The 69,444-nt window shown below is 40.2% G+C and overlaps 5 protein-coding genes and 2 long non-coding RNA genes across 9 annotated transcripts; 2 read left to right on the forward strand and 5 right to left on the reverse strand.

Annotated features, from left to right (window-relative positions):
- Positions 1–2,819: 2,819 nt before the first annotated feature.
- Positions 2,820–10,839, reverse strand: LOC130253631 (alpha-1-antitrypsin-like). The gene is made up of 5 exons (XM_056492353.1): positions 10,467–10,839; positions 6,416–7,057; positions 5,505–5,775; positions 4,832–4,979; positions 2,820–3,152 (listed from the first exon to the last, which is right to left on the reverse strand). The coding sequence occupies exons 1-5, from the start codon at positions 10,543–10,545 to the stop codon at positions 2,943–2,945; spliced, it is 1,350 nt and encodes a 449-aa protein (XP_056348328.1). The 5' UTR covers positions 10,546–10,839; the 3' UTR covers positions 2,820–2,942.
- Positions 10,699–14,576, forward strand: LOC130253640 (uncharacterized). Its single transcript, XR_008840591.1, has 3 exons — positions 10,699–10,757; positions 12,690–12,790; positions 14,165–14,576. It is a non-coding gene; the product is annotated as an uncharacterized LOC130253640 (long non-coding RNA).
- A 165-nt stretch (positions 14,577–14,741) lies between these two features.
- On the reverse strand, positions 14,742–21,047 carry LOC130253633 (alpha-1-antitrypsin-like). Its single transcript, XM_056492356.1, has 5 exons — positions 20,841–21,047; positions 18,531–19,200; positions 16,775–17,045; positions 15,982–16,129; positions 14,742–15,016 (listed from the first exon to the last, which is right to left on the reverse strand). The coding sequence occupies exons 2-5, from the start codon at positions 19,186–19,188 to the stop codon at positions 14,825–14,827; spliced, it is 1,269 nt and encodes a 422-aa protein (XP_056348331.1). The 5' UTR covers positions 19,189–19,200; positions 20,841–21,047; the 3' UTR covers positions 14,742–14,824.
- LOC130253639 (uncharacterized) lies at positions 15,025–23,796 on the forward strand. 2 transcript variants are annotated; one of them, XR_008840590.1, is made up of 6 exons: positions 15,025–15,345; positions 17,457–18,132; positions 19,828–19,947; positions 20,060–20,122; positions 21,326–21,402; positions 22,789–23,796. It is a non-coding gene; the product is annotated as an uncharacterized LOC130253639 (long non-coding RNA). The 2 variants fall into 2 exon arrangements; XR_008840589.1 differs by lacking the exon at positions 15,025–15,345 and having other exon boundaries at positions 17,052–18,132.
- Positions 23,466–34,118, reverse strand: LOC130253632 (alpha-1-antitrypsin-like). Of its 2 annotated transcripts, XM_056492354.1 has the most exons (6): positions 34,034–34,067; positions 33,403–33,460; positions 32,619–33,308; positions 31,885–32,155; positions 31,016–31,163; positions 23,466–30,283 (listed from the first exon to the last, which is right to left on the reverse strand). In XM_056492354.1, the coding sequence occupies exons 3-6, from the start codon at positions 33,289–33,291 to the stop codon at positions 30,077–30,079; spliced, it is 1,299 nt and encodes a 432-aa protein (XP_056348329.1). In that variant the 5' UTR covers positions 33,292–33,308; positions 33,403–33,460; positions 34,034–34,067; the 3' UTR covers positions 23,466–30,076. The 2 variants fall into 2 exon arrangements, with proteins under 2 accessions (XP_056348329.1, XP_056348330.1); XM_056492355.1 differs by lacking the exon at positions 33,403–33,460 and having other exon boundaries at positions 34,034–34,118.
- A 3,161-nt stretch (positions 34,119–37,279) lies between these two features.
- On the reverse strand, positions 37,280–44,475 carry LOC130253637 (serine protease inhibitor 2.1-like). The gene is made up of 5 exons (XM_056492359.1): positions 44,202–44,475; positions 40,865–41,530; positions 39,799–40,069; positions 39,027–39,174; positions 37,280–38,215 (listed from the first exon to the last, which is right to left on the reverse strand). The coding sequence occupies exons 2-5, from the start codon at positions 41,508–41,510 to the stop codon at positions 38,021–38,023; spliced, it is 1,260 nt and encodes a 419-aa protein (XP_056348334.1). The 5' UTR covers positions 41,511–41,530; positions 44,202–44,475; the 3' UTR covers positions 37,280–38,020.
- Positions 44,476–54,061: 9,586 nt separating this feature from the next.
- On the reverse strand, positions 54,062–65,976 carry LOC130253638 (alpha-1-antiproteinase-like). Its single transcript, XM_056492361.1, has 4 exons — positions 65,328–65,976; positions 59,385–59,655; positions 56,719–56,866; positions 54,062–55,649 (listed from the first exon to the last, which is right to left on the reverse strand). The coding sequence occupies exons 1-4, from the start codon at positions 65,959–65,961 to the stop codon at positions 55,461–55,463; spliced, it is 1,242 nt and encodes a 413-aa protein (XP_056348336.1). The 5' UTR covers positions 65,962–65,976; the 3' UTR covers positions 54,062–55,460.
- Between the last annotated feature and the right edge of the window lie 3,468 nt (positions 65,977–69,444).

A 69,444-nucleotide genomic window follows, 5' to 3' on the forward strand; every position in this document is an offset into this window, starting at 1 on the left:
GGTGACTATTTATGGTTCTTATTTCTATAGGTGCATTTCAGACAAATCAAGAGAGTTCACAGTAACTTTGAAGTGCAATTTGTTACTTTTCAAATATGACAACTTGCTGCCTACAACATTCCCTATTGCTTCTCAAAAACCTTAATTTTGCTGAATATCAGGTCAGACTGTTTGGGAATACAAAACAAAAGCACTGCTCAGATAATCTCCATCCCCACTTCGGGCTGACTGTGGGGAGTTTTAGGTCAGGACTCCTGTGACTTCAGCTACAGTACTGCTGTCTCTAAACACTACAGAAGTGCTTTTTTTCTCAGGTAGGGCCTTGACACCAAAAGCATCAGAGACAGATGATTAATGAAGGCACAGAGAGATCTCTCTGGTAAAATCTATACAAAATGGAGGTCAAACATTGCAAAGTTATTGCAGTCCAGTGTTATCCCTCATTGTGCATCCTGTATGCCCAATATTCCAGTATGGTTGGGGTAGGTGCTACTTTTTTAGTTAACAAGGGAAGTCATGAAGGATCAAATGCATATCTTTGAGATTTTAATCTGTAGGTGCTGTGCTGGTGGAGGGTGGTGAGGCTGCTTATCCCTGATAACACTGGGCCACAACACATGGGCAGCCAACTCCATGTGCTGGCTCCACATTTTCTCTCCATTGGGTCGGTGTGTCTGAAGTATGGGGGGCATTGTTTGAAGTGTGGCCAAGGGCTCCTTGTGCTCTTCAGAGAGATTTTACTCTCCCTCTTCTCTTCTTTCCATGTTGCTCCTGAAAATGTGAAGTTTCTCAGCCTGCTGGTGTTATCTTGGCTCAGGGTGATGTTTTCCTCTTGGTAGAATTTCAGTTTCACCAAGAGCTGATTCAGGGTATCTACAGCTGGATCAAAGTGTTGCCTTTGGTTTTAAGGCAGACTTTCTGAACATTTATAAAGCTTTCACTTTTTCTGTTAAATCATCATGTTCTTGCTATACTCTCCCTAGCTCCACCATGGAGCTAAAATATCTGAGCAACTCAGCTCAACACTCCTGTTCTTTTCCAGCTCTTTGAGCTTCTTTCCAAAATCTAAGTTTCCAATAAGGTCTTTGAACTTAACTGCTAATTTGAGAAATCACCAGTCTGCCTTTTTAAAACTTTTTTTTTTTTTTTTTTTTTTTTTTTTTATTTTTTTATTTTTTTTTTTTTTTTATTTTTCTTATTTGCAGTTGCAGGGAAGTTACCAAAGCATAACTGGGAACTATCCTCTCAGCTGAAATAATTTTCCCACCCTCAAAAAACTGCAGTTAACCCATAAGACACCAAGTGAACTTGCACTGTTTTCCATAAGAAAACCTTACTATTGTGATAAGAGGATAATTAAGAAGTTTTACAAAGGCTTCTATTTCAGTGAACTAATATTTACTAGTAAACAATAAAATTAGGATTTTTCCTGGACTGTATTAGACAGGTATAGCTGCCTCAGATTTTCCATTGAGCATTGCTAGTTTTCTTTCCTTAAAATCCAGAGATGGGGGATATAAGGGAATGATTATAGAGAAAATATTTTACATAAAGCAAGTCTAGGTCTGTGTGAATAAGTTGGCTGGAGGTTGGGGTTTTTTTTTTCCTGTAGGACTGTGGGAAGGTCTGTGCTTGCTCACATGAAAGGCTTTATTATCTCTCACTGCAAAAATGCACACTGTGGTTTTCTCTCCACCACATGACCTGCCAGAGCTCTCCCAAACCAAACCACGTTGCAGAAGCATTTAGCAGCTCTGACCCAGCCTAGCCAGAAGCTAAAGCCCTCCAGCAGTGTCAGGGATCCCCAGGCCCCTCAGTGGTCTCTGATTCCAGCTCCTCCTAAGGAGAGGGCAGAGCTGAGGCTGGGAACCCAGGGAAGAAGCAGTGTCCTGAGCTGTCCTGAGCTGTCCTGAGCAGTCCTGAGCTGTCCTGAGCTGTCCTGAGCTGTCCTGAGCTGTCCTGAGCTGTCCTGAGCGGTCCTGAGCTGTCCTGAGTGGTCCTGAGCTGTCCAGAGCTGTCCTGAGCTGTCCTGAGCAGTCCTGAGCTGTCCTGAGTGGTCCTGAGCTGTCCTGAGCTGTCCTGAGCTGTCCAGAGCTGTCCTGAGCAGTCCTGAGCTGTCCTGAGCAGTCCTGAGCTGTCCTGAGTGGTCCTGAGCTGTCCTGAGCTGTCCAGAGCTGTCCTGAGCGGTCCTGAGCTGTCCTGAGTGGTCCTGAGCTGTCCTGAGCTGTCCTGAGCTGTCCTGAGTGGTCCTGAGCTGTCCTGAGCGGTCCTGAGCTGTCCTGAGCTGTCCTGAGCGGTCCTGAGCGGTCCTGAGCGGTCCTGAGCTGTCCTGAGTGGTCCTGAGCGGTCCTGAGCTGTCCTGAGCAGTCCTGAGCTGTCCTGAGGCTCAGCTCAGGCTGTGTTGCAGAAATGCCCTCCAGCTGTTGGTGCTGAGAGGACGCTGAAGGAGCTGCTGGCAGTTCATTGGCACCATCAAAGTGTTCTACCCATCCATTAAATGGGGCTACCCATTGTGAGCCCCAGCTGAGGACTGGGTTCTGTACCTGGTGCTGGCAGAGGGGGCTGCAGGGGAGGGGGCTGCTCTCTCTGTGAGGAGAGGTCAGGGCTGTCCTGTGCTGGACATGACCAGCTCCCACAGGAAGGTTCTCAGCTAACAGCAGGAAGTTGTGTCTGTATACACAAAACCCTGACACCAAGATAATTACAGAGAAAATGTGTATCTGTTGAAGATCTCATGGCTACCTACTTGGTCTGAGTAATTCTGTAAAAATAACCTACAATGTTTGTACCCAAATTCCCATTTTGAAGTAAAGAAGAACTTGACAGAAGATTTATTTATTTGTTAATTATTCATTAGATCAGTTCTAGTCCTACTTTGACAAGAATTTCCTGGGATGTGCACAAGCTCTCCTCTCTGCACTGGACAGTATAAATGCTCTGGCCTAGTCTTCCTTGGCAACTGGGTTCACAATTTTCCCCAGGAAGAGCAGGGCATCAGTGTTTTTGTCAATAATCATCAACAGGAAGGGCTTGTTGAAGGTGATGTGAGGAGGAGGAGGAAAGGGCAGGCTCATTGGCATAATTTCCATTAGAGTCACTGCAGCAGCCTCTGTGCCATTCTCTCTCACATCCACTGTGGCCTTGTGAATTGCCTGCAAGGAAAACACATTATAATCCAGGCACAGAAGAGAGAGAAGCAGCTGGGGAGAAATTTGCTTGCTTTAACCCTGTGGGAAGGTAGTTCTTAAATTATGAATGTAGAACTGGAGCAAAAAAATTACTAGTGTCCAGCCTTTCCAAGACAAGCAAAGTTTGCTCTGAGTTCAGGAAAAGTTTTCTTCAAAAGCCAGAGTCAAACATGCCTGTTTGCAGAGACTGAGCAACATAGAGGATGTTTTTTCTTCTGTTGTTTCTCAGAGTAAGATTTTGTCTTTAATACTGAACAAGAAAGAAGAAATTTTTTCATTTTGCATCAATTTCTGTGTAAGCAAAATAATTCTCTCTGCCAAAACAATAGTGACAAGTTTTATAGAGTGTCTTTCTGTAGCACAGCCCATGGAGGGCTTTTTTCAGGGATTTTTCAGGACTTTCTGTGGTGGGTATAGTAAATTTGTGTTTAGAAATTCACACGAGCTATTTCATTGCTTTGGACAGCCTTCTGTTTTCTTCCTTCATTGTCAAACACAGCTAAACTTTCTTCTCAAGAGTCTCTGCTTACCCTTCACCAATTTACTTGGCTTTCCAGACATCAGACCCATACCTACAAGCCAGGTGTTTGCCCATGACATAGGGAGGAATGTGAGGAATCACAAACAATATACCATGGAAGGACCTCTAGAGGCCATTGAATGGCACCAACCTCCTGCACTGTGTCACCTCTGACACCAGAGGAGATTATTCAGGATCTTTTCCAGTCAGGATCTGAGTATTTCCAAGGGTGGAAACTACATAAGCAACCCATACTTGTTTTTGATCACCCTCATGGTGAATTTTTTTACATAAGACACATTTAGAATATTCCACTTCCTCTCTTTTGTGTGTTGCCCCTTGCTGTATCACAGCTCGTCTGCAAGAAGAGTCTGTGTCCATCTCGACTGCACCTTTGTAATAAATATCTGTAGCCAGTGCCAAGAACCCCCCTTCACCCTCCTTCTCCTGACTGGCAACTCCAGCTCTGCCAGCCTCTCCTAATTCATCCACTGCTCCAGGCACACAGCTCACCCTGCACTGGACTCTGCTCCAGGTGTCCACGTGTCCCTTGTGCCAGGGAGCCCCAAACTGGCTGTGTTGAACTCCAGAGGAGTCTCACAGGTGAAGAATAGAGGGAAGGCTCACCTCCCTCATGACACAAGGCATGTGTCCTTGGGACTCCAGAGAAATCATTTTGTTTATCTGTGTGCTCATTCCTTGTTTGTGAAATGGGGCTATCCCTGTCCCACAAGTCTGTTGTCCATATAAATTCTGAATTGCTCAGACAATGTGTATACATAGTATAAGGATGAATATTCCCAGACTTGTGTCATAACTATGATTCTTGTCATGCATTACTTCTTTAACACCAGCTTTTTTTGAAATTATTCCTGCTATGCTTTCCAGTTGTTGTCTTCTTCAGAGACTTTCAGCTAAGTTTGTAGGATCACTGTGCAGTAACCAATTTAATATGAGCCTGTAGGAACAGCAGACATTTAATGCCTAACCTTTTCCTTCCTTTATTGCAATCATTAAGCCATGGCCACACTCCAGGGGTAGGATCAGCCTGTTTGTAGGATTAAACCTGCATACACACAAGGCAGAAAAATCTCATGATTACCATCCCAGCTTGCATACTTACTTTGGAAACCTTCAGAAGAAGGTTTTTTGCCACTCCAGAGAGATCAGCCTGGTCACTGAACACCTCTTTCACACCCATTTTCTCAAATATGCTCTTAACATCCAAGGAGCTGGAGACAGAGAATCTGGGAAGGTCCAAGTAGATCTCTCTTTTGAAAAAGAAATAAAAATGTGAGTTTGTTATTGTGATATCTCTTGAAACAAAATCTGTTGCAGGTATATATCCATCCCAAATACTCATGGAGCTAAGGCTTGGCTTTGTAAGATAAATCTCATGTTAGAGAAGCAGAAACTGAAGTACCTGTGTCAGCAGCCACAGTCTGATCCATGGTGCAGGGCTAGAGTGATGGTTTGTGAAAATGACTACTGGAAAGTATAATCCAGACTGGAGAAAAAGAAATTGTATTTTCTTTTAAACTTGATTCCTCCTACTGAAGGCAGGTTTCTGGGAGCAATCTACCCTGTGCAGGATCCTGACAGCTGGGAGCTGTGACTGGGGGAGCTGAGAGGGTTCTCTTTGGTGTGAAATCACATGACAGCTTGTCTGAGCTGAGTAGTGCTCGCTCCTCAGAGCTGTACTTAGCAACTCATCAAGGTATCCTAAGCTTTACCTTTCATGGATGAGTAGTTTTAGCCTGCTCAATATTTAAACAAAGCCACAATTAAAGAATTACCTATTTTGAAATGATCTCAACCAGTCAGACACAGTTTCTTTTAGCAGAGCATCTTCCACTTGTTTCATTGTCCCTTCATCAGGCAGAACAAAAAATGAAGTAACATTTCCTTTGTATGGGATTTCTACTACCCAGCAAGACAACTTCTCATCCCTGTGGACATTAAAGGGCTTGTTTTGATGCATCATTTTGACCTTAACAGAATTCTTGGCATCCAAAAAGAAATCATCATCTCTTGTGGCGAGATTACTGAAAGGTCTTTCCCAGGAGCCTTTGGGGAAAAAAGAAGTATAGGATTGAAAAATAAGGGACTAATAATGGCATGTCACATTTAATTGATGCTTAAAATAATATACCTGGACCATAGAGACAGCAACAAGCTTGTCTCAATTTAAGGATTCTTGTTGCCTGGCCACAGAAAGATGCTTCACCTCTTTTCAATTATTTTAATAAAATCACATAAGAAAAGTATAGGCTGAGGCTTGCAGTGGAAAAGAGATGAGTCTTTGCCTGTTCAGATAATGGTAAATCTTTCACAGACTCCAACTATGCAAGCTTCAGGCTTATTCCTTTCCTGCACTTGTCATCTGTGTTTGACCATGTCCTGCCCAGCCAAACACCTGTGCCTTTCAACAAATGATCATAAGTTCTGAGTATCTTCAGCTCTGAACGTGGTTTAAAATTTGTATGGCATTGATCAGTACTTCTGCTGAGTCTTATATTTTTTCATTATGTTTAAATTTCTCATGTAGAAAATTATTCTCCATTCCTGTCTTTCAAATATTTTCCTGTGTAATTTAAAAAGAGAAATTTAAATTAGATGATAGGATGAGTTCCCAATGTGAAAAAAATGTGTTTCTCAGAACTTCCAGAGCTTATTTGTATAGCTGCTACCCATGTCTGTCACTCACCTCTAAAGTAAATGTAGTTAAGGAGCACCATCACAGTATCTGGATCAAGATTCTTGACGAAATCAACAAATTTGCCATGTGTTTTGGTTTCCACATACTTATTGATTTCCTTCATCGCCTCTTCAGGATCCTGGAAGTTGCTAGAAACGGCCTCAGCATAATAAAAATTTGTGACACGATCCGAAAAGTCTTGAAGCAATTCCACTTGTTTATCTACGAACAGGGCATTGCCTATGCTGAGCTGGGCTGCTCGGTGAGGGTCATTCAGCAGCTGGAGGATGTGCTGGAATCCCTGATGGATCTCCTGCTCCTCCATCCGTGTCAGGTTGAAGGCAAGGCCTTCGTGCAGCTCTCTGAGTGTGTTTGACCTGGCCCCCAGGCTGAGCATTGCAAAGGCAGTGGAGATACTCAGAGGAGAGAAGAAAATGTTCTTGTCGCCCTGCTCATCTCTGATCTGCTTGTAAAGCTTGAATGCAAAGTCAGCATTGCTGGGAGCTAGCTTGACATAAGGCAAGTTTTCAGCATCAGCCTGGGACTGGGCTGCTGGGGAGTGCTGTATTTGTTGCTGCTGTTGACCCTGGACTTGAAGTCCAAGAAGCAACACACACAAATACAATGCAGACTTCATTGTCCTGAAAAGTTCTGTTAGGAAAGAAGAGAGCAACTTTTAGATCTAGAGAAGATTTTCTTTACTGCATAAAAAGACTCCATATTCTAGATACTGACAGATGCCAGTCATTAGCAGTACTACTCTTTTTAGAAATACTCTTTCACTTGGCTTCTGGACAGTCTATTTCTAGTCAGTTCTCTTAGTTTGTGACCAAGGAGAAAGGAAATAAGACAATAATGTGGTATTGCCAAGGAAGAATCAGCTTTTCTGAGGCATTATGTGTGAAATGGTTCTTGCTTCTGGGCAGCACGGCCTCAGTGCAATCCTGAGTGCCTTGGGTATATGGCTGAATTCATGTTTTGGCACCCATCTATCTGCTGAGTACTTGGCAGAGGAACCAGCTTTTGCTGATACTTTTCTGTGGTACCCATGGTCTTGATATGACTTTGGTTTTCAAACACGCAGAGATATTCTGTTATAGTAGTGTTTAAAAGCCACCTAAATGCTCAGCCCTTAAACTGTTTTTATATTTCTGCCTTTTATATAACAGCTCTGACTAAAGGCCTTTAAAATTGAGGCTAAATTGAGAAAGCTTATTGACACTCTATATTGCACATAAGTTATCCATAAAGTCGCAAAGTTCAAGACTCAAGAGCTTAGGAAAAGCTACAGTGGAATCTGCCTTGCTGTGTATATTTAATTGGACAACATTTCCTTTACCTTCATCTGACATAAGTAAATTCTACATAACCCCACAGTCTCTCTTCTGTCTTTTTGGGGAAGGAATCCTGTGACATTTGTGGAGAAGAATGCTCTCCATATATGTAGTAATTGTATCAAGACAGACATGACTGGCATCAACACCAGTCTTTTACTGAAAACTTTTCATGCCTTTTTTCAATGAACTTCTCTCAGGCAGCTCTGACTCCTTCCCTCACAGGCAGCTCCACACAGCACTGACTCCTCTCCTCTCTGCAAGTTTCCCTTTTCTTCCTGCATGACTGGCTAACCCCAAACCTGTCCCTCACCAGCCACCTGACCCTCTCTGTTCCTCACACAGCATCTCCTTACCTTGTCTGTCCCTTGCAGGACCACATATCCCTTACCTGCTCACAGCACAGCCAGCAGCCTCCATCCCAAACTGCAGCACACTCCATCCCAAACTGCAGCACACTCCATCCCAAACTGCAGCACACTCCATCCCAAACTGCAGCACACTCCATCCCAAACTGCAGCACTCTCCATCCCAAACTGCAGCACTCTCCATCCCAAACTGCAGCACACTCCATCCCAAACTGCAGCAGCCTCCATCCCAAACTGCAGCACTCTCCATCCCAAACTGCAGCAGCCTCCATCCCAAACTGCAGCACTCTCCATCCCAAGCTGCAGCACTCTCCATCCCAAACTGCAGCACTCTCCATCCCAAACTGCAGCAGCCTCCATCCCAAACTGCAGCACTCTCCATCCCAAACTGCAGCACTCTCCATCCCAAACTGCAGCACACTCCATCCCAAGCTGCAGCACACTCCATCCCAAACTGCAGCAGCCTCCATCCCAAACTGCAGCAGCCTCCATCCCAAACTGCAGCACACTCCATCCCAAACTGCAGCAGCCTCCATCCCAAACTGCAGCACACTCCATCCCAAACTGCAGCACTCTCCATCCCAAACTGCAGCACACTCCATCCCAAACTGCAGCACTCTCCATCCCAAACTGCAGCAGCCTCCATCCCAAACTGCAGCACTCTCCATCCCAAACTGCAGCAGAGCTCCAACTCACTTTCAACTAGCTGACTCACTCTTTTATAATGATTTACCAAAATATGAGTATTGGCCTAATACTGATACTCAACTGTGATGGACAAAAGACTCTCTAACAATTTAAAGTTAGAAAGTGTATGTTGATTCAGCCCTGGGCAGCAGTGTGAGGTAATCCTCTAATAGCACTGCTAAATTACAGGAGATCACAAATTCTGTTTATTGACAAAAGCTTCAAACAAATACATATTCATAATGACAGCCCCTCCCATCCCCTGCTTCCTATGGTAATTAGCTTGAATAGCTATTAAGCATGCATGGCTGGCTTCTCAAATTAAGTCTGGGGTCATTTTTGTGGGGAAGGGTCTTAAAAGGAGGAAGTGAGTTGAGTCTTCCTCACCCTGAACTCTCAACCTTTTCTATCAATGACAATACAAATGGTTTCTGGGCATAGTCCAATTCTTCAAAGAATGGGTTTCTGGTTGCATTGTCCATATTTCTTTGGATCTATTTACTAGTTTCGTCTTTTCCCATTGCAAGCACAGCTGAGCAAACATAAGATGACAGGCAATCAATTATTTAAGTTTCAGATAACTACCTCAAACTCGGTTTTCCTTCTAATTTTTAATTTTCCTTCTAACTTTTAGTTATTTTCAGCAAGGCCTATCTATCAATTTGCTTTTTAATTAATTCTAGTAAATAACTAACTTTTAACTAAAATCCTATTTTTTTTCGGAGATTAGTGTTTCAATAACCCCCATCCTCATTGGGCAGGCATGGCTGTTTCCACTCCTTCCCCCTGTACTGATTACAGTTGTAATTCATTAGAAAAGATTGCCTTCTGCACTATCCTTGCAAGCTATTCTCCTACACTTACAAACTATTCTATTACATATGTAGTGTCTCACCTAAATTATCTCAAAAGACAGAAACTCAAACTCATGAAGCAAGCAGTGGCCCTCAGGGACATATACTGTTCATAGCAGCTGTATAGCTATTCTGGAGAATGAGATTCTGCCCAGAATCTGCCTCAGGCTGTGTGTTTAATGCCAGGTTCAGCTCTTGCACCAGACTTATTCTGGGGAGTTGTTATTTCCAGGTTCCCCCTTTTCTAAACATCTATTATGAAAAGCAGGAGATATAAGCTGTTGAAGAGCTGAGTATGGGAGCCATGCTCAGCATGTCTACAATGCTGGGTATAAACACTGATTCAAGAAGAAAAAGGCACTCTACCACTTGATATTTCATTTTGTTCTGGTAAAACTAATTTCATAATTCCCCAAATCTGCCTTTAAGAGAGACTGCTCTCTCTTCCTGGCCACTTGACTGCAAGTATCCTGGTCTTTAGACACACTAGGCAGAAATGAAGCTACTCTGATTAGACCTGCATCAGCCTGTAATAGTTGAGACATTGAGATTCAACTAAATTTATTCCTCTGGGAGCAAAGACAAGTTTGTTCTTCATCTTGGTATTGGTTGTTGGGCATTCATTTTGGACCTCATGTCACTGTCATCCTGTCACTATAGCTAGGAGCTGGATCACTGAATTAATTCTACTTCAAACATTCAGAACATGCTTCCAGAAGGTAAAATAATTTCCTAAAATTAATCTCACCTGTAAATAGCAGGGATCACACACAGCATTCATTCAAAGACTTCTAAGAAAGCATAATATGGTACTTACTGTGCTGGACTTTCCCTTCATGAGAAAGAACTCTTTCAACAGGGCTTCTTCTCAAGAGTGCTTCTTCCCTCTTATTCATTTGCTTCCTGGTATTAAGATAATGTCCTCTGGTAAAGATTAACAGGGCAAACAAAAGTTATTTGCAAAGCAAAGATTGAGTAAACTATTTTTTCCTGGATATCAAATATTTAAAGTCTTTTTCCCATCACATAGCCAGAATGATGCCAGCACCTAGATCTCTAAAGCAAGAGAAAGACCAGGCACTTTGATACTCTTGGCTCAAGCTAAACTGTAAGTAAAAGAGCTTTGCCAATAACTCTGGTAAATGACTTCCTGAAAACCGAACATGAGAAGAACTAGAAAGCTAAGAAAAGGCCAAAATCATGGATGTCCCATCCCACTGAACTTTCTGGACAGGATACCCTAATGCAGCAATGCCTTCTAATTGAGCACCCAAGGCAGCAGCAAGTTTGTTCAGGTGCAGCTCCACCCTGCCCTAAATGGCATTATTTGGTGGGCTCAGAACACTGGTTAGAGGCACCTTTGATGAGTATTTTAGAAACTACTAAGGTGAAAAACAAAGCATAGCAGGCCTTGAAAAATAACCAAAATAAGAAAACAATGGAAGAAGGAAATAGGCAAACTTTTCCACAGCTAAATGCTAACTGGGGAGAAGGGAGAAGATCTTAACCCCTTGTGGTGTCTATGCATGGGATAAGCATGAATTACATACATATCATTTGTACCTTACACTGGGATCCCTCTCAGAGGAACTGAAACAGGCACAGTTTAGCTATTTAGAAGGTTATTTAAGGATGAGGTGCATGGCACTTATCCTAATTAGCAATGACTAATTATTTCCATTGCAGGTACATGATTTTGCCCCAGGTAAACTTATGATTTATCTACACATAGGAATCAACCATCACTGTTGTTGCTATGTAACTACTCTCTCTTACAAGACAGAGGCAGGGTTGGTCAGAATACATTCAGGCAGACAGGGGTTTGCTTTTTATGGTATGCACCAGTACCCAGTTTATTGAAGTATTATGTAAAATGACCAAGTCTAAGGAGTAGTAAGTATGCTGTTGCTTAACTCTAGCAAAGACAAGACATTTTCTCAAGCCTAGGCCTGCCTACATAGATAGCATTAATCTCTCAGCCTAGTCCTAATGCTTGGCTAACCATCTGAGGGATGACACTGTTTCTTGAGAAGAATTCCTGGGAACAGCAAAGCAGCTGCAGTGATTCCTCTCCTTTCTCCCAGGAGATGCAGCAGCACTCAGCATGTCAATGTAAAGTTGCTTCTGTCCCTGCTCACAACTCCCAGTCATCAGATCCTCTGATCATGGCCCAAGTGTCTTCCTGGACAAAGTTAAGACCAGCAGTTATAGCAGACCCACAAATTATCATTTTCAAAAAATCAGCTTCCCAGCAATTCCAGACAGATGAGCATGGTTAATGAATCCATCAGTCATGCCCAGTTCTTTGGAAATCTTCCTAAGGTCATAGATGCCAGAAACAGAAACTATTGGATAATATATGGTGCTTCTGTTGAAGGCAATGGAAAATGAGGCTGGGTCAGCATACATAGGTGTCACCTGCATGTCAGCCAGGTGGCAAGTCTGTGAAAACACAGGCAGAGGAAAGCAGTTTGTTATTTCACTGCACATTCCAGTTGGTGAAAATGGCTGCATCCCCAAAACACAGGGAAATGCAAGGCCAAATTATAAATTTTGTGTAGTTTTGCAAAAGGAGAGCCATCCAGGGGAATTGCACAGAAGAGGGAGTGGAATTCCTGGAGGCTTTGAGATAAGTGGTAGCTGTGTCAGGGGGCCTCTAGCTCCAGGAAGCAGTGGAGTCATATAAAAGACTGACAAACTTGTCCTGATAATGGTTTACATGGAAGGAATTAAGGTATAATTTCATTATCTCTCTCCCTACTCTGACAGTGACTCTGCTCAGCTATGCAATGTGTCCTGGTTCCTCCTGATAGGAACAGTTTCATCCCATATCATTAACTTATTTCTGTTGCTGCTTGGTCATCAGATTATAATTTTTCAGTTGCTGCTTGGTCATCTGATTATTATATGCTGGCTTTGAAAGTTATGTTTGAGGGCTTCCCAAGGCAGATTTCTGACTGTAAAAACAAAAGATCAGCAAGATGAATGTGTACATTGCATGATAAATCCTCATGCAGCTGTTTCTTGTTTCCCTGTAAAGGTCAATCATTCAGGGGATGTCTACAAAAGTTCATCTAAATCGACTTCTTGACATTCGCAACTCCATTAAAATCAGGAGACTGGTATCACTGCAGAAGTGGTGTAAGTAGAATAAAAATCAACTCCTTTCAGTAATCTTATCTTTTTCTGTAGGGGTTATCCCAAATGCACTCTCCGTGTCTTACAAATATTTCATCCTTTTCTCCTCAAATAATGAAAATGCTTTAAGCTCCCATTTCAAAAACCAGCATGACTAACAGAAAGAAAAAAAAATCTGAAGGCTAAGCAAAACTCTGTGACAAAACTGGGAATAGAAACTTGACCTTTCCTACATTGCTTTCAGCTCTTTTCACCAAAGCAATAGGTATCTTTGTATTGAATTTTCATATAAACTCATAGTCTGCTAGAAGAAAGCTGTATAAGCAGAACCAAATACTCCATTTTTTTCCTTCTGTGTTATATCTCAGAAGAAAATAAAGTCCTTTTACTATGAGGTGTGATTCCTTTTCTCATAACACACATTTTACCTCAGATAATTATTTCATCAGTGTTCAGAAAATAGTATTTTATATTCTCTACTTTGTCCATACTTAATCTCCTAGTATTGAATGAAAAAGTGTTTCCAAGAGCATACAAGCATTTAAGGCCTAATATGAATTCCATTGGAGTCAATCAGTCAATTATAATGTTCAATATGGGAAATCTGTCACTGACAGCTCATCTCAGATGTTCCTGATGTATTTTCCATTAAGATCCAAGCTGAAGATAGTAGAGCTGTAGACATACCTGACGCTACCAAAGCATCTCAAAGCTAGTTGTTAGAAGTTTTATAAAAAGCACTTCAAATAAAACAGGGCTGAAAATAAGTAATAGTAGGCAGAATTCAAGACCAAAATTTTCCTCTCAAAATGTCTCTTATCTTTGATATATTTTGTCAAAGGATGCATCAAACTCGATTAGTTAAGACTGCAGGCCAAAACCCTGAATTAATGACAATGGTACAAGAAGTTAGAAATGGCAGTGTAACTCCCAGAATTAAAACAAATGACAGCAAATGAAAATTGTTGTGCCCTCCTGAGTGCCAGTGAAGTTAAAGCAGAGGGGGAGCTTCTAGGGCTGAGTGATGAAGTGACACTTTCCCACTCCTCTGTCCCAGTACACAGAGCAGTTCTGAGGAGCATCAGCCTGCAGTCACTCATGTTCTTACACTTTCAGCTCAGTTTCGGACACATGCCACCATGTGTTTCTTCCAAAGAAGTGCTAAGCTTGTGTTTTGGGGTTAGCACAGGCCAAGGGACATTTCCAGTAAGTAGATGGGATAACTTGCAGGGTCAGAGTTAGGCAATGTGGATATGACCTGTGATGAGCCAGTTGACCTCATGGTTAGAGAACAGATCTTAAAGCACTTTATTTCCCAGCATATATGTAAACTTTGGAGATAGGATTAGTCTAAATGTTTGTTTTTTCCCCTTCCAGGTATTCATATCCTATCCCTTTTGAACATCCACTTGCAAGGGACTTCTATTTACAAGAAACACAAGAGTAAATCTTTAATGCAATGCCCATAGAAGCTTCTGGATATCTAGCCAACCAAAACATTCCCCAGCACTGCTTCCACATAGGATGTCTGTGTAGAGTTGGTTACATTAATGGCCAGCTCAAAGAAGCCAACGCAATGTGGGTGGATGCCATCAGCTGTGAATGTCCTAAAAGAGAGTATGGAATAAGACTTGGCCTCCAAAGGAAGTGACTGGGCCTGGCCTAAAGTGACTGACTCTCCCAGTGTGTGATTTGCAGCTATGCCATCCGTCTACTGGAAACCCTACCAATGTCAGAAGCCAGCCAGTAGTTTGCAGAAAATTCATTTAGATTTATCCACTCAAATTTTATTTGCTTTATAATATTTATTTTCTCAGCTGGACAAATACCTTGCTTTTCAAAGATGACACTGATCACTAAGGCTGATTTATCAAATTCTTCACAATTCACTAATAGGTCGTGTTTTTTTCTATGGAAAGATGATGCAAAAAGAATATTTCTAAGAATGACTGCACTCTTTCCTGATTTATAATTTTAATCACAATGGACAATAATTCCACCAAATACAATTCAAATCAATGACCAGCCCCTGACCAGTCATTGTTCAGTTGGGTCTACAATTTTTCCCATGAATAGGATGCTCTGAGTGTACTGATCAACAATCAACAGCAAGAATGGACGATTGAATTTAACAATGGGAGGAACAGAGTGAGGAAGAAAATCAGTGCTGCTGACTGCTGCAGCCTCTGTGCCATTCTCATGAATCTTCAGCAGGGCCTTGTGAGTAGCCTACAATAAAATACAGCAAGAATTAATGGATGTGGAAGATGTGGTGTGAAGTAATTCAAATTAATACAAAGTTAATTCGAGTACTGCCTTTCACAAGAATTGTTGGTAAGCCAGGAACCAGGAAGAAGGGTGCTACAGCCCCTTGTGGGTGTTCTAGCAATGTTGTCTCAATAAGCAAATATTTATACAGTGTTCCTCACCACAGGTGCATCAATGGAGACCTTAGCAACTGCACACCTTGTGAAATTAATTGAAAGTAAAAGAGCCAAGCAAATTCACCAGGAATGTCAGTTTCAAAATGAAAGGAAATGGGAATCCAGAACTGCTCTGTAAGTATTCCTAACAGCACATGCATTGAAGTTTAGCCAGGTAGAAAGTCAACCTTGATACCAAATGTTTTTGTTAAATTATTGTTGGGCATTTTTAATCTTTTCTTTTACTAGCCCCAAAATGTTAAAAAATTATAAGTTGTTGTTTTCAGAATAGCTGTAAAGTGCTACTTTTTATTTTCACATTATTTTCAGTAAATGGGATATTTTTCTCAAGTCTGGTACATTTTACATTAGCTCTCAACAGAGCCTTCAGTTTCAGCAGTTTCTAAATCCATTAAAATTATAGAATGCATGTTAGAAAAAGACCACTATGCTGATGCAAGACATGCACAGCACAGTTACCCGTAGGCACTTCTTTTAAATGCAGAAAATATGCTGTGTTTAGTTTCCTGGTTAAATGCCAAACCCACCCCTCCATCTACCCTCCAACTTTGCTTGTCAGACAAATGAAAATACCATTATCTCCAGATCTTGGAGAAGTCTGAGGGAGTTTAAAGGGACTGTATCAGATAAATGTTCTTTTCCAGAGTATCAGCCAGCACTAGCAATAAGTCAAATTTCACAGTTGAGCTCAGGGTAAGGCAATTGGCTGTTAAGGAATCCATAGATGGTTGTTTCTGCTGATAAACTTACTTTTGAAACCTTCATATCAGGGTTTCCTGTGATTCCAGACAGATTAGCCCGTTCAGAAAACACATCAGTTACACCCATATTCATTAAGATCCTCTTTAAGTCATAGGTGCCTGAAATTGATAGTTTTGGAATATGCAACTCCATCCTCCTGTCAATTCAAAAGAAAATTGTGGGAGTTATTGTAGTCAAAGCATGCCTTGGACAGAAGATTCCTAACTTGATGGTGGTTCTTCTGTCCTAAAATGCTGGTCTTGTCATCTAAAAAACATGGCAAGAAAAAGAAGATAGGAAGATGCTGGTCTGGAGGGTAGGAAAGTATGGAAGGAGAAAGACATGAGTTGATATGTCTTGTATGATTCTGCAATACAGTCACTTTATGAGACAGTAATCAGTAGTGCTGACAGCACTTTTGGGACAAAGTTTGTATTGTTTTTCTAACCTTGAAGGTTCTGCTTTTGGAATTCACACCCCATTCCCTCAGAGGGGTCTGACTGCTCTGTCACAGTATTACCACTCAAAACATTTTGCTTGAGACAAGTGAAATGAAGACACTTAGCCTCAACTAAAAAATATATGGGGAAAAAAGAATTAAATTTCCCACCTCAGAGATCTCTCATCACAAGACAATGCTGATTCTAATTTTTGCTGAAAGTATCAAATAATTTGGTCTGATTCTTTATACTTATTCTGTTGTTTAAACTTGCCATCAAAAATCCAAACTATAAAACCTGACCATAGCATTCAGACTGGATTCTGATCACCTCGAATCATCAAATCAAAGTTCTATATTTACCATCTTCGAAGAGATCTCTCCCATTTAGAAACAGTGTTTTTTGTCAGGGCATGTTCCAACTGTTTCATTTTCCCTTTATTGGGCAGAATAAACAATGCTGCAACATCTCCCTTGTAAGGAATCTGCACCACCTTGCATGACAGCTTCCTGTCAGAGTGTGCTTTATAAAATCCATCTCGAACCATCATCTCCACTTCAACTGAGGTCTTTGCATTAACATGGAAATAGTCCTTGTGAGTCCCCTCAATATGGAAAGGATTTTCCCAGTAGGCTTAAAAAAAAAGAGAAAGAATGGAATTGAATATGTATTTCAGTGAGGATGCATTAATGTAGTCCAGACTAATGTACAATAAATAAAACCATATCTGAAGATTTACACTTATACTTGAGGATGAAAAGTATTTCAAGTTTATTAAATATCTTGTTCTCTGTAACAACTAAATATCACAGGTTAAATCCTGTATGGACTTGTACATCATTTTTCTAAGTCAGATAAATTAAATGCAGTAACTTCATCATATTACCTTATGTCCTATTTGAAGCAAATGGAAACAGAATCCAGGGTTTTACTGTCTGTTTTCAGAATATTGCTTGAAAAACAAGTTTCAGAGCAGATGTCTGACTTTTAAAAGGTAGCATGTTATGCTCCTCACATGTTTTTTCTATGTTTTTCATCTTGTAGCGCTGAGGAAAACCTTACATGCCAGAGACACACAAACTTTTGGACCTGAACATAACTTCAGAGTGGTAAATGGAATAGGGCCTCAAGGTCTTTAGTCTTCAAAATGGTTTGCTCTTGATGTTTATTCAATTAATTATTCTATGATATTTCTTTTTGTAATAAAAGAGGTCATTGACTGAACAAATAGACAGGGATTGCAGCTTGCCATTCTGTAAGTATGTTTTCCTGGCTTTTTTTTTTTTTTTTTTTTTAATTAATGTTGAATGCAAATAGCCTAATTGGAAAAATAAATAATGGAATGTAAACTTCATAGTATTTTGGTTACTTTATAAGGTTATGCCTCCTCCCTTGCCCTCCAGGAAAGAAATGTTCTCTGGTATGGTACTGAGGCTAGAGAACCTGAGATTAGGTCAACCAAATTTATAAATTATTTGAAATAAAATATTTTTTTTATTTAGTTGAAAGTTCATAATTTCCAAACACTTTCCAAATATTGCTTTCTGGGTGGGAAATTCCATGTCCTGCATGCTGTTACAAATGATCACCCAAGAAGAAGTTAATAATTTTCAAAGCAATACATTCAAATACCTCTTGGGATATGTGTGATATGATGACAAGGTGTAAAACATTTGGGCTCCACCTCCAGAGGCTCCTATCCAGTTACTAGTCATGGACTGTAAGTAAATTAAAGTTTTTTGGAATTTTGTTGACCATCATCTTCAGAATTTAGTTTCCTAATTCACACATGCAATGTGAAAACATTTTAATTTTTAAAATAATAAGTAGATGAAGTCTGACAGGATAATTTAACAATGCATGAATCTGTTATGCTCTGGCAATTCCCTGAACCTGAATATTGCAAGTAGGTGAACTTTTGTTCTTAGAAGCCTAAATATATGTTAGAAAAATTTTGATGTGGCAGAGATTTCAGAGTTGAAAACTTTCAATTTTTTTTCATAATAGTCTCATCTAAAGACATTAATTTCAAAATTATTCAGAAATAACTTGGTGTACTAGTTTTACTTTAGGTGAAACAGCACTAATGGAGATGTAAGTAGCACCTCTGTGACTTACCTTTAAAATAAATATAGTTAACAATTACCATCAGCGTGTTTGGATCAAGGTCCTCAAGTATTTGGTTTATCTTCCCACGGGTTTTATTCTTTACATAATCATTGATCTCTTTTTTAGCTTCAGTGGAATTCTGGAAGCTAGTGGAGACAGCTTTTCCTCTGTAGAGTTTTTTGATGTCCTTCAGAAAGGTTTTCATTGGCTTGAGGTGTTTGTCCATGAAGAGCGTGCTGCCCATGCTCAGCTGCACCTGGCTCCCCGGGCGGCTCAGCAGGAGCAGGAGCTGGCTGAAGCCACCATGGATCTCCTCCTCCTGGATGCTGCTGAGGTTAAAGGCCAGTCCTTCCAGCAGCTGGGTCTGGCTGCTGCCTCGGGAGCCCAGGGCCAGGAGGGCAAGGGCAGCAGAGATGCTGACTGGGGAAAAGAAAATGTTCTTTGGGGGTTCTTGAGCGGCTGCTTGCCTGTAAAACCGAAAGGCAAAGTCTGTGTTGCTTGGCACTATCCTTTGGCAGGACTCAAGAGGATCTCCCTGGTGGGAATGCTGCTCCTGGGGGTCAGTTGTCTCGTGCTGGTCAGTGTGGTGGTCAGTCTGAGCCAGGCTGTGGACACTGAGGTGAAGCACAGCCAGCAGCAGGCACAGGGGGAGCATGGCCTTCGTCATTCTTCACAGAGACTGCGTGCACAAAGAGGAAAAGGGCTTGGATGATGGAGGGTGCCTGTGTTGATATCTCATCTTTTATTTCTGCTTGCTACTGCCTTCAAGTGGAAATCACTGTTATCTCCTGACCTCCTCCTTTTCTGTGGAAGTGGTTTTTTTTTAAAAAAAAATCCTTCAGAGTTTACTTGTAATTTCTATCCATTGCTGCCTATTTCAGTTCTACTTTACTCTAGCTACAAAAGTTCCTTGTTAGTGGGGAAAGAAACATATGAGTATTATAGAAAAATGAGACGAAGGGAGAGAAGAAATGAAATGGTGCCTTTTTTTTTAATGGCAAAGCAACACATTAGAAGCATTCTAATTAGTTACTTTGTGCTTATCATTTAAGTCCTCCTAGGATTATTATGTTATTAGGGTTTGAATGAGGTTTTTGTTAAATGACAGTGTTATACTGCTATACCAAAGGAAAATAATATGAGACTGCAGAATTCAAAAGTACCAATTTCTTTTATTCCTGACTCATTTTGCCATACAAAGTGGCTAATCATAAGAGCTGGTAAAATTTTTCTGCTTCAATACTTGAGTAAATTAGAATATGTTTGTCTGTGTTAAATAACCACTCATGTGTCACTTGTCTTCCAGATGGGTTCCTTTTTTGTATGTATCCCACATCTGGTTATGGGAAGGTGAGACTATTAGTGAGGACTTGACCTCTCCTGTCTTTCCAAGCTTCATTTCAGCAGGAAAGTATCCTCTTGTAAGGTAAATATGCCTAAGGCCAGAGTAGTGCTCAGCAGCAAGATTGGATCAGGGCATCTTGGACATTTGTACTGACTGTGACTCCTTCTTGTTTGTTTACTTTCTCTTTTAACAGTTAGACCAAGAACATGCTGGGATGATCTGTGGTGTTTAAGATGTTCAACCTGTCAGAAAACAAGTAAGAGCTATTCCCATTAAAAATATGGTGGAGTGAGTGGAAAAGCTCAAAATAGCCTTCACCTAATGCCCTACTTGAAACAGAAGAGCTTCAGGCAGAAGATCACAAGCTGTCTGCTTGCCCCCAGTCAATGGTAAAGGCACTCAAAGACAGGGGTTCAGCAGAGCAGATTAGATGTTTATTGGTATTTTCTCTACCCTAGGACAGCACTCTGACCTCTAAGGTGGGGTGAAAAGGAACCAGCTTGTCTTTCTGCAGTTTTGCTCTGGCTAATCTGGGTAAACTGGAATTTACACAGGACATTGGCTTAGCAAAATCATTTTGTGAATTCTGTCTGGGCCATCTTAGTATAAGCAAGACATTTACTCATCCACTTCAGTTTTGGTTAGTTGAGTGTAAGCTTTAGAGAAAATTAGTAATAATTAAAAAATATTGACAGTTGAAAAGTCAGAATATTTCTGTTATTGAATCCTATTTGTTCTAGGTGTTTTTGAGGTATTTGGGATAAGTATTCAGAGCAGAGTTATAACGTGTTGAGCTGCTATAATGAATCCCTAGAATTTGCTATGCAGTATTTCTTGAAATTGAGTTCAGCTGTCATTTGAGTACTTTAGAAACTAGGTTTCACCCTTGAAAGCAGATGTGCTTTAAGACCCACTTAGCTAAATACTACACAGCTGGGTCAAAATCATTAAGGTAAATATAACTGGGTACTTACTTTACATTCAGAAGGCTCTTGCTCTCAATGGGCTGTGCTGTTTCTTGCTGCTTTACTCGTACTGCTGTTTTCCTCTGTTAAACATTACATGGCTTCAGATACATATTATCTGGAAGCACAAAGCTGAATGCTGATGAAGCCAGTGTTCTTGGACCTTGTATGCATGTGTCCACATCTCTTCACTCCAAACAGAACAAAGACCACAGGGCCCAGGCTGGTCAGTAGAGTACAGTGTTACATCCCAAAGGGTGTGCAACTCCTAAGCAAATATTTATTGGAAATGGTATTTTGGTATCAAGAACAGCTACTCTGCCCTATGTGCTACCTGAGATGAATATAACTGTTTGTCTGGAGGCACAATTTTGTCCAGCACTAAGCTCTGAAGGCCAGGGTGAGGGAGCTACAAGGAGCACCACCTAAGTCATACTACTGAGCTTATTGGACTCCACTTATGTGTCAACATCTCATCTTTTATTTCTATGCAGTAGAAACCTCACTGGTTGCTACTCAGAAGCCATTGACTCCTCTTGGCCTCATAAATAAGGAGAGTCTTGTAGAAATGGTGAGTTTTAGGTCTGTGGCAATTTATTGAATGGTCTCCTCACAATCAAATGATTCTTTCTGTATTCTGTTAAGGACAACCTAGCCTATCAAGAAAAGTACTTAATGTAGATTCAGCATTTGAAAAAGCTGTATAAAATATGTGCCATGACTGGAAGTGCCCAATGACAGTACTGAACAACATATGCTGTAATGAACAGCAACCTAGTCTCAAATTTATCAAACAGTAGCAAATGATGGAAAAGAATAACCCAGAAATATTAACCAGTAATAAATCAAGGCACTCTCAAACTACAAGTCTCACCCTTCTATAAAGATGTATTTCCCAAGAATCTTCCAAAGGAAGATGAAGGTAAGTGCTGTGAAGCAGGTTTACCACATTCAGGAATGGATGAGCTGTCCAGGTGCATGGTTTGATCAGCCAACCACAATCCCCTTGATACTGTAGAACCAAGGAGCTGTGTATGTGAAACTGTGTAAGCACAGCAGCTCCCATTCCCAGCTATGCTGTTTCAGGGGTCATTCTTCACCTGCTGGGACCCATGGCCTTGGTCATGCAATAGGTTCCCTGCATTTACAGACTCAACAGTTTTTTTTCTTTCTTTTGTTTTCTTGTTTTTTTGTTTTTTTTTTTTTTTTAATTTCAGAATACAGCTTAACTCTGCATGTTTGCCTTAGATATAGCCAAAATTTGCTGTTTTGATTTTGAATTAGTATTTTTTCTTATTAGAATACTAATTGCAGCTGTCCCTTGGAGTACTTGTGAAAGTCAGGTGAGGCTTGATGGAATAGCCTGTTTTCTTCTCTTGCCAGCCACAAAAACTCTGCACTTAAATTAAATGAGTGTATAACCCAGAATGCCCAATGGCACAAGTGCAGTCTTCCAGGGAAAACAAGAGAGGTGCTCGTGGTGGTCCAAGGCAGTCAGGCTGTTGGTGGTTCTGGGGACTTCTTTAGTCATAGAGGTGAGCAGTGTTAAATATTTACACTTCTGTGAAACATTACATGGATTAAAAAAAAAGAAAACCAAACCTGTCTGAGGACACAGATAAATGCTGATGTAGCCACACAGAGAAGGTAGAAGTCAGTGCTCGCTGGGCCAGCTGGCTTTAATGTTTGTTGTACCCAGACATGTATAGTGGCCATCTGCAAACACACACTGAAGAGGAGAGGTCTGTGGCCATGAGCAGCTGCACTACCAGATAAACCTCCTAGCTTAGTGCCTCTAGTGACACGAGTGCTAAGGCATCTCCTGGAGTGTGTCTGGTCCTTTAGATTTTTGATCATGCAGCTTGGGCACCTGCTTCAACATGGTACTAAGAAAAGCAGATCAGAAGAGGTAATTAACGTGTAACTTGTTTTTTTTCCCCACAAATGAACTTGGCAGCAGTTCAGAATCTGTTCTACATTCAGAGGCTCTCTTTGAACCTTGGTTTGGTCACAGCAGAGGAGGAACCTTGGGCAGTGGACTCCACTCCTCCTCCAGAGGCCATCTAGTCCAGCCCTTTACACCAAACATCAGGTTTCTCAGGTGCATGTCTCCAAGAACAGGTATTTTGCAACCTCTTTGGACCTTGTCTTCCAGCACTTAACCAACTGCATGGTAAAAGCATGTTCCTTGTTAGAATTGTCTACATTCAAACTGTTCTGTCCTCTGATCTTCGGTGTCTTCCAGCTCCAGCATCATACATGTCTTTGTCATGATCCAGGAACTTCTGGGCTGTCATTTCACAGAGAAGCCATTGCATTTTCTCAGCTGGACCTTGCTTACCATTAATTCCATGGATCTTCTGCTCTTCCATTTGTTTCAGGGGAGGTCTTTGTGAAGCCAAATCCACGTGGATACTTTACCCCTTCCCCCCCACCCTTACCCCGGGAGGGCCTCACAAAGACTCAAGGGAGAAAATTAAATGTATTTGTCGCCTGTTATTGCCTAGATCTGCTTGGAAAGCCAAAATGTAAAATAAGCATTGCTGGTGCTGCCTACCTTCAGTAGAATCAGGTTTTGACTACACTGCTGCTTTCCAGGAAATGTAGATAATTTACAGCTCTTGAGAGGTACTCTTCTGTGGAATGATCAATTAGTTTATGGGATTGAAACCCAATCACACAGTATATTTTATTTGCTGGCTGTCATTTACAAGATAGGGAGGAAGGGAATTAACATCTGAGTGAGAAAGCATAACAAAAATTTCTCACCACTGCACAGAAAGCCATCAATATTTGTTACAGAGGTTAATTTTATGCTAGTTCAGATCTATGAACTCAAAGATCAGAGTGAAAATAAGGAGGAAAAAAAAAGGATGTTTTAGTTAATATCTTTGAAGTAGTTTCTAAAGAAAGATTGGGACACCCAAAATTCCACAGAGTGCCAAAAATAATTCCTCATTTTTCCCACAAAAATGAGTTACAAGACTTAGACCTCAGTGGTCAGTTCAGTGGTGCCAGGCTCCGTGAATACTGAAGTTTTTTGAGAGGCTGTTTTCCCCCTAAACTTCTCTTGACCTTTCATCATCTTCCCTCACCCAAATTCCACCTCCATCCAAAGCAGACATGTCACATCCAACTGGAGTGCCCTGGAAAGAAAATGGAGCTGGCCTTCTTGGGGATCAAGTGAAAAACATTTTGAGAATCAATGTCAGTAAGAAAAAATAACTAGATAAACATAGATTTGGCTTTTAAATATAGGAATAGAAGATCTATCTGACTGTTCGTACTGCCTCTGAACTAACTTGCTCTTTTAATTTTTCTGCGTTGAATTAAAGAAAGATGTATATCTTCATCTGCACAGCAATACAAGTATAGAAAAGAAATAAGAAGTAAAATTGTGTGTTTACCCCAGCTGTGTTTTTTGACTCATCTTTTTCTTAATTTCTTTTTAGTAAAGAAACTGAATTATTTCTTTAAGAAATCCCCATGTTATTCTATCCCAAAACTGCCAAAAAGTGAGTCATCTCAGATTGGAATAGGTCTGAGTTTCACTTATGATTCATAGCAGTGTATTGAATGAGTTGGAGCCTAAACTAGAGGCTGGGTTTAACCTTACCACAAAAGATGTACAAAATCAAGGAGAGGGAGCAGTCTTTGAGCAGATAATGGTAGAAATTGCCAGCAGTTAGAACAGATATAAATGCCTGAGGAAAGAAACTGCTGCAGTGCTCCGCAGATGCTACGTGGCTTGGTGCAGAGAGAGCCCCTTGTACTCCCAAAATAAGGAAGAATGATCAAGAAGTGCTTGTGTCACATCAGCTGTCAGCTCCTACACTGACCTTGCCTTGGGGGAAAGTTCAGGAAGCCAGCACCAAAGACTCAAGGACATGTGAGAGTCAAAAGCCTAAAGCCTTATTCACGCTCTGAAGTCCATAAACGACTATACAAATGAAAGTGTCACAAAATGACACTGGAATGGAAAGTTAACACAAGGGCTGAATGTTTATTCTGAGTGTTTCCAAGTTTTAAAGGCTTAAAGGCCCTGTGTGGCCAGCATGACATCCAGATAAACTCTGAACTCCGAGCAGGGGAGAAGCAGCAGTGCAGCTGCACTTGATGGGTCTGAGCCTGTGCCCTGTGACTAAACATCTGACTGATGGAGGTGAAAATTTTATTGTTAAATCTTCTCCCCTACAACAATCTCCTTTTTTTCTATTTCTATTGGCATCACTTTCTGGCTTATTTATGCCAAAAACTTTAATATCTGCTAATTAAGTCAAGCCTTAGAAGAACTTGAAGTCTACATTGCATGGCAGAGGAGTTAATTATCCCAAAAGTACTGTCAGGATGCTCTTGTTTTCTTCCTTTCCTGTGTCATGGCAGCTGCAAGAGGCACCTTGACTTAAGCCCCTGCTTCTCACAGCAAAATGTGGCTGTCTTGGTAATTCTCCTCTTCCTCACATGTACTCCCCATGGACCTCTGCTGTTTATTTGGGAAAGAACAGTGCTCTTCAAGATATTACATGTTTTTCTTCACAGAACCTCCAACAATATTTCTGTTTCTCACCATTTCACAAGAGCAGCTATTTTCCCAGTCCTTCCTTTGCAGAGAGGTGATGTCCTTTAGCACCTCTAACTCACCCTTAAGGAACTGTAACATGAGCTCTAATATAACTCTTGTCTTATGTTCACACCCCTTGCAAGATGCCCCCTTAGCCAAGATGTCCTCTCTGCTGTTTCTTTTATTGCTTGCACTTCACACGGCATAAGGCACTGAATAAGAATGTACAAACAATCCTGGAGGCTGTAAATAATCTTCTGAGGAAGATTACTTAATTTTCCTCCTTTTTTCAATGCAGGCTAGTGGTTTTAAAGGTGTTGTGATAAAAGTCCAAGATGTGCTTTTCAGTTAACACAAAACAAACACTTGTATGTCCATTTAAACGGGAGAAGTCTCACAAGCAATGTCAAAGTCAGCTACTCAGGGGGAATGAGAGAGCTGAAGAATTGGTTGGAAAGCCAACAGCCTCAGCTAGAGCATGCTTTGCTTATACAGCCACTTCTGATTGATTTGTAAACCTATTTCTTCCCAACCCTTTTTTCCAGATGAAATAACAAAAATGACCAAAACACATTGCATTTGAAGAAGAGAAATACAACTCTTTTCCAGACCTTCGCAGGAGTCAAATAACCACAGATTATTTTTTTTGTCTCCTTGTCAAATGAAAACACACAAGTAAGGAATCTAATATATAGAAGAACTATGGGGTTAATATTATGGCTTTCTCCTCATCAGACTGTCTCACAGGAGCTTGTGGGCCCTGGGCTTCTGCTCAGGTATCTCTGAGCTTAGGTGATTCTGCTGCTGGTAACTCATTCTGATATGCCAGGAGTATGCAGGGGGCCTTTGAGGTTACCAAAGCTCTTTGAAGGTTGTGGAAGAGCACTACTTTGAGGTATATATCTATCACAGGGATTTCCTGAGCCTAGAGGTTATTGTGATTAGCAGGTGGTGGATGCTGGCTATGAGGATCTTGGCCACAGCAACTTCACGGCCACCAAGCTCCTGATGGCAATAGAAACATTTTCAGCCCTGATTAATAATCAAGTTCTTTAAAACTGAGGAATTCACTTAGTATTTCCCAGGAATATCTGTTAATTACTAATTGTGTGACAATTGTGTGACAAAATTAAATACATTATATCATAGAATCATAGAATGATTTGGGTTAGAATGGACCTTGAAGATCATCTAGTTCCCAGCCCCTGCCATGGGCAAGGACACTTTCCACTACACCAGGTTTTCTCAGGGCCCCATCCAGCCAGACCATTGACACTACCAGGGGTGGGGTATCCATCACTTCTCTGGACAACTTGTTTCAGTGACTTACAACCCTCACAGTAAAAAATTCCATCCTAATATCTTATCTAACCTACTCTCCATTTGAAGTGATTTCCCCTTGTCGTGTTACTCTAGGCCCTTGTAAAAAGTCCCTCTCCATCTTTCCTGCAGGATCTCTTCAGGTGCTGCAAGGCTGCAGTTAGCTAACCCCAAAGCCTTCTTTTCTCCAGGCTGAACAATTCCAATTCTCTCAGCATTTCCTCATAGGAGAGATGTTCCAGGTGTTCCATCCTTATTTTGTGCATTCAACAGAATATTAGTTGGTCTTTCCAGAAGAATATGTAATTTCTTTTCAGCCCATGACATTTAAGGCTGATGCTTCTGTTATGTGCTTTTAGTTTCTCCCTAGCTGGTTCTGTACAACACTGGGAACAATGACAGACCTGTGCACTGGCACTAACCACTGGCTGTTGGAAATATGTAATTTTTTTTATACATCAAGCATGTTATTTCTCTATCTGGCCCCACAAGAATATACAGTTTCCCACTTTTGCTTGTTCCTTTTTTTATGGTCTTTAACACTACTCAAAATTTCCTTTGGCTTTTCTCCAGTGTCTGTTGAACTTCACATAATTTGTAGATAACTCTTAAATCCATCTCCACCATGGTTTAGCCTGGGTTTCTGAGCTCTTCATTTACATTTTCAGTCTTTGTTTAGGAACTTGTAGTTCCTAAATATGACAACAAATACAGTTTACTGCTATTTCCACACTGCTTGTTTTCCTTTTTTCCTTATTGCAGAGAGCTGCTCAGTGTGTGCTGTTCCAAAGTTTCTGCCATGTTGGCAATTCTTTTTCTGTGGCTGTTAACCTAAAAGAGAAGACTGCTTTCAGCCTCTACAGAGACTGCTTTGATCCATACCATCCCAGATTTCCCTCAGGGTCTGCACAGGCAGTGCTGAGGCTGCAGGTCACGCGTGTCCATGGTTGCAAGCACTCCCACATCACGTCTGGGTGTGGACACCAGTGCAGGCTGCATTAGAGATGTCCTTTGCACTTTGTCCTTCATGTGGCTCCTCACAGCAGCTCCAGCCTCCAGCAATGCCCCTGCATTGGCCCATCACAGCCTTTGCATGCAACAGCAGCAGCAACCCTCAACTAGCTTGGATTAAAGCCCTTCCCTGGTTACTCTGAGATTTCTTGGCCATAGTACTCACAGCCAGGGAGCCAACCAAGAAACAAAAACCCATGAAAAAACAAGCAAAAAACCAGCAGACTACAAAAAGGAACATCATTCTGATCAAACCATTACTGCAGTGGGTTTGTGACAACTTTAGTACTGACATTTTTGGTTGTGCAATTCCTCTGTGCTCGTTATTTAATAAACAAATTTTCCGCACATTTGAAGTGAGGGGCATGTTTTTGCCAAAACAGAAAGAAAACCAAGGCAAGACGTGTATGGTTCTTACACCCATCTGAAGATGGATGTTACCTAGATGTTAGGTGGTTTCTGGTCATCCAGTTCTTAAATCAGCTTCATTTTTTTCTATCCAATTTCAAATGACTTAAGAGGTAGGTTACTTCTCAAAGTGAGATGTGTTTGGCAAAATAGCATTTAGATATTTTTTTCCTACTAACAAACAGAGACTATTGATCTGAGGTCCATGAGGAACAACAAACATATTTCTTGATATTTGCCTACAGAGTTATTTGTCATTGCAAATCTGGACTTTGACAATTCATCCTGAATTACCCCTGAGATTTTGCAAGAAGTTTTAAACTATCTTCTGTAAAATGAATGTAACTGTACTACACCAAGACCAAGTCCCTATGTTTGGAGGCATGAAGCCAACTACTCGTTACTAAATATGGAACAATACTAAATACAGTTATGAGTAAGAAACTTTTGTCATTGATTTATGTGATTTTGAGGAGGACTTTGAAAGTGAATATCAAGTGTTACCTGTCTGCAGATAGACATAAATTTTTCTATTGCTTATTGGTATTCTTGTGCTACAATTTACACATATTGATGACACTGATTTAACATGAAAGAGAATAAATATCCACAAACCAAAAAAAAAAAAATTGTGCTTTAGAAATATTCACCACAGTTTTTGTTACATCCTTCACAGACATCTTAAGACACTAAGATGTAAAATATCATTTATATTTTTTCCACCTGTTTGAGATATTCTGTAAAAAAAGATTTAATCCATCTGTAATTTACACGCTTTCTTTGGATTTCCATATTTTAATAAAATGTGCTGAAGATGTTGATTTAAAAACTAAAGCAAAAGATAATAAGATAATTTAAAACTTTAAAATAAGTAAAGGTATGTTTCTCTCATAACCATGCAACTATCTAGTATAGTTGGACTCAAGGAACCTTAAGTTAAGAAAAGGTACAAATATCAATTCCCAGTCTGTTTTTACTCTATAACAGTAATCCACTGCTAACATTTAGAAAAGTGACTTCTGAAATATTTTCTGCAATTTTATGTGTGCTTATGATAGCTTAAATCAAGTCCCTAGGAAAGCTCTGCTGTTCCTACTGAGGAAATGCAACCTTTCTGGAGTTATAATTTTTATTCCTCCTATTTTTTCTACCACAGTCTGTCAAATCTAGCTGGAAAGTGAATACCAAAGGTGGCATCAGTAGAAACAAGAAATGACAGCGACAACAAATCTATGAAAAGGAGACTGGTGCTATATCATGGACTATTCCATCTCCATTTTATCTCAAGGCATTAGCAACAATCATTATATTAGTAGGATAAAACAGAAGTATTTTTTCTGCCATGGATTCTTTCCTCAGTAGAATTAAAATTATCTGTACAGCAAAAGCAGCCTTCTTGTCTCCATGGGAGGGTTTTTGCTGAGAAGGAGACAGAGGAAGGCAAGCTAAAACAGCTGCACTCATCAGCCCTTTACATTGTTGTGTCCTCCAAAGTCTCAGTCACTGATCCTTCAGTTTCATGCCATACTTGGTTACAAAACCTAAAGAAGTTAATGAAAATTCACCCTGATATTAAAGAAATCTGCACCTTCTTTTTCCTGTTTCTCCTTTCACATGCACACCCTGTGACTGTACAGCAATACCTATATTAATTGGAGCCTTTAAACCAACTGAATACCCCACAGGAGCAGGTCAGAAAGGGCTTCTTACAAACCTGGTAAAGAGTGACTTGTATTTCACTAACACTACATGCTATATTCAGGGGTAGGCTGTGGGAAATCCTAGTGACTTTTGGACAAGGAAAAGTAGTTTTTGTGTTTTAAGGGATTAATAAGTTTTCTAAGGATAAGGGTTGAAAGATGAGCACTAGCACAGGGTGGTATGCATACATAAGTGTTTCACTGGATCACGGGAATTAGCCAGTGATGTGCATAAATTTCGTCAATCAGTCATTTTTCTGAGGGTTTACAATTTTCCCAATGAAGAGGACAGTGTGGGTGAACTTATCCAGAATCATCAGGAGAAATGGCCTGTTGAATCTGACTCGAGGTGGGCGAGGGAAGTCCCCAGATCTCCAGGTGACCTCCTTCACGGTGGCCCCGGCAGCCTCAGTGCCGTTCTCGTGAACTCTCAGCATGGCTCTGTGGATCACCTGCAAGGGACACAGCAAACAGCCTCCAGCTGACAGCCCAGCAAGAAGAGAGCAGCCTGCACCCTCTTCGCTTTGGCCAGCCAAGGGGGCCCTGCCTGGGGCCAGACTGAGCAGCAGCAGCTTCTGGGAAGGTCATCACCCATTGCTCCCGTTCCCATTGCAGCACCAGCAGCCATCACACCCCCCGAGCCATCCTCCTCACTGCTCGTGCAGAGAGGAGCCCTCAAACTGCAGGCAGCCAAAGAGCACTCAAGATGACTTATGACAAGAAACTCTGGAAGCAAAGAAACCTGGTAATTTAGCCGAGACTCAATTTTGTCTTTGGCAACTTCATGTATTATTGTGAATTTACCCTGTCATCTATCTGAAAAAAATAACTTTTTGAGAACACTAGAAGGGCAGGAATAACAGCCCTTTGCCCTTTGTAGGAAGAATTAGAGGAAATTTTACCAAAGCTAATGCACTACATTTAGATAATTTTGTTTAGTAGCCAAAAGAACATTTAATTATGTGTGTGTTTTCATCCTTGTCCTCCAACCATGCCTTTCTAACCCCTTGCAAGCATGTTTGGCTTCAGGTTTATAAAAGACAGGGCTTTCTTTGCCACCAGACTGACAGCTATTGATGACTGAGTGATGCTTCAGAGAGACTGGGATAAGCTTTTCATGGGATATTAATGTCAGGTTCCTGGGAACAGGCAAATCCTGTGGTTGCTTTCACATGCTGACTTACTTTTGAAACCATCAGTCCGGGCTCCTCAGTAATCCTTGAGAGATCAGCTTGTTCAGTAAACAGATTGACCATACCCATTTGTTCAACTATATTTTTCACATCATAGGTACCAGAAATAGAAAATTTTGGAATGTGCAGATGTATTTTTCTGTAACAAACAAGAGAAATAGGGACAAATCATCATCTAGCCAACACTCCTCAAAGGCTTCAGTATATTGACATTTCACATTTGTTTTTCTAAATGTTTGCAGCCTTCTCTCAGGGTTCAGATTGCACTTCTGATCAGGTTAGCTACTCAGTGTGGAGGGCTGGAACAGAATAAATCTGTGCTAGTTCCTGCCTCTGCAGTGGGGTTCAAGGAGCAGGGTGGAAGACAGCTATACCAACTCAGTGGCAAACAGAGCTACTACTGCCAGGTGGGAGGGCTTTTTCAAAAGATAGTAGCTAGCTGACCTAAGGCTGTTCAAATACACAACAGGCCACCATAGACATAGCTGCAGTAATGGTGAATTAACCCACTTTTGCACAGAATGCCCTCAATACCCAATAGCTATTCCATTGTATTTTCCCAGTGCTCATATGAAACAAGGAGCTGTTTGCCTCATCGTGGTGCTGAGTAACCTTTGGTAGAACCAGGAACTTAACCCAAGATGAATCCCAAGTCAACGATCTATTTGTTCACTACCCATGGCTCTTTTTCATTTTCAGTTTCCAACTAAGATAAGGGAAGTCCATCATAGAGTAACCATTAAGTGTGCAGAGTTCAGTCAAATAATAAATAATAAAAGTCTTTTAATGTTCTGTCTTAGTGAGAGAGACACTACTAATCTGTACCATGGTCACCTCTCACCTTAGCAAAAAAAGTTTACCTGTCTTGGAGAGACTTCTCCCATTTAGTTACAGTTTTTTTCAAGAGGGCATCTTCTACCTGCTTCATCTTCCCTTCATCAGGCAAAACAAATAATGCTGCGACATTTCCATTGTAAGGTATCTGGACCAGCCAACAGGACAGCTCTTCATCAAAGTAATTTCTGTAGTAACCCTTTCGATACATCATGTCAACTTTTACAGATGTTTTCTGATCCACAAAAAAATCCTCCTGTTTTGTCTGTGCTGTACTGAAGGGTTTCTCCCAATGGGCTTATGACAAGAAGAAAATTCATTCAGTGGAATATAAAGAAGAATGGTCACGGTGAATAAAACAGGACCTAGCCTCACAGCCTTCCTTTCATTACAGTAAATATCCTTTTCATGTTATTGCATCTTCAGGTATATCTCTTTTTTTTGGTGCTTACAGGAAATTACAGACAGATGATACTGAAAACACTATATTTCACTACAATATATGTATGTATATATATATATACAATATATATATGAGTCTTGATCACATGACAAAGTTAACCAAACTCAATAAAAATATGTGTTTTTAAATACCATTAAAGAAGGTGAGGACATATTTTTACTGTCAATAAATATATATGGGTTTATAGCAATACTTTCCAGATACTGAACATGATTTCTGCTAATTAAAATATTTAAATTTCTTCTCTTTTCATTCTCTGTAATAACCATTAGCTTTGCACCCTTTGTTACATCTTACCTTTAAAGAAGACATAGTTAACGAGAACCATTGCAGTCAGAGGATCAAGATTTTCCACTAGTTTAACAATTTTCCCATTTGTCTTTTCCTCAATGTAACTGTTGATCTGACTCTCAGCACCAACAGAGTTGTTAAAGTCAGTAGAATACACTTCAGATTCATAAAAGCTTTTGACATCATCCAAGAACTTCTGTAGTGGTTTTAGTGTCTCTTCTATAAAAAGGGCACTGCCCAGGCTCAGCTGGAACTCACTGTCGGAACGGTTCAGGCTGTGGAGGAGTTGGCAAAAACCTTCATGTATTTCCTCCTCCTGGGTCTTTTTCAGGTTAAAGGCAAGCCCTTCCAAAATCTGTGTCAGTGTCACAGCCTTGGCACCAAGTGCCAGCATTGCAAAGGAGGCAGAGATACTTATGGGTGAAAAGAAAATGTTTTTGTCCATTGCTTCAGATGCGACCAGATTGTAAAAGGAAAAGGCAAAGTCAGCATTGCTGGAAACTAGTTTGACAAAGGTTTTGTTCTTAAGTGGAGAAGCTTCTTCCCACTGAGAACTATGTTCTGGATAATATGTCCCTTTAGCATCTCCCTGCTTTTTACGGTAGCGAGGACGCTGATGACACAGGGCAACAGTATGCAAACCAAGGAGCAATAAACACAAGGAGAAAATGGGCTTCATTTTGCTCTCAGTTCTTTCTGGAAAAGAAATAGACATACAAAACACATCATGGAAATGAAACTGTTTGTACTGTGTCCTCCAGTACAGTGAACTGGTGCTTTCAGAACATACCTGTTCTCCAAAGTCCTGCACATTTACAATTCACATTTCTGATGCATGCCAGTGTTCCCTGGAAAGAACACACCTCCTGATTCTCTATTTATGTATATATAGTCTTGTTCTCTTTCAAAAAGAGGTAATTTAAAACTTTTATTAACTTGAATATTAGCATATTCTTTTAAAATTTGTAAATAACTCAGAGCTTATGATCTTTTCCCCAGAGCATCTGGCATGAGTTGATTTTGTACTCAGTACTGCAGGAAGGTTACTGCAGCTTTGTTAGCCTTCCTCAATTCATCAAATAGTTAGAGAATTTAATCTGTATTAAGCAAAAATGTGATTTTAGCATAGATCATACTATCTAGAATCAAAATTACAAAATACTCTTACAGGTTCTTCAAAGGTGAAAGACTAGATCACTGCTCTTTGTGGTACAAAATTCTATAGGCATTTCTACTGTTTCCAAACCAAATTTTTACCTTATTATGTGAAGTATCTTCTTTAGTATCAGTTCTTTCTGGCTTTTGAAGTGTATTGATTTTTTCATAAGATGTACATTCCCTATTCACATGCACCACACCCAGGCAACAACGCCCCCCAAAATGAAATGTGAGATCCAAGGGAAAACTAAAAGAGTACTTACATTGCTAGAGTCTGGTCTTGTCTGCTTGTTCTCTTCAGTACCATTAAACAGAGTTAATCAGATCACTTTGTTAATCATTAATTAGTTCAAATAAAAGTTGCCTGTGAGGATGCACAGCAAGCAGTAATGACATTGAATATTTTGGACATTTGTCCAACCCAGAGAAATGCTAGCAGTGCTGGGTGATGGGGCTACAGACAAGAGGGAATGGAGCAGGGACTGCATCTCTGCTGCTTCCATGCTTGTGGATAGACAGGAGGAACCTGCTGCTGTGGGTGTTTGGCAGGGGAGCCACAGCCACAGCCCCAGCCACAGCCATACCTTTCATGGCTGGAGCTGGAAGCTGACCTGGTGCAATGGCCACCCCTTGCTTGGCTCTGTCTGACCAGCACCACTCACTGTGATCACAGCATCCCTGCCAGAATGTCCTCTTTGATTCGTCCTGGGGCACTGCTGGAGCCATAACCTCTCTCTGGCAGGATTTCAAAACAGGGTTTGGATTTACAAAGTCCTTCTGCCTTGCTATATACCTCAGTCAAAACCTTCAACACCTTGTTTAATGGTTCTGGGGATTTTCCCATGCAGAGCAGACTGTGTGTGATTGGTGAACAGTCTCTAAGTTTCTTAGGAGAATAACATGTGACATTATCACTCTAGTGAGATATTTACAATCAATAAAGTTTTTATCATTGCTATTGGCCATCACCTGTGACTGAGTATTTGGGGAACTGGGGAAGAGTTTTCACCTGGATTTGTAGAGAATACACAACAAAACCACAACTGCCAAGAAGCAGCACTGATTGCAAAGAGAAACGTGGGCAGTAACAGACATCATCTTTTTTTTGGTTAATCTTCTGTACAGCTGAAATGGACACTAGGAGGACACAGAACAAGCTGCCAATTCATCTTTCATCCAGTACTAAAGAAGACATGCTGGCATCATTGGATGGTATTCAGGGTTGAATATAATATATGAAAAAAATCACTGAAGGAGAAACTAAAGCAGAAAAATGAACTTTTTTTAACAGAACTGGTTGCCATCATGTCCTTCTCTGCAAGCTCCCCAGCATTTGGTTTCTGGGCAGGAGCCCCAGGCTCCCTCAGATATTAAATTGCCCCATGTGAGGTGTTCAACATCTCTGAATGAGAGCACCCTGGTGGTGAGCTGTGCTTAGGAAGCTGAAGGCAATGCTGGAAAGGGAGCTGGACTTCCTTCCCCTCAATCTCAAATCAAGGTTCTTGTCCTGTGGTTGGTTTAAATAGCTCAAATCTCACTTGTTTCTCAAATCTCACTTGTGGAGAGCACCTTCTGGAGAGAGTGCTAATGTAGTGGAAGGACACAACACATTGCTTTTCTGGAGCCCTTAGCAGGGAACTTGTCCATCTGACCTGAGTAAACAGGTATTTTCCAACCTTTCCTATTGTATTAGCTCAATTTTCCCTCAATAGGAAAAGCCTAAGGGTGGCAGTGCACGAGATGGTTGAGAGGTAAAGGGCTTTTTATACTTTGACTCTTTGGGTTGGGCCTAAACATTCTCCACAAAAAGTGCTCTCAACCCAGGTCCATCATTCAGGGGAGCACCAGGAGGAGATGCATGAGGAACAAATACAAATTGTTTCACCCTTCATCATCCTCACAGCATTTTGAATGCAAAACTTAATCCCTTCTTCCTTGTGTCAAAAAAAAAAAAGTATTTACAATGGGAGATGAACATGTTTTGAAGAAATCTCCATGCTCTCTCCTCTAAGCTCCCATTCCAAACTCTTTCCCATTCCCCTTCTGCCTCCAACCATTTACACCTTGGTCCTGCCTTTACTTGGCCCACCAGGGATCTGGGCCCCAGAAAAAGGAGCTGCTTAGCAGGGCTTACTCCTGTGAAATATATAACACACACAGCATGAAATGGAAAAGCAGTGTATGCAATATCTACCCAGGAAGTTTGCATTTTGTAGGCTGCATTGTGGATAAAGATACAGGTTTAAAAAGAAAAGCCATACTGATCATTGGGAATTTGTGTCAGGAACAGGAGGAGCAGGTAGTGTGCTGGTACACCTTTGGAACTGCAGCATCACCCTGCAATGTGCTGCTCCACATACACTGGCTGTGTGTGCAGGACCACCTCTATTTACTGGCACAGAACCTGGCTCCTACGTGCTTCAGCTGATGGTCTGTGGCTCTGGCATCAGGCATGGCAATGGAACACAGACTCCCTTTGCCCAAACTCTGCCACAAATAAATTTTGCCTTCTTTATGACTTCTAGGTTGTCACTTTTCTAGGCTGAAAATCTATCACCTCCAACAGGAGCTACTCCAGACCTTTGATTAACCTTACAGTTTTTTCTGAAGATTTAATAGTTGTCATTTATCCCTCTGTTATTACAGGACCATGTGTGGATGACCCAGAGATTTAGATGATTTCTATGCGATTTGCTCATTTTTTCCTTTTCCAGAAATTTCTAATATTTAATTTGCCTCCTTTCCCACTGCTAAATCTGATCTGTATATGTACAACCTGCCAGAACACCAAACCATCAGTCTTGTGTGACAGCAGTGAGTTCAAGTGCAGCATTTTGCCAAACCTGCAGCGAAAACTTAGCAAGAAAATCAAAGTCCCTCTCAATGCAATAACAAACCAGAAAGATACTGTTCCTTCTGGTTTGAAAATGAGTCAGAATTTGTCATGTCCATTCCTTTATTTTACCAGGAGATGGTGGCACAGGGCTCCTTTTCCTATAATCCCCAGAACTTGGGGCTCCTTGCATAACAGTTCTACTTGCAGATAACAGGGTAGAAGAATCACTGGCTGGCTTCTTGCAAGGATCAGTATATCATAGCTGATATACTGAAATAATTATTTCATTCATAGTACATTTTACTAGTAGAATTTACCCTACAGACTTTTTTCTCTTGGTGTAAAAGAGCCCTTCTTATGCAAACAACTTTTAGAACAACAAGTTCACCAGAGAATAAAAGTTATTATTTTGAAGTGAAGTTGTTTATCCAGAGAAATCTCTTAGTGTTAAATTAAATTTAAATTGATGTCTTACTTTCTATATTTTTGTGATGAAACATGGCTTTAATCAGGCACTAAGAAAATCCCTAATATAGATATTTTGGAATCACACTTAAAGATTATTGCTTCCAAAGCCAGATAAAAAAGTATTAGGGCTAAAGGTTCATGAGTTGAGTTTAGTATAGGGAGAAATCACAAACTGATGACTGTCACAGGCAAAATAGACTCGACATGGAGAAATTAATTGAATTTATTACCAATCAAAACCAGAGCAGGATAATGAAAAGTAAAACAAATCTTAAAAACAGCTTTGCCCCAGCTCATGGTCAGTTCATCACATGGTTCTGCTGCTGCTCCTCAGGGAGAGGAGTCTTTTCCCTGCTCCAGAGTGGGGTCCCTCACACAGGACAGTCCTCCACCAACTGCATGCATGGTGGCACCATGGATGGATCTTTGCTTTGGCACCTCGGCACCTCCTCCCCTCGTTCTCCACCGGAGAGTGGTTCCTGACATTTATTCTCTGCACTCCTCTGGCAGCAATTACTTCTGTGAAATAACTTTATTCACTTCTCAGATATGTTACCACAGCAGTGTTACTACCATTCCTGATTGGCTCAGCCTTCAGCAGCAGCAGATCCATCCTGGAGCTGGTTGGCAGTGGCTCTGTCAGATATGGGGGAAGTGTCTGGCAGCTTCTTAATGAAGTTACCCCTCTAGGCCCCCACTGCCAAAACCTTGCCATGCAAGCCCAATACAATTATTCATATGGGGAAAATGTTGCATTTAAAAAGTGTCAGTTGATGGTGATTTTTTACAATGTTTTTTTTTCTTATTAATTTGATAAGGATATTTCTCAATTCCCTCTGGTATCTCTCAATCAGAGACTAGTTAGCAGCACTACCTAGCCCAAAACTGCAAATGCTGCAGCCATTATAACCCATACCCAATATCAGTATGCCAAATAACCCAGCGATTACTGCTGAGTAGGATCAACAATTTTCCCCATGAAAAGTGTGGTGCCAGTTTGTTTGTCAGAGATCAAAATGAGGAAGGGCCTGTTGAATTTGATGGTATGAGAAATAGAGGAAAATCTGGTGAGGATTATGGCAGTGGCTCCTGCAGCTTCAGTTCCAGCCTCATCAACTTCCAGCAAGGCCTTGTGGATTGCCTGCACAGAATAGGAGAAAACACTCTGGGTTATATATGGGACAGGAATCAGGAGTAAAATAAATTGTCTTCTCATGGAACATTTAGGAGAAGGAAGGAGTAATAAATCCAGGATGAAGCTGTATTGTATGGAAAATCTCCAATGGTTTGAAGCAAGAGTATTTTCTATGCCAGGATGGAGCAAGGAGGGCCAAAAGTTAGCATGGACACACTGAAATGCATTCTTGCCCCACAGAGTGAGATAAAAATATCCTGTTACAAGCAAGTTTATTTTCTTAGATGGTTTGGACTTCTACTAGCAACATTTTCTCTTATTTCAAAGTTAATTAAAACCTTCTATTTAAATGCTAATATAAGGCAGTATCTGACACCTTTAGCATTAAATCATAGCTCAAACTAACATAGACAAATTCTGCTACTGCAAACTGGAGATTTCCTGAAAACTTTGGGAATATTAAAAATTGAGATATTAATCAACACAAATATTATAATGAACTCCTCCTTTGTAGTTTACTTGACACAGCTTCATATAAACTATTGTATTCCAGTGCCAAGAAGTTATTTGTAATGTTGCCCAATTTTTCTACGTATTTAATATCCAGCTTTTTAATAACAGCATTAAAGTAATACAAAAGTGAGCCAGCTGATTCTTTCTGTAAAAAAGCATAACTACTGAGCTAGCCCCTACATGTCATGGTGAGTTTTGCTTACAACTTCAGTAATATAAAGAAGGAAATAAAGTCTTTAAAAATCCCAGACACAACTGATCAAAACAACCAACCACCATCCCATCACCTGCTCTGTCTACTTACTTGTGAAACCTGGAGGTCATGCTTGCCACTAATTCCAGACAGATCAGCATTAGCTGAGAACACTTCAGTAATGCCCATTTGCTGCAACAGGGTTTTAACGTCGTAAGACCCACTAATAGAAAACTTTGGTAACTGCAGATTTAATCTCCTGTTGATCAAAGGGAACAGAAGAGCAGTGAGCCCTTGCAGCCAGCAGGGTGGATAGTACACAACTCAGCAGCACTTGAAAGCATTCTTTGGATTGCAAATTTGTTTGATGGTAGTCTGTATTCCTTGAGCAATTCTGGCATCCTGAGAGAGGCACCAGCTTCTTGTATCTACATTCTCTACTTGATTTTGGGAAAAGAAACAAATTTCTTCATTGTCACTCTTTCATCCCAGTGCCACATGCCCAGCTAGTACAGTTTTTTGGCTAAAGGGCTACAGAGAGCGAGCAGACCACTAGTGGAAAGCCTAAAGTAAGGGAAAAGGAGGATAAAATCTAAGACATGGTGAAGGAAATAATCGTGTTATCACCATGAAAGAAGAGATGGTAAGGAGTCAAAAAGCAGCCAAGCAAGTTTTGAGGCAGCTGTTACAAAGCTGTGGCCCCTTCTGTCAGGTCACAGTGCCTGCAGTTTCTCAATGATTGTGTTCTGCTCTGGCTCATTTGGAGCATTGCTTAAAACTTCCCTTTATGAAATCAGGCCATTATGTCCAGTAGGAGGTGATCTGAAATTGGCATTTTCTGTTAAAAACAGTGATGTATGCCCAAATACAGCAATCCAGTTACCTGGTCATAAGTCTGCTATCCCATTTACAAACAGTTTCCTTGGAGAGAGCATCTTCCACTTGCTTCATCTTCCCTTCATCAGGCAGAATAAGCAATGCCCGTGCAGTGCCCTGGTAAGGCAGCTCTACCACCACACAGGAGAGATCCTGGTCATAGTAAATATCTGAGGTACCATCACGCTGCATCATGTTGACTCTAACAGATGCATTTGTGTTCACAAAAAAGTCATCCTCGAATGTACGCATGGGATCGAAGGACTTTTCCCAGGCAGCTAATGGGGAAACACAGATGTTGTTGTACTCAAATGCAAGATCACAAAAAAAGGCTCATCTAAATTAGATCAGCTTTAATGTGGAGGCAGATTGATGGGGGAAGGGGCTCACTAAATCACTGCAATCTCCTCCATGACACACAAGAGAGCATCCTAGCTGTGCAGTAAGCTCATCGTATTTCATGTGAGCACATCATATCTTGCTGAAGAACACCAAAGGCTGATGACCACTTGAGAATCCTTCTTCTACTGTAAGCCTATGTAATCCCTTTCATGCCATTTTAAAAGCAATCATTTAAGCATTCAGTCACAGGACCCTCTTATGCCTTTTCTGTTGGGCTGTACCCCACACAAGCTGACTGCACTCAGCCTGGTGTGGAATTTATCAGTGCTAACATTTGAGCAAGCTCCAGAAGCACAGGCCATCCAGATGCTATGTCCCAGGTTTTCAGGAAGAGCACCTAGTAGATCTACCACAAAACTGGGGTCACTGTGCAAGGGTGTCAGTCCACCAAGTCTGACTGATGAGACTATGTGGATCCTTGTCTATGAGGATCCACTAGAGCAGAACTTTTCTGTCCACAGCTTTCAAGCAGATTGAGTCAAACCCAAGAAATCAGTATTTCTCAACAATCAGATACTCTGCTTTTGGCCAGATCTAATCTTTACTTGAATGGTCCTGCACAGTTTAGCTCTTTCCTAAATTGTCACTCTGGTAATAAGTCATCAGAAGTTCCCTAAAATTTTTATTTTGTTTCAAAACTATCTATTGAAATATTATGTTAAGTATCTTACCTTTAAAGTAAATATAGTTAACAAGAACCAGTACAGTACTTGGATCAAGATGACCAACTAATTCAGGAATTTTCCCCTTGGTTTTCTCCTCTACATATTTATTGATTTGCTTTGTAGCTTCTTCTGGTTTATGAAAATTACTGGAGAAAAAATCTGCATCATAAAATTCTTTGGTATTTTGTAAAAATGACTCCTGTGGTTCATACCCAGTAGCTGTAAAAAGGGCATTCCCTATATTTAATGTGATATTAACATCACCACAGTTCAGTACTGACAAAACTTTGTGAAAACTTTCATGTACATCATGTGTGCGAGTCTCAGTCAGGTTGTCAAAGCCCAGTCCTTCAAAAATCTGAGACAGAGTGGTTGATTTAGCACCAACAGCCAGCATGGCAAAGGCAGTGGAGATGCTCATGGGAGAAAAGAAAACATTTTTATCAGCTTCTTCTGATGAAGCCTGCTTGTAAAATCTAAATACAAAATCTGCATAGTTAGAACCTTCCTTGTCACAACTATATGTTAATAAATTTTCCCTTCCGTCCTTCAGGTGAGTATTGTTGACTTCACTGCAAATGTCTTCAGGGCAGCAGTGGGTTACAGCACAAAAAGCAGCAAGGAGTAAACACAGGCACAGGAGACACTTCATCTTCTTTTCCAATTATTCTGCTACAAAATAAACAGTCATTAAATGAGCAGATGGTAATGATGTGCTTGGTAGTAAAAAATAATAAATAGTTTGTTAGCATAAATGTTGCATAGTTCAACTGTAAATATCTACCATACATAACATGCTTAAAGTTCTCATGGGCACAATGTCAAATTTATTTAACAAATTCAAATAGATTATAGATTAAAATGTCAGGCATAATAAAGTCAAAATATTCCATGGTAACTGCTCTGAAAAACCAATACTTTTTTCCATTGGCAATGAAAATATAAAGCTACAGTCCATAATAATCTTTGTTAACAGTGACATTATCTTCCCAAAACACTATCTCCTAAAGAGTATATCTAAACAAACAAGGTAAAACAGGGTAGGGGGTTCAAATACATCAAATACTCCACAGCATCACCCCAAAATCAGTTTGATAAATGTAAGGAAATGTGAGGCAGCTCACTACTCACTGGCACTGAGTAAATTCTCTCACTTTCCTCAGGGCAGTGGTACATGGACAGAGAGCTATCATGGCCTGTGCTCTGCTTGTTAAATTCACAGCCCTGTTTACTTCATGGTTACTTACTCACATGGCCAGTTACTGGCCACAACTGGTAAGTGATGGAAGAAGGTCATCTATGTGAACTTCAAGGCAAAAGCAAGGAGAACCCTGTGCTGTGACAGCAGTGCACAGAGAGGTGGGCACAAGGACATGTGGCAAGCAGCAGGTTTGTATCAGATAAAGAGTGAATGTTTGGAATGAAGGAATCCTCCTTTTGGGAGAGCTGCAACAAGTTACAAACACTTCTTTAATAGTGGTTTGCCCCTCACCATGGGTTAACCTGCATGGAGTGTGGGAAGGACCTGGGTCAAAGAGGAAGAGGAGCACTCATCCCATTTGGACATCAAAGGGCACAGATTAATTCCCTTGGAGATTACAAGTTTCTTCATGGTGCTTGTTCTCCTAAAGCTGACATGATATACTTCACACGAGCCGCCTGCTCTCCCCACAGGCTGGAACAAGACTCTGGGTCACTGAGTTCAGTTCCTGCAGCTCTGGGGAGGCATCTGTATAAACCCTCTGCACAGCTGTAACAAGCTATCAATGAAAATAAGCTTTTTGCCCTCACAATATTCAGCATGACAACATTTCTACTTTTCTACTGTCATGGGTCCTCTTCTGTTTTCCAGCCAACACAGCCTGTTTGTATGCTTTTCTTTCAGGAATGTATTTTCCCATGTCCATATAGAGTTCTCTTGGTCCTACATTCATTCCTAAATGTGAAAGATGACTGTATATATTATCTAAAGATTTATAGTTTCTGATGGCAACCCAAGTTCAAGGATTCTGGATGATTAACCAGTTGTTTTATTTTTATATTTATGGTTTTTCTTGCTTTCATAACAAACATATGGATAGCATATTTGCTAGGATCTGCCCAATAGCAGCCAGGGCCCTCTGCAGGGAACCCAGTAACAAGTGGTAGCACTAAATTTGAATCTCCTTAAAGCAAAAGATGGAGTATGGCCCTAGAATATGATTTAACTATTTGAGTCTCTTTTAAACAGAACTCTGCCTCTTTTTCACAGCCAAAAAGAAAAAAGAATTGAAAGGCAAAATCCAAACAACCCTTATGTACTGTGGAAAAAAAAAGGAATAATATAGCATGGAAGGTGTTTCAAAAGTATTTGATGTTTAACATGTCATAGTCTATTTTTCTCTAGTATTTGAGATACTGGACACTTAAGTGAGAAAGAAAAAAATAATTTTACTTCTTGTGTCCATATAGAGCTTAGCCTAAATTTTAAAGAATTTCTGAAGCAAAGAGTGTGGTTTGGTTTCTTTTTCTGCAGCAAACTTATATTAGGCATGGCTTTCTTTTTAACTTCTGCTCTAACAGATCAGTTAAAAAACTTCTCCTGGTATCATAACTCTCTACAGAAAGCTAAAATAAGTACTTCTATCAAAAGCTGGAACACACTGAATATTTTCATCAAGTTTTCCTCTCATATTTTTCCTTTTAGAGATGAAAATCATGTTAATTTCAACATTTTGAGATTAGAAAATTTCTGACACCAATATTTTTGTTAACATTTGAGAGCTGAAGAAATTGTAAAGACTTTGTTAAATCTGGAAGAATCTTTTTATGCAAATTGGAAATTCAAAAATAATTCTCTTCCAGACCACATATTAGTTTGTCTATGGGAGTAAAAGGGGCAATTAAATTTAAATTGTGGCCTTCCACCCACCCCCTACATTCAGTCCTAATTAGAGAGCCTGGCCTGAGCAATTCGATTGTTGCTTTATAAATTAAGTCACTAGAAGAATTTTTAAATTGGACCTGGTTGTTCAGTCACTAGTGGGATTATACTAATTTTGACTCACTGTGAAGGCTGTTTCTAACCTGAAAGATGATTACATCAGTATTCTCTTTTAACAAGTACTTAATAAGTCCCCATGACTTCAAAGGGTTTTTAGTTTGATCTCAGTCTAAGCATATTCCCCCAGAACAGCAGGTCCCACTGGTCCCTTGCATGTCTGCTTGGTTAATATTTCATTGCCACATCCACACAGAGCCAAATCACAAACAGAAAAATGAAATTAACCTAATATTAAAATTCCATTGACTGCAGAAAACATAATTTCCAACTCCCTAAAAAAACCCCATGTTTAGTACTTACAAAATCAGAAGCCCCGTTGCATTCAGCAGACCACGCTGATCCCCACACGGTTACTTATACTGCTTCATCATCTCCTGCTTCATTTGAGATGTTAAACATTACACAGATCTGATAAAAATTAGAGCCAACCAAAAAAAAGGAGGGAACAAAGCAAATATTGATGAAACAGAGCTCACAAGGATCATCTCTGTTATTCAGCCAAAGGAGCTGACGATCTTCAGCCATCTCAAATCTCAACAGCAGCTGTGCCATCCTCTCTGTGCCTCTGACCATGTGGAGGAGCTTTTGTGCAAATGTTGTGTGTTTGGGACCCTACTGCAAGCCAGAGGTTGTGCCTGGAATCTCTAGACACAGGTGCTAACTCTTGGTGCCAGCAGCCAGACTTCCTGTGTTGTGATGAAGCACACATGGAGATGAGAGCCACGTATCACATCGGCTTGGTGCTCTTCCAAAATCTATCCAGAGACAAATCTTCTGCATGATCCTCAGCCTGTATGTGGATGACAGAGGAACTGCCTGCACCTTCTCACTCTGTAGCTCAACACCACTGAGGGGGTAAGTGGTAGACACGTTTCCATGGCAGGTTTCCGCCCTGGCTGATGTGGTCCCTTCATCTATCTCAGTTCTCTGTGCATCTCAGTCTCTGCCTTGGGCAGGTGTGGGAATACAAGCAGCAGGCTGTTTACTCCCACATGTTGGCATACTGCATGTGTGCATCCACTTCCCATTCTTCTTGCCCTCTCACACACTTTTAAATTGTTCAAATGAAAACAAGTGTCATTTGTTTCTATTAACTTTTCCCAATAGGAATGAAACACGGATGAATCAAGATGACTGAATTTTTCCAGTTAACAACAAAGACCGTGATTGCATGGTGACATAAAATCCATTTCCCCATTTGTGATGACTCTTTTCTTTGTACTTGTTTACTCACGTGTAATTTTGTTGTTACAAACATTGATAAACGTGGAGACAGAGCATAGATAAACATTGTCCGGACACTCCCCTTCTTTGTTTTTCTCTATGTTTCTTCCCCTCCTTTCTTCCCTTTTTACTTGCTCCTTCTAACTCTGGCTATAAAGGTCACAAACACAGAGATTATTTTACTCATCAAAGTCCAGGTGAATAACAGGTCATGGTGGTCAAGGGCGAAGTGTGTTACAAAATGGTCATAAGCCTCTTGTTTTCTCTTTCATTTGTGATCCCTTGTAATTACTGTTTTGTTTTTAATAATGTTAAGCTAAACTTTAACAAGGCATTTCCTTACCATTTCATTATAGCAGCAGAAATAAGGTACTAGAGCAGCTGGAAACTAAAATGATGAGCAGACAGACACACGCATGCCTTGACCCTTTGCAGTCCCACCTCCCTTCTGACCACACTTCAACTCTGCCATGGAACTATGTTAACCAGCTTCATACTGATCATTTATCTCATGAACCTCATCTTTAGCTCTACTATTTATTTTTTATAGGAATAAAAGTACAGAACACAGAAATAACAAAAAAGATGGGTTTTATTCCTTCTGATAATTAAAACCACGATAAAGTCTACGTTGCCTGAGTCCATATTACTGCTACATAGTTCATGTAGGTCAGTTTCTACACCACAGCCCAGCTCACATTTTGATGTCTTTAGAAGAAATAGAACCATATACTGATTTCATGCATTTACTAATACCTTGCAAACATCTTCATGAGAGTTTGTTTTATTTTGCTTTGAATAGAACATTCCAAAGTGGGTTTAAAGAGTTCTTAATTAACCAGTGGCTGGTATATTCAATGGCAAAAGAAGCATTCAACCTATCCAGTGTTCTTGTTATGCTTCTATACCTTAGGTAAGGAAATTGGAGGTTTTGTGTCAATTTAGCAGCAATAAAGCAACAATAAAATTCTGGGATTAGGGCTCACAAATACACAAATTACTTCAAATATCAAGAAATTTTATACCTGTAAATCTATTACATCATAACTTACACAAAGACTTTTCAGTGCAAAGAACATGGACAACAAGCATATTGACAGAGCAGCAAGATGAAGGAAATGGAGTATGGAATTAGGAAGAAAATGGACATTGCCTTCCCCTCCATTTCCTTGCTGATAGCCTTGAGCTATGTAATAGTCTTTGGGAAGGATTGGGCACTCAGAGTGCAGGAAAATTGCTAAGACTGGGGATGTATGCATGTCTGATGAAAAATGTTTTTTCTAGTATGGATGAGATATATAACGAAGAATAAAAGCACAATCTGTTCATAGTGGTCATGCCATGATTTCAATATTTCTTGGAGAATCTCCTCTACTGTCCTGTCAGAAAGACAAAATTCAGTAGTTTAGTAAGGGACTGTGAAATTAGGATGAAATATAGTCTATATATAGTGAAGAAAACTTGCACAAGGAGGGGTAAATTCCGCTCACAGAACATTTTTCTTTCCATTTGAATTAGCATCATTCATATGAACTAAGTAGAGAACAGGGAGGGGAGTTTAAAAAAAAATTACCAATGGCAATGACCAATAATGAACACTCATCATAATTTTTCAGTTGGAAAACCAATTCCAGTTGCAAATTATGCACTAAATGTAGCAGATGTGTTACATGTATGGTGCACTGATAACAACAACTGAACCCCTGTTGCTGCTTTGGTGTGTACAGGTTGGCAGGAATGACACAGGAACCACAGTTTCCTGTAAAAGGGGCAGGAGAGTAGGCAGGTTGGTCTAGCATTAGAAGTCTTTATTTAGTCCAAAGAACCTTTCAAAAGAAGTCTGATTTTTCATTAATTTTACATGTAACAGCTTTACCATGGATTTTCTTTTCAGACCTGAATATTTCTGTAACATTAATATTAATAATGAAAGAGATACCAAGATTTGAATATCTGGGTGACTTCCATCAGGGATACTGTGAAAAAACAGTATACATTCTGTTTTCTTTTTTTTCTAACTGCCAAAACAGATGACAAAATAATCATATTGACCATAAAGATCTCCAATAATATCTTTCATTGGCCAAGTTCTGTTCATGACACTGGAATGATTTCAGATTGCGATGGACCACCTGATGGGAGAATTGCTGAAAATTCAGGATAGATGGTATCTCTGTTGAGCAGCCAGTTTTGGCCTTGGGAACATCACTAACATTAATAGGCTCCCATTTTCTCATCTGTAAAATAAAAATGACACATCTAACTTCCTCACCGAGATTAGATGAGAAAATAAAAAATTACTTTCAGAGGTCTTGAGCATTACTTTAGTTCTTTATTGATTTTAATGAAGACAGAATAATTTTTATCAGTTTTATTCCATGACACCTCACTTGGTAGCAGTGATACATAATTTGAAAATCTGTGGTCTGCAGGATGCAGCTTTATACAGCTTCAAAGTGAAATGTGAAAGTTTCCTCAATTGCAAGCTTCCATAAAACGTCCTCTAGATTTTACAGAAAGCGTCTTATTTCCATGCTTAGCACTTTTATTCAAGGGCTAGTAGTTATGAGGTACAGTACAAGCATGGGCACAGGTGATTAAGCACACCCAAGTATTGCAAGTATTAATAACCTGTATGCATCACATGACACTGCACAAGCCAATCCTTTTACCAGAGATTTTTCCTTCATGTCTAGAAAATGCAAATATCCATTGCCAGGACCTACAGCATAAGCATCTAGGGCAGGAAAATAGAGAAAGGTAAGACTATTGTGCTCACTGAAGTTTTTGTCCTTCAATTTGACCCAAGCACCATGCCAGCAGGGATTGTTTCACCTGAACCTCTTCATCTATTACCCATCCAGTGTGTGCTTTTAAAATCATATTATTTGCCTATGGTAAGGCACCTAACTCCTGCTCTGACTGTGTAAGGTAAGAGAGGAAGCATGGTCAGTCTCAGTGGGTAGCTATACACTGCCAAGAAGCTAAATTTCTGCAACACATACCTGTGACTGGGCTGGGAAGGGAAGCAGAAACTCCCAAGTCCCAACCCAATGCTTTGTAACTACTGGTCTGTCCTTCTTTCCTAATAATGTTCTTGCGTTAAAGAAAGAAAGGAATTAATCAATTAATTATGGGTTTCCAGCAGCAATATAGTACTTAAAATTTTAATAAATGTGTGCCTATACAATATGAAAATATAGTTAACAAGAACCATCCCAATGAGTAATTCAAGACTTAAGCAACTTACATTATTCTGAAAGCCTTCATTAAAAAGTTCTTCTTCACCTTCCCATTTGGTCCACTGACCCTGCTATCTGGGACCATCTCATATGAATTGCTTTCTTTACCTCCTGTGAATTCCTGAGTGATACTGAATCAAATGTCTACCTTTAGTCACACAGCAGATCAAGTAAAATTGGTCAAAGTGTATTGAAGTAAACAGTAATGACATTATTCTGTGACTCAGAAGCTCAGCTGTCCAAGCACACCATATGGATTTTGGCTAATGCTCAAAGGAAGGACACAGAAAGTGGTCTTGCAAGACATAGAGCCAATTTACCATGTTTATTGCACCTTGTTAGTCTCCCTCAGACTCATACAGAATAGCTCTGTTGAAAACGAGGGAACAAACACAGGAATGCACCAGGGAACGAGTGCAGAAGGGAAGCAGGTTTCAATTTTATTTTGAATGGATATAGAGTAGATTAAATTTTGCTGTGGTCACTGCTTTTAACCATGTTGGGAAAACATTTAGACCAACACCACATAGCTTTTAAAAATCTTACTCTAGATCAATATGCAGACAAATTAAACAAAGCCATTTTTCTATGTAATCAACCATTACACAAACATCTCAAAACTGTTACTTTTGAAAGCAAAACTGTTGGAGCTGTGACAAAACATCCCTAATCCAAACTTGATGATACCCTGTCTAGTGTTGTCTCCTACATTCTGATATCTTTTCTGATGTTCTTTTCCTGCCTTTCCTCACATCACACACAGTCACTGGCAGACACTCTCATCTTGGCACACCATTCCTCTACCCCTGCTTCCTCCAGTATCTTGGAGAGCTATAGCAAATAGAGCCTGTTGAAGAATTGTAGAGGAAGGTATTCCCAAAGGAGTCACAGCAAGACCCTTCCTTGAAGCTTAACCTGAGGGAAAGCCCAGACTGATTTTCACAGAGCACCCAGGTGTCTTTTTGCATAGAGCAGCACTGGGGTCAGCAAGAATGGGGTCAGCTGTAGAGAGCAAAAAGGTTAATCAGGTCACACGAGCTTCCAGGTGACAATGTCCTGCTCTTAGGTTCATTGATCAGCCAGTGAGAGTATTTTATTTTTCTTGATGATGCAATGTTTTTAAATTAATGCCTTTGGTAGAACTTAGGTGGGTGGGGATTATAAAAACCAGTCTGAACCGGTCTCTGGCCTTTGTGAATGCTCCGACTCTCATACTAATGATGATTGAATTAATCTCTTAACAAACACGTTTGTTTTTCTAATTCGCCTCCACACACTTAATCACTCTAGCTCCAAACCCAACACTCAAATATTACAGCACAGATGGCACTTGGTCTTCCCTGATCTCCGGAAATCTCTGAATTATTGGGATCCCTCCTGAAGTAATTTCTGAAGCACGGTGAATAAGGTCTTCTCACCAGAAACAGAATCCTGGAAGCCAAGACTATGTCTAAGAGGATTCACTGTCTACAAAGGAGGATATTTTTTACCAGCAAGTTCTAAACATATTTCTGTTCATAGTTTAGTGTAAAAGTAATTATTTTTACTTCTTCTCTATAGGCATTCATTGGCCAACCAAAGCTAAGTCCCTAAATCCTTTGAGCTGGAGGCCCTTTCTTGTCTTTGATGGAAGCAGGGTTATACCAGAGCTATAATTTCAGTGTTCTGTTACTTACAACCTCACAAATGCTCTACATTTTTCCCACACCTCAGAAAATTTCCTAGATTGCACAAATATCCAGATTCCTCCTGTAGCTCTTAATGCTCCACACAAAAATCTTTTCTCAGAAAATCTTCTTGGAAGTTTTCTGAGTGAGAAAATCCATGTAAGAAAGCAGAGTCTGAGAAACTTTAACATTTTCATGACTATTTGACTTTGTCAACATTTTGAAAGAGAAATTATGAAAATGTTCCATGCTAATTTTCATTTTATAAGATAATATGAAGTGATACATTTTTCTACTGCTTAACAATAAAATGGAAAAGAAAATTCAAAACAATTTGTAGGCAATTTGCTGAATATTTAAATTTTTTGTCACAACTTGTGAAAATGTATTGAAATTTCTCTTGGGAGAGAAAGGTAATTTATTTTATGTGAAGCTAATACAAATAAGGGACTATGAACATTATTTAAAGATAATTGTAGAAAAGTCTGGCTGGAAAGAAAGCAATTGTTTACAATAAAGTTTTGATTGTGTACACAATTCTTCAAGTCAGAATGGAAAATCCTCTGCATCAGTTGTAGAGGACCTGAGGATTGAGAATGTCATTATTTTGTCACTGATATTTTTATTCTCATTTTCCTTTTTTTGTGAACTAAAACCAGATTCATCATATATAAAGTAATAGATGTTGAAGAAAAACTGGTATACTGAGAGCTAATTCACATTGAAAATAAATTTTATTCAAGTTTGTAATGAATCTGATGGGAAAAACTGATTGCTAATGAGATATTCCCATTTTTAAAAATATACATACATTTGATGGAGGAATAAAAGAACAAAACCCAGAAACATTAAATAAGAGAGATAAGAGATCTGGTTAGAATCTTTGTGAAGGTTCACTGGTAAATAGCAAGGCATTCATGTGATTGTAAGTATAACAAATGGCTGCAAAAAGAACAAAACTGCAAATATGAAAGCAAATGTAAACTCACCTACTTCAACCATCCAAAGTGATAAAAAGGCCGTTTTAAGCTCTCAGAAAAACCCACACTTCTTTTTTTTTTTTTTTTTTTGTTTTTAATAATGAATGCTCCTAAACTAATAAGTTGTATAAATTGGCTTAGATTTTTAACAATTTCCTACTGAACCATTGAAAAGTGTTGATGTTAATTGAGGAAATAAAAATGCCTTGAAAGGTCTTGGACACCCTTGGGCACAGCAAGAGGAAATAAACATTTAGGCTTTGGCAGTAAGCAGAGGGTATACATACACATCAGAATACATATATATAGTGTATATATACACATATACACAAGCTTTCTCTCTTCCCTTTTCTTCATCATGCCAAATGTAAACCAAGGGCTGTTCCCCTTGTGTTCTTTGCCTTGTGTTTAGTGGCAGTGATTCTCCTGATCAGCTGGCCACTGAGTACTGTGAGATCCTTCACAATGAACAGAGTGAAACCACCAGCAAAATGTGTCATGTCACAATTTAATAAAGCCCCACATCACCTCTGACTTCTCCCAGCAACACATGCCTGAATTAAATGCTTATAAACAGTATTCCCTCCCTATTACTGTATGATTGGTTTAGGTGCTGCCCTGAGGAATTTTATACATTTTCAGAAGTATGTGGCATATACCAACCAAACCATCACAATATATGGACATATCAAATCTTCAAAGAATTCTTTGGCAAAGGATTCTGGCTACTGCTGTAAAAGACAATAAAATGTTTCTATAAAGACATTAGCAATAAGAACCTAAAGAGAATCTCCATCCTTAATTGGATACAAGAAGGAAGATGTGACAGTGGATGAGGAAAACACTGAGATTCCCAGTGCCTTCTTTGCCTCACTTGTTCATAATAAGACCATTTGTTCGCAGGTACCCAGACACCTGAGTTTCAAGACAGGCACGTGGGGAAGAATGAAAACCCCATAAACCAAGGGAAATGCTCAGCAACCTCTTGCACCACTTAGGCACACACGGGGGTGGTGAGGGAGCTGGTGGAAGAGCTCACCAAACCACTTCCAATCCTTTATCAGCAGTTCTGGCTCACCAGGGAGGCCCCGACAAATGGAGCTGGCAAATGGGCTGTCCATCAACAGGAAGGGCCAGAAGGAGGATCTGGGGCATTGCAGGACACAGCCTGACCTCAGAGCCAGGGAAGGTTGTGGAGCAGATCCTCATGAGTGCCATGAGAGGACAAGTGGGTGATGAGGCCCAGGCAGCACAGGTTTGTGAAAGGAAGGTACCCACCTTGGACCAGCCTGACCTCCTTCCCTGGTGAATGAATGAGTGAGTGAATGAGGAATGGCTGTGGATGTTGTGTACCTGGACTTCAGTAAAGCCATAGATACTGTCTCCCAAAGCATCAAGTCAAAACAACCACCTGCAATACTGCAGAGTGTCTGGAAAGCTGCCTGGAAAAGGACCTGGGGGTACCATTTGACAGCAGCTGAACATGAGCCAGCTGTGCCCAGGGCAGGGATTGTCCCCCTGTACTCAGCACTGTAGCCACATCTCAAATGCTGTGCTCAGTTCACTCATGACAAGAAAGACACTGAGGGGCTGGAGCAAGTCCAGAGAAGGGCAATGGGGCTGGGGAAGGGTCTGGATAATCAGTCATATGAACAGGGGATGAGGGTGCTTAACCTGGAGAAAGGAAGACCTTATCACTCTCTACAATCCTCTTAAAGGAGAGCTGCAGTCAGCTGGGGGTCAGCTTATTATCCCAAGTTACAAATGATAGAAGAAGAAATATGGCCTCAAGTGGGGGTGTGGGGGGTTAAATTGAGTATTAGGAAATAATTCTTCATGGAAAGGGCTGTCAAACGTGGGAACAGGCCACCCAGGGAAGTGGTTGAGTCACTACCCCTGGTGGCGCTTAGGCACAGGGTTGGGTTTGACTGTTCTGGATTAAGGGCTAGAGATCATCTTAAGGATTGATCTTCCAATCTAGAAGATTCTGTTTCTATGACAGAAATTCTGCATTTTCAAAAAACCTGAAGTTGAACTAAGTATTCTGCGTTTCAGACACTCAACTGCATCTTTTTGAAAAAATTGAACATTGCATTTGTCACTTCCTATTAGTGTGGTATGCAATTTAACTGTTGCATCAGTGTGGAAAGCTTAACATTTTTCTTCTTGAGACAGCTAAGAGCTCTAGCGTGCATATTAAACAATCAGGGTAATTTGTTGCTGCTTGCTCTTTGACTACTTTTTTCCCCCCTGAATACTATTCTATTGCTAAGTCAGCTTGGAATAGTGGTTTAAGCTCAGCCACTGCAAAGGAAACCCATGTGCAATGGGTTGAGCTTTTCTGTTTTGCCAGTGCCCCCCTCGAAAATCTGTTTTACACTTCATTTACTACATGACTTCTGCAAGTTTCTTTCCCTCAAAGTTGTCCTTTCTTATTACAGTTTTAATGTTCTGGGATTGTTCTTTTTGGCAAGGGGGGCATTCCCTGAGCTGATTATGACTTCCATTCCTGAAACTTTTCTTCCTAATTCTAGTTCATTTTTCTGTGTATATATGCTTTTTTCTTTTTCCAAGTTAGGTTTTCTTGGATTTACTTTAATTTTCTCATCCTATCCTAATTTATTAAAACCCCAAAAGTTATGATATAGATGGCCTGTATTTTTTTTATGGAATAACAGAAACTGCAGATCAAAAGCCTGCCAAGACTGATAACACAGCTATTAGAGGGAATCAAGAGAGAGCTTTTTAGAAGAGAGATGAGAGACACATGGAAGCTATACACCTGCTGAGGTAGAAGCAGCAGAATTTCTGAATAAACATCTTTCCATGAAATGAATGTCCAGCCTTCCCAAAAGGTTCTCTGCCTAGCAGAGGTAACCTACTATTTATTGCTCAGGTAAAGGCAGAGGGCCTTCTGAAACTCATTACTGATCTAATGTATATGAGTAGTAAATTAATAGTTATTTGTTGACACTCTTCAAAAAAACCTGCTTGAACTGTACTTAATCCTTAACTCTGAATTAGAGAAGTAAAATAGCAAAATTAGGAAGTTTTTAATGTCAGGTTTATTAATTGTTGTTGTTCTACCATAGTACATTTGTCTGTATATTTCAAGGCTGTACAAAGACTGATGTAAGTGCTTAATACCTATTAACAGACTAACCCACTTTAGTCAATAATTTACCCCTCCTGCAACCAGAGATTGGATATATACCAGGAACATGAGCAAAGAAATAAAATAATAATAATAGATGTAAAAACCAGAGGGAAAAAATAGCTAGGAAAGTGGACAAGGAAATAAAATAAGCAGGTTCATTGTGAATGTGACTGATTATTGTATCTCTTAATAGTGAGAACAGCTCTTTATAATATTGTGGCTATACTAACCATGAAGCAGATAGAAAAAGAGTACCAATGTTGTATTACCAGACAGCCTGGGAACAGAAGAGGTTATATCAAGAGACATAGCAAGTGTCACTGCTGGGGTATGGGTGTTATTGGTAGGGTGCCTGATCCTACAGACAATGCTGGAATGGTGCTTGCTGCCATGGGTGATCTCCCAGGTACAGTAATGGTGCAGACACTGGCACCAGGGGAGATGGCTTGTGCTTCCTGCTGCCTGGGGACTTTTGGGAGCTGCTTTAGGGGCAGGCATAAGCTAGAAGTAGTCTTCTGGCTCCTCTGAGCTGTATATTTATTTCACAAAAAATGGTTGGCTCCAGGTTGCCAAAGTGCAGAGATATTATTTTCTTAGACCAAATTCTTAGAATCTTCAAAGTTTGCCCTGGAATGAGTCTGGATTATAGATTTCACAGAAACAGTAGGCAGGGCAGAATATATGTGCAGGGGGAAAACAGCCCTTCTGTGAGACCCCTTTGCAGCAGCCAAGCTGGGACAGCAGCTGACAGGCAAGGGTGTAATAGACTCACTGGACAACAATGGTACTATGCAAGGTAATAAGCATTATGCATGATAAGGTCTGTGCTAGTTATGAACTTCATGTTGGTAGGAGAATGGACACAAATAGTAAAGTGATATAACTTGTACCTATTTGTCAATCAACATAAAAAAATTAGGAGAGAAGGCAGCCATGAGGGAAGAAGCAGATGTACACAATCCTCTCCACCCACATGCTCCTCACCTTCCCTGCTAGAAGATGTATCTATGCTGTCAGTATCACACAGGCCTGTTTTGTACCAGAGCTAATGACAGTTCTGCATGAATGCCACCTTCTTTAAAAAAAAAAAAAATTAAAAAAAAAAAGAAGCAAGGCTCAAACAAACATGCAACTATGACAACTTAAATTGATGAAGAGTCTCATCTACAAAAAACAGTGAATAACATCAGTTAGGAGGTGGAGAGCCCCTCTGTAGCCATGCCCTACTCATCAGATCTAATACTTGATTTAAGAGTGGTCATCATCACACATCTAATTTGTGCATGAACTTATTCTTTTTTCAGAGGATTCACAATTTTTCCCATGAAGAGTACAGTGTTCTCCATAGATATGACCATGAGGAAGGGCCTGTCGAATCTAACGGTGACTGGAACAGACATGGGCACCATTTCCATGCCTGTGGCAGCTGCTGCTTCTGTGCCAGTCTCATCCACCTTTACCACAGCCTTATGAATAGCCTGTGAAGAAACAGACATTTTACAAGTCACAGGGGTACAAAACTAAACAAGAATGAGAGTTAAAAGTGCCTGAATAAGTTACTGGTAAGAAACAAGTGTCAGATGGAGTGTGAGTCCACTGCTTAAAGACAGGAAAGTCAGAAAAAAAATAAAAATCAGAAAGCTATATGCAGTACAGCTTTCTAACCCTACAGAGTAAAAGTTACTCTTCACTGGGGGCTAGTGAAAACCTTTGCTTTGTTTCTTTTCTTATTCCTTGCATCCACCCACTCATGGAGATCTGTACAGCTAGACCAAGTGTTAAGAGAGTAAAACTATATTTAACTGTGTATTAGAAGTTCATTAGAAGTTGAAGAAATAACTTGCAGATTAGCAAAATGAATAGAAATCTGAAATTATGTTTTCTGTATTCCTTCAGGTTTTGGGGGAAATGGGAGCAAAGGTGAAGGGCCAGAAATGGAGGGCTAGAGCACAGAAACACAAAAGTTTGACCTTGCAAAATCAAGACACTAACAGATCCTGATTCACTAATGTCCACCTGAGGTCATGAGGGTTGTTGTTTTCTTCATTAGGCAATTAAGTTTGCCCTGAATTGTCAGCTTTAAACTCTAGGTTTATTGAAGCATGACCTATCTGTAGCTCTTGTCTGAGCCTGGCAGTCATTGTTGATATTCTTGAACCCAAATGTTTGTAATAACTGCATTTTCATTTCTCCCAAACAGTTTAAAAGCAAGCAGTGGTTTTCCTCTTCCCTCACCTCCATAAAATACAAGCAGTGACACATCCTACAGCTCCCAAGCAGGCTAAAGAAGGCAGACACAAACATATAAAGTTGTCCCATGCAGCTCAAAATAGCCTCCTAGATTAAAAAATTACAGTCTTTAACTTGCTCCAACCCAATTGCTCATACAGTAGAACTAACATGGACAAAATACTCTGTATGCCATCAGCTGCCTTTTCATGTGAAGCAAAGACTCTTTACATGAGTTTTGCACCATGAATAGTTGTGCAGAAAGTGAAGCAAGTATCAGAACCATGGGCCCATAAAACAAAAAGCAGTATTACTTACCTGGGAAATCCTGTGCTGGGGCTGCCCAGTGATCCCAGACAGGTCAGCCTTGTCAGTGAATAGATCCATGATGCCCATTTTATATAAGATATCCTTTAGGTTATATGTCCCATAAAGCGTGAATTTTGGAAGATACAAATTTACTGAGCTGCCAGAAAAGAAGAGCAAGAATATGGTGAAACATTTGATCAGTTATCACAGAATAACATAGAGTCATAAGAGACAAACTGATTCTGCTTTCTCCCTAAAGGCATTTTGCCTGCAGCCTCTCTCCAGCCTTCACAGGAATGCAAATTTTCTGAAGTTATTAATCTCTTGTGCAATTTGCTGGAACTACCTTCATCATGAGCCATTACTGAGGATGCAGAGGATTCACCTTGTGAAAAAGAGATTTCTTTAGGTGTCTCAAGCTGAGCACAAAAAAAAAAAAATCCAACACACTCAAGTTCACTGGTTAGTTTTGGTGTAAAAACTGGTCTTGTGTATTTATCATATAAAACAGGACAGACAAAACAGATCTATATCCACTGAAGAAGCAGGAAAACAGTAAGTAGTGATAGAAGGCATGGCAAAATAAAAGATAAAAGCAAATTTACAGAGTATAGTCAATAGATAATTATTTTTCTGTGTCAAGCCCAGTGTCTGACCTACTCAATTTTAAGTGACTAGGTTGCTGCTTTATATAAATTAACCAAAGCTCTATGTTTCTTACTCATTTCTTCCTTGTTTTTTCCCCTAAGTGTCTTGCAATTACTTTTCAAAGGTCAAGCCCAACATTTACAGCTAGAGGCAGCATAATGAGACAGGTTAGTGACAGTGCTGACATTAGGTGCTGCTTTCTGGTGAGAAGCCAGGACAGCTCTCCAGGGCTTTAGGTCAGGGAGATGTGGGGCCCTTAATGAAGCCAGCCAGAGAGAAAGTCATCCAGTGGGCAGGTGGGAAGCAAAAGGCAAAAACCTCCAGCACTGCACAGCATCTAATGCCAGCTCTGGCTGTACCCAAAAACAAGAGTGCTGGTGGATTGATAACAGGCTGCTGATCTCTTTCTTCTCCCTGATTTCAGTCTGTGCTGATTGCTGCCCCAAATGAGGATGCAGCTATCACTGAATCATCTGCCTTGCTGTTCCCTAAACCCACTCCTTCCAGTCACTTCCAATACAGAGGAAAGGGAAAGCCACAGGCACACAGCAGCAACCAGGAATGGATCAGTAGGATACACCTTCCAGAAGTGAAAGTGTCCTTTTCTCTATAGTTCAGCCACTTAAAAGATCTCAGCTGTCTGCACTGCTGACACTTCAGCAATATCCTCTTTGTCAGCCACCAGAAAAGAAAGATACCTTTCATAACACTTCTGCCACTAATATCAGCATCAGTTTGCAGACAGAGAAGAAGGGACAAACATAAGTAACCCACAGCCTTTAAGTGATTCCATATAATACTTTCATTTATTAAGACCTTCCAGACACTCCAAATAGTAGCAAATACAATCGTTTTCAAGATTAAAGGGAAAAGAAGGAGTTTGTGTGATTATTTTGTAGGAGATAATGGTTATGATGAAAAATGGGGAGCAGCATGAAACAAACTTGTCTTTGACTGTGATTGTTTTTCATACTGTCAGGTGGAGAGAGGAAATACAAATCTCTCCAATAGTATTTAGCATTTGTCTTGATAATTGTAAAGGAAATTTTTCTTTGGCAAAAATTATACATAAGTATCTTGATTCACCATCTTATTTGTCCTATAGTCACAACCCACATAGCTATTCCCAGAAGTTTCAAAACTGCAAAGATGCACAGAGAATTACATAGTTTTTCCTACTGTTGTTTTTTTTTGTTTGTTTGTTTTTTCCATATGAAAAAGAAGTTTCATTCTTTTGATAATATTTAACAGTGAATCAGAGTTAAGAGAATAAACCAGTTTTGGGTTCCTGCATTTCAGATGTAATTTTTTTCTTGAGAAGGGACCATCTAAAACATGATTTTCACATGTTTGTGTAAAGGTCACTAATGAATGAATACAAGGACATGATATTGTAAACATATTGTACCTATGCTTATATTTTGTGAAAGGCAACTGCCATACATGACACTAAATGTAAGGATTGTATAATTTTTGAAAGCATATAAAATTTCTGCCTTTTAGCCTCAAAGCTACCTTGAAATGAGTGTGGCTTACTCCTATTTTGCCTAAGTCCTCAGAGAGCTTGGATAAGTGGCTGTGCTCTATATCATTGAGCTTTGCCATCACAATTGCTGGATGGAAGTTGTTATTTCAGCACTAACTGTACAATTACTGTTAATTTTAATAGGTAGAAATTAAGAAAGAGACAAGAAGAAAGGCTGAAGTGGTAGGAATTTACTTATAGAAGGCAGAAAACCTTCCCCCCAGAAAAATGAGGAGAGGTCTAAGTCAAAAAACCTGGGCCCATTGAGAGCTGAAGATTGGAAACAAAGTGCAGAAATAGCAGAAGTCCTAATCTGTGAAGGTTTCCAGAGTGTGCAGTACTGAATGTGAAAACACATGGACACTAAAGAGCCAGATTCAGCTCTGGTCAGGGGATTTCTTCTGGTTAAAGCTGAACTAAAACTGGCACACAGATTCTGTGTTACACCCCAGCACATTTGTTTCCTTGGCTACCATCTGAAACAAGAACTGCAGAATTTTACCTTTTTGTGACTAATGTCCTCCACCTTGACAAACGCTCACAAGACAATCTTTTCTCCAGCTTCCTCATTCTTCCTCTATCAGGCAGAATAAAAAATGCTGAAGCACCTCCTTTGTAATCCATTTGCACCACGGTGGAAGACAGCTGCTCATCATAGCCATGCTTGAACAGGCCCATTCCAAACATCATTGGGACTTCAACAGCCTTGCTCCCATCCACAAAAAATTTGCTCATTTTAGTATATTTTGTATCAAAAGGTTTTTCCCATTCAGCTTGAAATATAAGAGACAGAGAGAGTTACAGGATATTTTGAGGACCTCACATTAGCTGATGATGTATAGAGTCATAAAAACTTATTTTTACCAGGCTGCTGAGTTAAGAAACAAAACAGCAACAGCAGAAAACTTTTGCACTGTCATCTTCACCATATTAAATTTTCAAAGGTTCCTCACTTAGTCATGAAACAACCCACCTGCATTGAAACTCTGAAAGATTCTTATCCTCAGTGGAGAGGAATTTCAAAGCCAAATTCCAGGAATCCACAGCATACATTTCAGAGGCTGAGCAAATTTTTAAAAAAGGGAGAAATTGTGGCATTTTGGGAAGGGTTTTTTGTTGTTTTTATTTTAATTTTTAAGAAGTCTTGTTGCTCTGTAGTAAATTCGGCCTTCTAGAGCAAAACTAACATTTTATCAAATGTGATGGACAAAAGTAAAGCTGTGACACTAAGTAAAATAAATGGCATCAAGAAAACATGAAATAAGATGCAACCCCTTTTAACTTCTGATTTCTATTTGAACACTGATTACTAGGCAACTTATTGCAAATGAAATAATTATCATCTGCTGTTTCCACCCTCTGACATAGCCTGCATTACTAAATAGCTTTTGAAAAAGTGAAATGAAACTTCTTCAGTGCATGTCTTGTCTCTGAAAGCATAGATTGACAACCACAATACTCTGAACAGGAAAAAGTAGATACTTTTATATATTTGATATACTTTTATATACTTCATTAATAGTGACTTCTATCATCAGATATATAACACATAGGACATTATTATGCTTAAGTGTGAAAAAAAAGCAGAATGAATCACTGAGAAAGTGAAAGTCCTGAAAAACTTTAACATCATTTTTCTAGTGCTCAACTCAGGGGAAATCAACTGATTTCAAGAAGAACTTTGCTTGAAAACTGAATAGGATGTTAGGACCACTACTCTGGGCTTCAGGAGGGCAAACTTTGGCCTCTTCAGAGATCTGCTTGGGGTAAAGCCATGGAGGGAAGAGGGCCCCAGGAAAGCAGGTTTGTCACAACCATCTCATGCAGCACTAAAGGCTGGGGGCAGAGTGGCTGGAAAGAGCAGCTGAGCATGAGCCAGCTGTGCCCAGGTGGCCAAGAAGGCCAATGGCATCCTGGCTGTGTCAGCAATAGTGTGGCCAGCAGGACCAGGGCAGGGATTGCCCCCTACACTCAGTACAGATGAGACCTCACCTCGAGTTCTGTGTCCAGTTTTGGGCCCCTCACAATGAGAAAGACATTGAACTGCTGGGGCATTGAGGGCAACAGAGCTGGGGAGGAGTCTAGAGAGTCAGTCATATGAGGAGAAACTGGGGGAGCTGGGGTGTTTCAGGCTGGAGAAGAGGACGCTGCGGAGGGGAACCTCATTTCTCTCTACAGCTGCCAGAAAGGAGGCTGTAGCCAGGTCAGGGCCAGTCTGTTCTCCCAGACAACAAGCAATAGGACAAGAGGGAATGGCCTCAAGCTGTTTCAGGGGAGGTTCAAGTTGGACATCAGGAAGAATATTTTCACTGGAGTGGCTGTCAAACGTTTTAAAAGGATGCCCAGGGTTATGGTAGATTCATGATCACTGGAAATGTTCAAGAAATTACTGGACTTGGAACTCACTGCAAATAGTTTATTTGACAGGGTGATGTTCAGTCAAAGGTTGAACTCAAAGATATTGGAACTTTCATATGCTGTGCTATTGGATCTATGATCTATCCTATGGTTCTATTATTATTTAAAGATGACCTCCACCAAACACAGGAGTCATCCATCCTAACCAAGAAGTCAGGTAAAAATGCCAGGAGGCCTGTGTGGATGAACAAGGAGCTCTTTGGTGAACTTAAGCACAAACAGGTAGCCTACAGAGAGTGGAAGCAAAGATAGGTAACCTGGGAGGTATAAAAAGAGATTTTCTGAGCCTCCAGGGATTAGGTTAAGAAAGTTAAAGGTGTGATAGAATTAAATCTGGGCAGCGACTTTGACAGCACCAAGAGAAGCTTCTATAGGTATGAGAATAATGAAAGGAAGACTAAGGAAAATGTGAACTCCCTCCAGAAGGAGATGGGAAACCTGGTTACCCAGAATGTGGACAAGGCTGAGATACTCAATCACATTTTTTACCTCAGTCTATACTGGCAAGTGCAGACCGGGACTGGGAGAACAAAAAACTGTCCACTGTAGGAGAAGATCAGGTTCAAGACCATGTGAAGAACCTGAAGATGAACATGTCCATGGGACCTGATGAAATGCATCTGCAGATCCTGAGGGAAATAGTTGAAACAGCTAAACCACTATGCATTGTATTTGAGAAGTTACAGCAGTCCAGTGAAATTCCCACTGACTGAAAACAATAAATGAGAGCTCTCATTTTGAAAAAATGAAGGAAAGGAAGACCCAGGTAACTACCAGTCTTTCTCACCTCTTTGAGTGGCAAGATAGGGAGCAGATCCTGCTGGAAAATTAGGAAGTGATTGGTGACAGACAGCATGATTTTACTAAGGGTAAACTGTGGCAAGGTGGAGCAATTGATGTCATCTACCTGGAGCTGTGCAAAGCATTTCACACAGCCCTGCATGACATCCTTGACCCTGCACTGGAGAGATGGGTGTGACAGATGTCCCACTCTGTGGATAAGGAATTGTCTGGGTGTTTGCATTTGATGGCTTGCAGGCAAAGCTTGCTGTCCAGAGGAGATCAGGGATGGCCAGTGCTCCTTGGGGATTTTGGTGTTAGGACCAGTGCTGTTCAATATCTTTGCTGCTGAAGTGAACAGTGGAAGTGAGTGCATCCTCAGCAAGTTTGCCAGTGACACCAAGATGATGCTGTTCTGTTGACATGCTGTAAGGAAAGGATGCCCTCCAGAGGGAAGGGATTCCACCCAGATGGAGAAGTGCCATCCAGAGGGAGACAGGCTTGAGAGGTGACCCATTAGAATATCACGAAGTTCAACAAGGCCAAGGTCCTGCATGTGGCTTGGGGCAATCCCAAGCACAAATACAACTGGAAAATAATGGAGTTGGACTTGGTCCTGTTGGTTGATGAGAATCTAAACATGCCCCAGCAATGTGTGATTGCAGCCCAGAAAGCCAAACACATGCTGAGCTGCATCAAAAAAAAGTGTGGCCAGCTCCACTCTGGCAAGATCCCACCTGGAGTACTGCACTCAGCTCTGGGGTCTCCAACAAAAGAAGGATATGGACCTGTTGGAGCAACCCAGATGAGGGCCATGGAGAAGATCTGAGGGCTGGGGCTCCTCTCCTATGAAGACAGGTTGAGAGAGTTGGGGTTGTTCAGCCTGGGAAGAGGAGGATCCAAGGACACCTTGGAGTCCCTTCCAGTACCTAAAGGGGGCCTACAAAGGGGGGAAGACTTTTTATACAGGCAGACAGTGACAGGATAAAGGGGAATGACTTTGAACTGAAAGAGGGCAAATTTAAACTTGGATTAGATATAAGGAAGAAATCCTTCACTATGAGGATGGTGAGGCTGGAAAATTGTATATGCCCCATCCCTGGCAGTGATCAAGGCCAGGTTGGACAGCTCTTTGAACTCTCTGGCCTAATGGAAGGTGTCCCTGCCCATCACAGGGGGGTTGGAACTAGATGATCATGAAGGTCCCAAACCATGGCTATCAGTTAACACAGAGATTAGACAGAGATGATATTCACTAATACTTTCCTCCTATTTCAAAGGCACTCTTATTCCTGTTCTCACTTCTGTCCTAGGGAGATACCTTTAGGCAGCTTCCCCAAGTGTGTCACAGTGCTCAAGTGGCAAAATGAAATTTGAAGTATTTGTCGTTACCAGCTTGACTAAGGCATGAAAAGGGATTGGTGCAATAGAGTGGAATAACATGTCTTGTAGGTCAGAGTCAGGAAAATATTGCCAGACTTTTGTCCTTGAAGAATTCTGTACTAGACTATACCTTGAAAAAAAAATGACACCAGTAATGTGCAAGTTTGTAATGCACAAAAAGAGGACAAGCACCTAAAAGTATGGACTGGTTATGCAGCTAAGTGAGGTTTGGAAATCCTCTCCAGATTAATCCCAGCTCTAGATAATTAACCTGCTCCTGATTTCAACATTAAAAAATTTTAATATAATATTGTGATTACTGCTATTTTTTAATCCATTTGCTTTGAAATTGGAGAGCTAAAACTGAAACTCCACTACCTTTAGAGGAGGAGGATTTCCTAAAATCTTTGCAGTAGTAAGCTGAACATCTCATAAAAAAACCCAACAACCCTTATTGTTAGAACATGTAAAAGTTAACTAATACAAAGGTATCTTTAATACAAGGTTTCTCGGGCTTTTGTCCCCACTGTGCTTCTAAGTCCATTTCTCTTCAAACACCTTTCAGTAAAAGAAAAATCATCTGCCTCTTTTTGAAAGATATTCCTGATGCTTAATAAAAGTCTAAATGGAAACACTATTTCAGATAAACAAGTAGGTTTTCAAGAGAACTAAGAAACACCAATCATCTGTATTTTAATTAGCTCCATTTAGTTGTGGCCAAATCTCCAGACATTAATACAAGGAGCAGAGATGCAAATGGAAAGCAAAAAAAACCAGAAGTATAATTCTTAATTATTTTCAGGGGAAGCCTTATGTTGGAAAGTGCAAGCATCCAGGCTAACACTTCTAAAAGGATAACTTTTCTTAAAAAACATAATCTAATATGCCATCTCCATTTCCATTAAAAAGTTTGATTATAGTTTTATCAGATAAATTACAGAATATTATTTTTTGACTACAAATACTTTGCTTTCAGCATGTGATCAGTAAGAGAGAGAAAGTTTGAAATAAGATGCAATATCTGTTATTAGACCACTGATTGAGCCTTACAGCCTTGATCCTCTTCTTCTCATTAGATCAGAAGTCTGAAAAGCTCTGGGAAGATCTGAAGACTGTATCTAAGCAGACTGCACAAGTTAATTAAGAAAAACAAGCTTATTGTCAATAGGCTTGTATTTGATACTGGTGGGTCCATCTCTTCACTGGAAAATATTATAATCTGCAAATCAAAAAAAAAAGGTTTAAACCTATGCCTCTAGATACACTAGGACTACAGATATGCTATTGGCAAAGGCACAGTCAGCAAAAAAATAAGGAGAATGAATGTGAAACTAAAGCTATTGTAGCATGTTTAGTTTTGAAAACATAAACATACACAGTAACAGCAAAGCTGTTGTCTAAACATATAATCTGTTTGATTAGATTTCCTTTAATAGCATTCTTTGCATTTAACTCTGAACTTGCTGAACAAAAAAAACCAGCTGGATTGAAATTCCCAGAAATGGATTTCAGCCAAGCATTTAAGAAAGTGCTTGAATCCAAATAGATTGTATAGGATTAGATGCTTTACTGCTTAGAGATGACTTCCTCAATATATATATATATATTCCACTAAATTTTCTGAAGGAAAGAAGTTTATATATTAAGAGATATGGGAAAATTTGCCATACATTTTCTAGGAGTTATCAGTGTCAAGTAGAACATAATTTCCAATAGCTTTGCTTCTAATTAAATATAAATAAGGACCAAAAGGAAAACAAGATATGAGTCCATCTCCAAAACCATATAGCAAAAAAAGATGAAGTTCAAGACTGACCTGAGGAAATAATTCATGGAGAAGAAGAACATGATATGTATATCTTACCATTAAAATAGATATAGCTAATAAGGAGAATTTCAGTGAGTGGATCCAGGTTATTTACGAGGTCCTTGATTTTTCCATTCGTTCTTCTTGCTACGTATTCATTGATCTTTTGCTGGGCTTGATCAGAGTTCTTGAAGTTCATAGGATAAGCTTCTCCTTCATAGAAGTTTCTGAGATTACTTAAAAATTTTTCTTGTGGCTTCAGTCGATCAAGCACAAACAGAACGTTTCCCATATTCAGCTGTAACCCCTCATTCCTTCTGGTCACCATCTGCATGAGCTGACGATAACCTTCGTGTATGTCATTTTCAGAAATCTGACGAGGGTTAAAGCAAAGGACCCTGAGAATCTGTGTCAGGGTGTCTGATCTGGCACCCAGAGTCAGCATTGCAAAGGCAGTAGAGATGCTCAAAGGAGAGAAGAAAACATTCCTATTGTTTTCACGAGAAGAAATCTCTTTGTAGAAACAACATGCAAATCGACAAACGCTGTTGCTTACACCCTGCCATGGCATGTTTTGGTTTCCTTGTGCTCTTTGATTCTGGTTTCTTACCCCTTGTTGATAAAGCTCATAGCAGTAACTGTTGGAATGGATTCCAACAAGTAAAAGACACAGGAAAAGCAACATCTTCATATTTCTGTGATTCTGTAATAGAAGAAAAGTTACATTTGGCTTAGAAATCTTTTCACCTTGTGTTTAGCAATACATCAATCCCTTCACTATGTAGAGTTAGCTTAGCACCAGAGACTCAGATATTTGAATTGAGGGAAATGAGCTTTCTATTTCAAGGAAGCAGGCTCTGGAAAATTACTCAACCTACTGAAAAGGTTATGAAATAATAAAAATTAAAGTCAAAGAGGGATGAGGTAATTCCAAAGACGCCCTCATTAAAGTTAAGCTACAATTCATTTTAAACTGTTTTTTTTCACCAATATTCTGTTTTCATTATGGCTTTAAGTGACAAAAGAGTCAGAAGTATAGGTTTATAGAGCAGAAAGCAAGGGATACAATCAAAGCTAATCAGTTAAATTTGGAAATTTAACAAATGAAAAATCGAAGCAGAAGAAAGGCACAATATGCCTCTTTTCTGAAAACTAAAACATACATTTTTGAATGGGCTGCATGTAAACCCATATGCCAGGCGCCTAAGAGAAAGCAAATGCACTTCTTGATGAGGAAGTGGTGAACATTTACAGTGATTTCATAAAGCTTGAACAGAAAGAAAAAAACAACTTCCACAAAAATAACAAAAGAAAGAAATATCGATTAGGATGTTATCAAGACCCTGGGAATACAGTACTGCTTATAAAGAAAGAGAAAATAAGTATGTACATAGAGCAACAAAAAGAAATAAGCATGCCTGCTGCATGCAAAGGCATGCCCAGCCCAGTGGCTGAATCAAATCACCTAAAAACAAAACTAAAAAACAAACCAAAACCAAAACCAAACCAAACAAAAACAATCAAACAAAAAAACCCAGATAAACTCTAGAGCAATCACTGTCTTTGTCATCAGAAAGATAGAAAAAGAGTGATTTGGCAGAGAAGCCTGTAGTGGTTTAAAGTGAAGATGAGTGAGTGAATTCTGGAGGAACAAAGCACTAAAAAATACAGATAGAACGGGAAAGCCTTTTCCAAAGCAGCATGGAAGCCATTCATTCCACATCTATAGCAAGCTTTTACCTCTAGAAATTAATAGTGTATCACAATTGGTTCAATAACTTCTGTCAATAGAGAGAAGATGTGGAATATCCAGAAATCTAAAACATCCTCCTGTGGTATGTGATCATTTCACCCACAGAACCTTTAATAAAACTAAGTTCTCTCTAGGGGAAAAATACCTCAGGTTTTTGACTTGCACTGAGAAATGCAGCCTCTACCTTGTAAAAAGCTCTGAATCCTTATCATCTCCCACCATGATCCCACATCTGTGTTCTCCACCTTCCATCATTTTGTTTCTCCAAAACCCAGTGAACTCAGAATGCTGACCTCAGCTTTAGTAATAGATGCTCTAAATACTCCTTAATTCACACTCTGAATATCATGGTCACAGAAATTGCTAGGAAGGCCTGAACCCCATGACAAACCACTTTCAGTCAGTGCACTTTCATATCTAGAACACGTTTAAATTTGAGCTCTGATTTGTTTGTGACTTGCCCCAACATCCCTCTTACTCTAATTCTTTTAGAACAGTTTCTTTTTTTTATGCTCTCTAGATGTTTTAGAGAGCAATCTTTAAGTCCTCACTTCCATTTCATTTCATGCCCTACATTTGTTCTGTTATTATCATCAATTTACTTAATTTAAAACACTTAGAAATGCAATTTTCCAAGGGAGAGTCATGCCGTATGAATGTGCCAATCTCACAGAGGACTTATCTTTTCTATTTTAAAAACCCCCAAATCATAATTAAATAATTTAGCTTTAAGCTAAAACTTGAATATGAACATAATAATTTCTCAACTGACTATTCAATTTTTTTTTTTCCTGAATATGATTTTTGACAATTTTTCCACATCTGAAAAAAAAACAACAAAACAACAAAACATTACTTACAGTGAATTCAAAAGGGTCCTGTTGTATTCAGGTCTGCACGGGTCCTTGCTCAGTTGTTTATGCTGCTGAACACAAAGCAGGGTATCCTCTAGTAAAGGTTAAGATCATCTAAGGGCTGTGACTCACACATTATAATTTTAGAGATTAGTATGATGTCGAAACTAGTTTTACTGGACACCTAACTTTACTGAATATGTTTCACATGTGACTTCTTATTATTCATGACTATCTGATCACTCTGGTTAGATTCAAACCCATTTTCTTCAAACTGAGCCTACTGTTTAACATCAAACACTCAGTTGCCTGAATCTACTATTTTATTAATAAGTCACCAGAAGTAATAATTACAGAGAAATATAATTTGCATAATTTCCAGAATTTCCAATAGCATTGCTGCCACTAAGGCAGGAGGACAAGGCTCGATTCACCAGGACAATCTGAATTTTTGTGATCTTCCCTGCTTTGCCTCCTTCATACCCAGGCTGGGGTTGATTGTCTCCAGGTGAAGCTGGTGATGATTCTAATAGGTGCAGGGCTTAAAACACTGTTGTGCCACACTAGCAAATGCTGTCAGAGGTGTTCCTGGCTATCCACTCCCAGATGGGGAATCCACTGGCAGCAAGAGCTGTGATACTGACTCCTGGGCCACTGCAATGGCCCTGTGCCCAGAGAGGAGGAATGTGGCTGGGATGCCATTGGACACAGGTGATCAAGGTTACAAGCATGGCCTGAGGACAGGGGGTGGAAGCCAGGAACATGGGTGTTAAATAGAGCAAGGCTTTAGAGCAGCTTACTATCTTATGATCTGGGATGTGGGGAGCAACCCCCTCTGATCGTGTGCCAAGTTCAGCTGGGTCAGATCACACAGCCTGGTATCCTGGGCTCAGCTTTACTCCTGGTGCACAATGACTGAAGCATCAAGGAAGGGAGCTCTGGGGACCACACAGTTCAAACCCTTGCCCAAACCAGGCCATAGACACTGAGCTCAGGATGGTGTCCTGCTGGGTTTTGACTCCCCCAACAATGGAGATTCCACAAGCTCTCTGGGTAATCTCTATTTCAGTGTTTGACAACACTGACACAAAAACAGGTTAGCAGGTTTTCTCTACATTTAAATGCAACTTCTTGTATTTTAATTTGTGCTCATTGCCTCTTGTCACTAGATGCCACTGAGGCTATCTCTGCCTTTATTATTCGCATCAAAAACTGGGTGATTATACATTGTTGAGGCCTTTTTTTCTCTGGGCTAAACATTACTGGCCTTTACTCTTTTAGCCTCTCTTCACACGTCAGATGCTGCAATTCTTCAATGACGATTCTGGCACTTTAATGGAATCACTCTGGTATGTCCGTGTCCTCCTTGCACTGTGGAGACCCAGCAATGGTTACAACCCTCCAGATGTGTATGGCAGGGAAGAGTAGAGAGAAAGGATTCCTTGCTGGCAATAAGACTATTATGCAGCTCAAGCTGGAATTACACACTCATAGAATAATGGAATGGTTTGTGTTGGAAGAGACCTCAAAGATCATCTAGTTCCAAGCCCCCTGCCATGGTGGAGGA

The sequence above is a fragment of the Oenanthe melanoleuca genome, chromosome 5 (assembly GCF_029582105.1).
Source record: "Oenanthe melanoleuca isolate GR-GAL-2019-014 chromosome 5, OMel1.0, whole genome shotgun sequence".
Lineage (NCBI taxonomy): Eukaryota > Metazoa > Chordata > Aves > Passeriformes > Muscicapidae > Oenanthe > Oenanthe melanoleuca.

What these genes read in the sequence shown, in the direction of transcription:
- LOC130253637 (XM_056492359.1), bottom strand. Translation starts at nt 41,510, where the DNA reads ATGAAGTGTCTCCTGTGCCTGTGTTTACTCCTTGCTGCTTTTTGTGCT. An exon ending in GATAGCAGACTTATGACCAG is followed by an intron (nt 39,175 to 39,798) that starts GTAACTGGATTG and finishes TTTGATCAACAG; the next exon opens with GAGATTAAATCTGCAGTTAC. An exon ending in ATGACCTCCAGGTTTCACAA is followed by an intron (nt 38,216 to 39,026) that starts GTAAGTAGACAG and finishes TATTCTGTGCAG; the next exon opens with GCAATCCACAAGGCCTTGCT.
- LOC130253633 (XM_056492356.1), bottom strand. Translation starts at nt 19,188, where the DNA reads ATGACGAAGGCCATGCTCCCCCTGTGCCTGCTGCTGGCTGTGCTTCAC. An exon ending in TAACTATATTTATTTTAAAG is followed by an intron (nt 17,046 to 18,530) that starts GTAAGTCACAGA and finishes TTTTTTTTTAAG; the next exon opens with CCTACTGGGAAAATCCTTTC. An exon ending in CTGATATGAAGGTTTCAAAA is followed by an intron (nt 15,017 to 15,981) that starts GTAAGTTTATCA and finishes ATTTTATTGTAG; the next exon opens with GCTACTCACAAGGCCCTGCT.
- LOC130253632 (XM_056492355.1), bottom strand. Translation starts at nt 33,291, where the DNA reads ATGAAGCCCATTTTCTCCTTGTGTTTATTGCTCCTTGGTTTGCATACT. An exon ending in TAACTATGTCTTCTTTAAAG is followed by an intron (nt 32,156 to 32,618) that starts GTAAGATGTAAC and finishes TCTTGTCATAAG; the next exon opens with CCCATTGGGAGAAACCCTTC. An exon ending in GAGAAGTCTCTCCAAGACAG is followed by an intron (nt 31,164 to 31,884) that starts GTAAACTTTTTT and finishes TGTTTGTTACAG; the next exon opens with AAAAATACATCTGCACATTC.
- LOC130253638 (XM_056492361.1), bottom strand. Translation starts at nt 65,961, where the DNA reads ATGAAGATGTTGCTTTTCCTGTGTCTTTTACTTGTTGGAATCCATTCC. An exon ending in TAGCTATATCTATTTTAATG is followed by an intron (nt 59,656 to 65,327) that starts GTAAGATATACA and finishes TTATATTTCAAG; the next exon opens with CTGAATGGGAAAAACCTTTT. An exon ending in AGGACATTAGTCACAAAAAG is followed by an intron (nt 56,867 to 59,384) that starts GTAAAATTCTGC and finishes CTTTTCTGGCAG; the next exon opens with CTCAGTAAATTTGTATCTTC.
- LOC130253631 (XM_056492353.1), bottom strand. Translation starts at nt 10,545, where the DNA reads ATGAATAAGAGGGAAGAAGCACTCTTGAGAAGAAGCCCTGTTGAAAGA. An exon ending in TAACTACATTTACTTTAGAG is followed by an intron (nt 5,776 to 6,415) that starts GTGAGTGACAGA and finishes TTTTCCCCAAAG; the next exon opens with GCTCCTGGGAAAGACCTTTC. An exon ending in TTGAGATCATTTCAAAATAG is followed by an intron (nt 4,980 to 5,504) that starts GTAATTCTTTAA and finishes CTTTTTCAAAAG; the next exon opens with AGAGATCTACTTGGACCTTC.